Below are 72,089 nucleotides of genomic sequence, written 5' to 3'. Positions count from 1 at the left end.
GCCTCTTTTGTTGCCATCGTTAAGAGAACCTACAGCCTTGTAAAAACGTAACTACACGTGTTTCATAAAAATGGATATAAAAATAACAACACCGGGGTACTTACATCTTTCTGGAACAATTGAATTCTGAAACAAGCATCTCTGGTTCTTCCTCCCACAAATGGATCAAATTACATTTCACTAGGTAATAAAGTGTGGTACAACAGCCTGCCCAAACTGTTTTCATCTTGTCTCGTACAAAGACTCAGATATACTTACTCATTATTCAACCTAATGGGCCTGCATTTGGCATATATTGAATGTTAGTGCTCTCCTTGGAAGTTGCAGAGGTTAACTGCTCCTAACAGTCTCTTTCCTTCCTTTCTGGGCATGTTTTTACCATGAATAATAGAAACAACAGAACTAAATGTCATAATAGCCTAGAACTGAGGTGCCGGTAGAAACCACAGTGATGAAGTAATAGTGGCAATTTTTTGGTCCTAATCCCTGATCATCCCCATGAAACTTAGTCCTTACCTGCAAATACGTTAAGTGTAACAGGAAACTGATCTCCTGCCAAAATACTTGCAGAATGGAAGGTCCACGTGATTAGGCACTATTATCATTCTATATTCATTTTACTGGTACAGTTTGTGTGATTGTGACTAGGAATGAGAAGAAAAAATGCTGTAAGAAGTTGAACCTGAGATGTTACACCCTCCACTCAGTTATCACTTCAGAGGGGGCAAAAAAACCCCTTCTAAATAGAAATGACCTTATCCAATGTTAACTATGAGCTAAATCGTGGTCACTGTTGTCCTGGAAGTGGTCCTGCTGCAGCAAGTTCAAAACACAATTACTTTTGAAAACAGAAGCTTGACAAATATTTGTACGTAATTCCTAGGGTCTGGAGCAAGGAATTACACAAACTGCTAATCACACACAAAAACCAATCAACTCTTGATAGAGATGAAGTGTTTTCTTTGCTCTCCTTTCATGCTGTAATATGTTTCCAGTCCTAGAAAGTAGATACATCACATTTTGATGTAGTTAGGCTCCTTTCAAGGTGTGAAATTGGTAAGTACCAACACCAAAGGAAAGAAATCATTTTAATACTGCACTGTGCCACTTGAAGCAGTATTACCCTTTGGCTTTGAGCCAACAAACTCCAGTGAGAACTATTTTATAGCACATGACTATAATAAAAGATATTTAAACACGGCCTAACAATGGATTAAACTAGTAAGACATAGTTTGTGTTAGATCCCAAGGATGAATATCAAAAATAGAGGCAATAGTTTTGAAACAACAGCCAGCAGTGAACAGTTTATTTCTAATATAAACCAGACAGTCCCCCAAAATAATTTGTGGTTTATTTAATTCTTACCGTTCATCTTGTGTTCTTTTGAGTAAGCTAAAGTAAGACACCCGCCTAAAAAACACCAGCTGGTTTAGATTTTGATTCTGGATCTCTAGTGAGCTGAAAAACTGTAATCTGCATCTGCAAGGGTGGGGAGTCCTTTCTGTAAACAGGAAAAATAAGGATTTAGTGGAGAAGGGGAAAAGGAGCTTATTAGAAGGTGTACTTTTGGGAGAAGAGAGAAAAAAACAACCTTGCCAATATATTTTAATAAATTACTGTTTTGTCATTATCTGGTTATATTTGCACAAACATCAATTGCATGTGAGCCCTGAAAAAGAATGTCTCCCTGCCTTTAATATGCACTGCAGTGTGCACCCATACAAAATCATTACCGTAACAAAACCAGCTGCGTGTAATAGAAAGCAAATGATTTACAATGTTACTATAAGAAACTACTTTATTTCATATTATCATAAAAAGAACAGCACTGAAAATTTGCATGACAAACACAAGAATCCAGGAAATTCCAAATCTAATTCATTTTTAGGTTTGAATAGGTATTAACTTACGGAGGTGAGTTGTTAAGAGCATTTCTTGATGAATATTTCCACAGTTTAGCTGCAATATTGGAACTCATATTTAGTGGCATGAAAACTAGTCCAGTAAATGAAGAAAGTACATAAGTCTTAAATAGTGGATTCACTGCTGGACCTAAAATAAAAGGTATTTATTTTTATCACCATGCTATGGCTGAAAGTTCAGTCCTATCATGGATCTCTCTCTTAGGTCACTTCACTATGACTGTTGGATTAGATGCTGTTCTTCTTAAAATACCAGTTGTGTTATCACAGCCTGCACAGTTCCAGTTTCCAACTGGTGTCAAATTATGACAAATCAACACGAGCAGCTTCAAACCCATGTTCTGCCTGGCCAGATGGTGTAGATGGGTTACTCAACTGATTCGGCAGATTACGAAGGATCAACTCCCAACTCTACCTCACACAGGCCACCAAAGAAGTTCCTGTTGTACCATGGAAGGTAAGCCTTATTTTATCGAAGCAGATAACAGCTGTCACCAAAAAGGTGGCAGGCATGTAAAACAAAAACTAAAGTCTTGAACAAGTGAAGCTTTATAAGACCCAGGCATGACTCAAACAAATGTTCAATGAAAGTCACTTTTATGGCTTTACTTTGGTTTATCGCAAGGCAGTAATAAATGTGTCTCATTAAAAGCCAGTAAAAGAACACCACCTACACCACCAATTGCTGTAACTGCAGATACAGCAGATCTGGAATAGTTACCTAAAGACCCTCATTTCCTAGCATTTAATGCTTCCTTGTCCATATAAACTAGCCTTCTATGGATTTAAAGACTGTTGGATGCTAAAAGCAGCAGCTGTTGCTGGGAAAACGACACTCTCAAAGCCCTGTTTCTTTCTCAAGGTGAAGTCAGAGGGAGGTTGAATGAGCACGGAGCTCTCCTTGGATAAAAAAACCAAAATTGCCAGAGGAGAACATGCCAACAGAAAGACAAGCAATTCCCTCCTTCTGGCTGAAGAGTAAGTGATTTGCCTCAGCTTTATTGCTCAGCGGGTCAAATGCATTCCTGGTGACATGGCAGTTCCCATGGCGAAGCCGCAAGAAAATTCTGAAACCTTCTGGCACCTGTCAAGAAATGGGGATGTGAAAGTGGGGGGAGGAACTGGCGTGTAGAAGCTGGGATTAAGGGTGGGAGCCACCACATAAAAGGTTCTTCTTGTTCTAGTTGTTAGAACTTTTTTATTGCACTGAATTTACATACATGCTTATTAAGTGGTTTAAAAAAGAAGCCTGACAGATATTAAACAGCATGCCACACTCTTTATGCTGCTGCCATACAGATGTGTCCAAAGCATAAACAGATTTACAGTCAGCACTCGGTTGCTCTATGGGAGAGTATCTCTGTAGTAAATATCCCCAAACTTTTCAGGACAATTAACTTGAGAATTGGAAACTTTTTCTTCCCCTCCCCTCCCCTCCTCCCCGATTTGATCCCTTCCTTGATCTCTCACTGCTTTCCAATTATGCAAGGAAAATATATAGCAAGTGTTTTAATACCCTAGATTGAATTTCCTAAACCTAAGCTAGCATCGGAATTGCTGGGCCAGGGATTCTGGCACAAGAAGTACAGCTGTGTGTGAGCTGGTGGGAAAACTACTGGAATATCATGACTACTCTTGGTGTTCACACTTCAAAGAAGCCATGGAAAATTGAAACTAGATCAGAAAAGAATGACTTCAAGATCTGGACTATCTGCCTTGTAGGGATAGATGTATGCAGCCTAATCTGTTTACTTTATCAAAAGAAAGGTTAAGAGACTTGATCGTGATATATTAATACCTACACGTGGAGAAGATTTGTAATGGCTGTGTAACTTAGCATATAAAAATGAATCAAGATCTAGAAGGTGAAAACGGTCAAATTCTGATTATAGATTAAGCAGACAGGATTACCAGTGAGGTTAATTAGTCATCAGGAAAGTTTCTACAACAGGATCGTGGGTTCTTCACCCTGGAAGTTTTTCAGTCAAGACTGGATGGCTGTCGGACATAAGGAGACCTGTGATCTGGGCTTGGTGCAGGACTCCCAGGTGAGGCATTCTAGGAAGGGCAAATTTGTTAATCATGATAATCCCTATGACCAAGGATGTGCTGGGGCAGGTCAGTCTTATTCAGCTGAACTAACTGTCAAAATCAACTTTGGTATATGAACCATGGTAAAACCTGCATCCCAAATAGTCCCTTCCTCACAGCAATGCTGACTCTCTGGGAAGTGGGATCTTGACTGGCTTGAAAGTTGGGCAGAGAGGAACCTCATGAGGTTCAACAAGGACAAGTGCAGAGTCCTGCAGCTGGGGAGGAACAACCCCCTGCACCAGCGCAGGCTGGGGGTTGATCTGCTGGGGAGCAGCTCTGCAGAGAGACACCTGGGAGTCCTGATTGATAATAAGCTAAACATGAGCCAGCAATGTGCCCTCGTAGCCAAGAAGCCAATGGCAGCCTGGGGGCATCAAGAAGAGTGTGGGCAGCAGGTCGAGGGAAGTGGCTCCTTCCCCTCTGCTGTGCCCTGGTGAGGCCTCATCTGGAGTCCTGTGTCCAGCTCTGGGCTCCTCCGCTCAAGAGGGACAGGGAAGTGCTGGAGAGAGTCCAGTGCAGGGACACCAAGGTGATCAGGGGACTGGAACATCTTTCATACGAGGAAAGGCTGCGGGAACTGGGGCTGTTTAGTCTGGACAAGAGGAGGCTGAGGGGAGATCTTATTAACATTTATAAATATCTAAAGGGTGGGTGTCAGGAGGTTGGGGCAGTACTTCTTTTTGTTGTATCTAGGGACAGGACAAGGGGTAATGAGATGAAGCTGGAACACAAAAAGTTCCATTTAAACATAAGGAAAAAGTATTTCCCTGTGAGGTGAGGGAGCCCTGGCACAGGCTGCCCAGGGAGGGTGTGGAGGCTCCTTCTCAGGAGGTTTTCAAAACCCACCAGGACATGTTCCTGAGTGACCTCCTCTAGGCGGACCTGCTTTGGCACGGGGTTGGACTAGATAATCTCTAAAGGTCCCTTCCAACACCTACTATTCTATGATTCCATGGAGCACTGAGACCTGTGCTTGGCTTAGTACACAGCTCCCTCTTTCCTTCCTGATACCCACCGTGCCCAGACTATTCTGTAGAAAACAGAGAAAAGCGGAGCCAGGTAATCTGCTTCGTCCAGTCCCACTGGTGCCATGCACAATTGCTCTAATTTTCCTCTTACCTCTCTACCTCTTGTCTCTCACATACTCATAAATTTCAAGCTTGCCACCGGATAGAAAAGTCAGGAAAAGTGTCTTTGGGATCAAGTGTTGGGTACTTAAAAATTAAAGTGAATATGTGTCTTTGTGATTTCAGTAATTTCAGGGATGAGACTGAAAAGTGGAATCTTGGCTGGAATGACATTTAAGCTAGTACTTGCAACTGCCTGTGAGTTTTGGTGAGTATAGGTTATTTGCACAGTAACATTAGTCTTGTGGCTCTTTATTCTGCACTCTTATCATGCTGCTCAAACCCACCAATGGTGCAATAATTAATGTCTACCTAAAACTTCATGACCTCTCGATATTGGTACTGGGGACAGAAGGACCTATGACACGGCAGGACAATGTACAAAAGATCCTGAGATAAACTAATCAACAAGAACATCTGATTGCCAAAGTGAAGCTTTTAATCACACAACTTTTTCTATCACTGTAAATGAAGGTGGACATGTTGTTGCAGCAGTATGGGGGAGAGACAAAATGAGATTGAGCAGCAGCAAAGACAAAGGAGAAGCTGAAGGAAAACAAAATATGGAGATGATTTAAAAACACTTATGAGACCTGTGCCTGCTAATGCATTTTTTCAAATGATTATGGCTTACATAAAATATATTCAGACATCTTCTTCTCATTAGAAATACTGAGCTGAAAAAGATATAACCAGTATCCCAGTGTGTTCCTCTTACATGAGCTTTTGAACCACAGCTACGAAGTTGCATCCAACACTGGTATGCCTTAACATCATATGTTGCTGGATGATGAGACATCTGTGTTCTTACATGGACAATCATATTTACTGTGACATCAGTGAGAGTGTTTCTAGAGAACAATTGCTGATGTGTTAGCATGGTTTCTATTTTTCTATTGATACTGGTATGTTATATCTTTGATTTCATAATTTTCTAGCAGATGGGAGTTTCCAAAGAGCTGCTATAGAGAGCTTTTACTGTTATTCACTGCTTTTTTCCCAGATAGATAGACAATGCTGTCAAACATCAATAGATAAAGAGGGAGCACCATGGGCTTAAGCTGTGAAGATGTAGCAAAAACCCTAAAGTAATGACCAAAGCAAGAAAACAAATCACTTTTGCTAACACTAGGTCCATTCCAAGTGGTGAGTGAAGGAGCCCAGAGGGTGACATCTATACCCTAATACTGTTAGTATTGTTTCAGAGAGGCACAATCAGAGATAGCTCTGGTGGCAAACTCGCACAGCAATTCATCTTTTAGAAGCAAAAGCAAAGGAGCATAAAGAGAAAAGCTGTATATCCAACAAGAGACTGTAACATCAGGTAACTATTTTCATTCTATGACTCTAAAAAGAACTAAATCTGCATCACTTGCTTTCCTGAGCAGGTACATTTTCTGAGCACAACTCTCAAGTGGCAGCAGACAAAGTGACAGAAGAGCCTCAGTAGATTTCGTGTGGAGGGCAAAGGGCTGCAAATAATAATCAGAGGCTAAATTCTGCTCTCCACTGCACTGGAGAAAATTCAAAGTAATTACCCCACTGACTTTAGTGGAGTGATCCTAGATTTATATTGCTGTAAATGACAGCAAAAATTGGACACAATATAGAAATAATTTATCTAAGGCCATAAGTATAGTTGCACAATTCAATCTGTAAATAATGCCACTAATGCACATATGGCTAATTTACATCCAGACTATGAGAACATATCAGCTGCTGATTTCCAGGATGCTTGAAGCACTAGGCAGTGCCAAAATAAATTTGCAGTATTCCCATAGCCCTCACAATCCTTCCAACTTTTGGTGTTGGGAAGAAGCAGCACTACAGATATGTTGGAATAGCGAAATGTTATCTGGTTTTTTACTAGATATGGGATATTCCTTACAAAAAAAGGCACAGAGGGCTCTCAAGCAGCACTCCATGTTTACTTGCCTGAGCTCTGCAAGCTCTCTCTTCTCAGTAAGCTGTTTTTATCTAATTTGTCTCTTACTGGGAGCAGAATTTTAGGAGCAGCTTGAGTTTTCTAAGAATAAACCACGCTTCAAAGAAAGGAGAGTTCTAAGTAACGTTGGAGAAGAATTCTTGGAGTACATACATTTAATGCACATAAAACTTAACTACAGCAATTTAATTTAGATTCCTTCTCTAATCACATATTTATATTAAGACCTTGCTGAAGCCAAATTGAAATTTGTATTGCTAGGAGGCAAAGATGTTACAAAATCTGAATTATTCATCAACTCAGCAAGAGAAAAAAATTCTCCACAAATACCAAATGTTGTTGTGGGGTTTATATCAGCTCTGCAATGTGAGGTGAAGAGTTAGGAAATCCATCCCTTGGTTTACTGGGGCTCGATGGAAACATCTTAAGTCTAACAAATACCTCAACCCTCCTTCCTTCCTTCTTAAAATACTTTATGTTGTTTTACTTATCATCAGGGAAGAAGGGTTCTCCTTTTACCAATAAGCAGGAGGTGTTGAGACCCTGCAGTTAACTGCAGATTAATTACGGCTGACTCAGTGCTGCAGGTGGATTCCATTAGACCCTTCAACAACAGAAGAGACACGGAGTAGGCCTCTGATAGAAGAAAATCCCTGGGAAGAAATTTTGGGGCAGCTAAGCCTGGGAAAAAGTCTTGGGAATGAGCAGAGAGTTTAAATGTGTTGTTTTAGTTAAGAAGACTAAACTTCAAGAAGGACTTTTCACTCTTTTCAAGGAGCACACTATGCTTTAAGGTGGGTAGGTATTTTATCTGCTTGCTCTAACTGATAACTTAGTACCTAAAGGAATGATGTAAGCATAACAATTTAATCTTCTTGCAAACAGTTCCCTTTTGTCTGCCCTCATATGTCAGCCTACTCATGTTGAAAGGATCATTCTCTGCAGTGACACTAAAATTATCCTCAATTCTCCTTATTTATGTCCATTTCTAATGCATAAAAGTTGCTTGTGACCTTCAAGCACCAGACATGTGCTGATATCAAGAAATGAATGTGCATACTTAAGTCTGAAAACAGACGTCATACAGCCAACATCCATTTCTCACGTAGCCCTTTAGTCTGAGTCCCAGTTTGTGTTCCTACAATTTTTGAACAGGTATTTCTCTAAGGGATAACTTGGGAGGTTTCCATGAAGTTTTAGGAGAGCCACCAGAATTTCAACACTGTCATTCGTTGTGAAGCTCAACCAATCAACCTCTGCCTAGTCCTTAGCAGTTAGTTTCAGAAGAGTGGCACATGAGTGGTCCTGATGCCCATGGAGGTATTTCCAAAGACAGTCTGAATCCTACCAGGTCTAGAGCAGAGTAAAGACCTTTCAATGTGCCTGAGGCACTTGGCTATTTCAGGTTAGAAATCCTTAAGGAGTTTGCATGATTGAGATGCTTTGACAGAAGAGGAAAATCGTGTGCCTGCTTTGTGATTTGTGCAAAAGCTGCTAAAAGCTAAGCGTCTTCATGTCTTTCAAAGGCTGAATTGAAACCTAGCCCAGACACCTGACTAACATCTTGAGACAATACAGTTTGGGTCAAATCTGGATGACTGGCAAGTTTAATTATAGCATTCGATGACTGTTTTACAGCATTTAAGCCTCTTTGAACTTCACAATGGATGACAGTGTTGAAAAGCTGAGAAACAAGTTCCGCTAAGAAAGTGAACAAAACAGATGATGCTTCCAACACCCTTAGTGGTACCTGGTGTTTATTTGAAGCCTGATATTGCACAGAATTCTAGTTTATCTGTGACTTCATGTTTCTCATTGACAAGTAGCGTATTTCTATCGAAACAATGGCCTATTCCATGGGTGTTTGCCTGATTCCAAGCCCCTAATCCTCTCTTTAGAGAATCACTTCCTTTGCTATTTGTTGAATGATGCCATTTATTGCAGTAATGCAAGAAAATACATTGTGAAGGATAAAGCAGAGGAGAGACACAAATTGCATCCTAAAGAGAAGGGAGGATAAGCTTATATCTGGCTAGAGAGAACAAGGGCAAACAAGCAATAACAGTGGCAGTACCTGAGAGTACGGGTGAGAAAGTGTGTGTTTGAATGTGAAAGGAAAGAATGACCAGGCAGAGCAGGACAGTGCTTAACTCACCCAGCCTCAGAAAACCATGAATGCAAAATTTGGATTCAGGACAGCAACGTGATGAATATTCACCCAGCTTTTAAATATTTACATCAAAATACTTCCAGTTTAATGAATTCTTCTCAAACCAAAAGAGCAGGCAAAAACAGTGGCTTGAGGAAAAAAAACCTTCCAATTCACAGCAGTGGGTTTGAGCCCAGCTATTTGATTCCTGCAATCAATTAATTCCAACTAATTCCTGAAGAAGTCACTAATTGAAAAAACAATGACAGCAAAGGCAAAGTTAATAGCAACGTTCAGTCTCACAATTTGCATAGTCTCTCCAGAAAATGTGCAATCTGGACAGTAGCAACAGCTACTGAGAGTTAAGAGTCAGCTAGGCAGAAAGCAGAAGCTTGTTTCATGTCTAGACAAAACCAGCTTGTGCCTCACAACTACATAACATTCAAAACAAACACATCACTCCAGATCTGCCAACAAAGAATTATTCAGCAAATTCAAACAAGAGATAGCATTTTTATTATTAAAAAAACCCCAAAACAAAACCAATGCTTCCTGCTTCATAAACAGAAAACAAGGAGAAGTTAAATCACCAAATTATCTGCTAGTTTACCCCCGTGAGTACATCTGCTCTGATCCTCTTTAGCAAGTATGCAAGGGGAAAGGAAAAGCGGGCGATGGATCTGTCTCGGCACACAGGCAAAAAGATTTTCTTGCCTTTCCTTTTGCAAGGGTAGCCAAAATATCAAGCCCAATGTTTAATCAGATGCACTGTGACTCGAGAGGGAGAACTGAGAGGGTATTTCAAATTACTGAAACTGGGAAAAGAATCCACCATAATACTTGGAATTCCCTCTTAAAAAACCAAAACAATGTAGATCTGCTGGGCCAGAAATGCCTGGAAGAATGTGTAATAGAGATAGATGGCACACATGAGGATTAAGGCTCTGTATTAAATACACCATGGATATCCACTGTTGTTCTCTGATAAAGAATCATTTCTTAAACTCACACTCATCACTGTATTGTGTTTTCTGTCCAAGTACACTCGCTCTGAGGATGTTCTATCATGAATTTTCCAGTCCTTGGCTTTGTTTCTTTTAGAGGATTTTGAGCTCCAAATGTTGTTTGGAGGTTGCTATCTTAAGTGGCTCCCTGGGGAGCTATGTTGTGGTAAAAAAGATTTCTGAGGATGGTTGATGGCTCCTGTATCATTCTCTGCCTTGTCCTTCTTCCCTCCTCCCAACACTCGTGTAAGGTCCTGAAGAAAGAACCATCAAAGCTGGAACCTCTGGCCTCAGAAAACTGTTTCTACACTTCTAATTGCAGCATCTGCCCTATGCTCCTGGTGGCTGCTTCAACAACCCCTCTCCTTGTAGATGTTCTCAGTCCAGTTAGCTATTCATTCCTAAATAAACCACTGAAAATAAACTAACTCCTGGGACTAAGACTCGTTTTGATGACATGAGCTAGCTAGCAGAAGGAATAGGGTGACCTTGATCCATAAAAGGCCTCAAGTCCTTTTTACAGAGAAAGCATGAATTACAGATCGTGCCAAAAAACTCCTTTTACCCAAGAGACTTGTGAGTTTTAATTATCTCTTGCAGAGTCCCAAGCCTTTCCTTCTCTTGTGTCTACTTTTGCCTGCTTGTTTTAATCAGCAAAGAGACAGTGAAAACAGAATTTGTCCATCACTTCACAGCGTCACAGCATCCTTGCCCATGTGAAACATTCTTTGGTCAGTGCCCACTTCGCATGCAGGCAGCAAAAAAAATGCTTTCTCAAAGATCAGTCGTCCTCATTAGCATTCCCACACTACTGCTAAGGCAAAGTATTTAATATTAATGGCCACTGATATTCCTGCACTGTTTGTCCTGCACCCACAAAGCCTGATCTCAACATGGGGAGAGGACGGTCCGGTCTCGTAACCAAAATGGTGCACAGCAAACAAAATGGATTTTCTCATGTAATATTCACTAAATCATGGGCAGGGATGAGCAAAACCTCCAGCGCATGCAGCCACTGAGCAGTGGGAGAGGTTTAGCAAAGGGGAATGTGAGTCATTTCTGGATTAATGCTCTAACACAGTGCCAAGGGACCCTGTGTTGCTGGAGATATCATTATTTCTCCGAAACGTTTTGTCATTTCTATCGCATGTTGCATTTAAGACGACGACAATGTCCCTATTCCAAAGAGTACAAAATCAAAAGGCCAGATTGCAACTTGACCCCAGAGGGGTATAAGAGGGAATAAAATATATCTGGTGTACCATTGAGTAGAATTAGCTTCAATCACAGGGCTGGGGCAGTTGAGAGGGCATCTCCCCAATGCCCGCTCCACCAGCTGAGCAGAGAGGAGTGATGTGAGGAAGGGAGAAAGGCCCCACTCTCTGGCCTCACGTGCCAGATTGCACATGAGGAGTAGAGGACTAATAACCTGCTTATTTTTGAAAGCAGGAAAGGCAGATTGGGTATTGTATTGACAACTTATATAAGAGATTTTCCCCGTTCAGCTGTGTGCATATGAATTCCAGTCAGCCCCTGTTTAGAAAGAGACAATAAGAAGAAATTACAGAATGCCAATAAAAGACAAGGGGAAAAAAACACAAATCCTGCCTGTTATAAGAACTCATAAAACTTTTCCTAAGACACAGCATGCAAGACATGATGTTTGACTTAAATTTACGATTAAATAAATACATTCTGCCTACCTAAAATTCATTTCTTGTTTTGATTTGACGAGTGCATCATGCTTGGTTTCGATTTAGTGCAATGAAGAATATTCTATTAAAACAGAATTTGTATGTGGTAAAATTCATTTCAGGAATAATGTGATGTACATATGTCTCCCTGGTTTCCAACAAGAACCCTGTGGCTTTCTCCTATGGCCTACATCTCCTGCAGAACACTGTCACCACAAACCCTCTTGGCCCTTCCAGCTTGAAATACTGCTACTTTCCCTCCCCCCTGAGCACAGCAGCTCACCCTGGGAGCTTCGCTGACAACTCATTGCAAAGCATTTGGGGAAAGGCACCTGAGGATGTGGGACACCAGCAGCTGGAGAGGAGGGGAAGCGATTTTCAGGTGTTGATTTATCCCACAGAGTTGATGTGCAGCCTTAATTTGACCATTAGTACCTTACCAACACAAATCAAGGCAGATAACCATAGCGTTTCTAACTCTTTAAGAAATTGCTACCCTACACAATCAATTTAAGTCCTTTTGTCTAAACATGATCCCGAGGCGTGTTCTGAAGTTTTCAACCGGACCATCTCTTTTCCAACATCAACAGAAATCAGTTACAATGGGGAAGAAGTGCCAGCAGTGTGTTAATTATCACAGCACGCAGACAAATATCTTTCCTAGTCAAAACTTGAGGGTCGTTTAAGTAATTATTTAAATGATGTGCAGAGATGACGTGAGCTGGGACTCAGGCTAATGACTGTGTGTAGACTGGTGATCCCCAACCTTTCCTGACCCTGGACAATAACTCCCACAGCATTCAGTACTGTGGGCAGCATCATACCTTCGCCTCCCTAATGGCCTTCAGCTTTAACTTTTTAATTTCCTGTAGGTCTCAGCAGTATGAGAAGGTCTCCCAAGGTTTTTGTTGCTCACTAACCTGTGAGCTGTGGACTGGGGACTCATGAGTGAGGGGTGGCGGATGAAATGACTTGGCTGCTGATTCCTCTGCTTGTTATGGTTTGTGGGGGTGGGATACGCTGCCTTACAACCCTAATTGCATGTGGGCTGCTTTTTTTTTTGTAGAAACACACTTGTCACTCCACTCCAGTTACAGGTGCATATGTACACACACACACACACACACACACGTAGTCATCATCAACAAAATAATCTATCCTTAAAACATCTGACATTTATTTTCACTTTCTCACTGAGATCCAATTGCCAGGGCCAGGGGATGGGTTGGAAAATAAAGGGCTTCCCAAAGCATCTTGCAGCAGGACAGGCAGGCTGGGAGCTTGCTCCTGAGCAGCACAAGTCCGCGGCATGGCCAGGGAGATCGTATTAAATAACAATGATAACGGCAACAATAATAAACGTGATTATACAAGTTCCTGCCGTCCCACGGCTCCGGTAGCGATCTCTATCCCCTCTACAAATAAAACCAGGGATGCGTTAATTAACGAAGCAGGGATCTCCGGCGGGAGGAGGCCCTCGGGCCCGGCTCTCCGTTACCCCGCGGAGCCCCAGCCGCCTCTCGCCCTGCCCTCGGGCCGCACCGAGGCGTGGGCCCATCCGCGGCGGCGGCCGGGGCCTTAGGAAGCGTCTGCCCCGGGTGTGCGGCCGCGGCACGGCGGGGAAGGGGCGGGCTGGGCGGCGGCGGCGGGGAGGGGGCGAACTCTGCCCTCTGACCGCCGCGGAGGCCGCCGCTGGCAGCATGGGGAAGGCGGAAGCGGCGGAGCCGGCCCGTCAGGCCGGGCGGCGGCGCGGGGAGAGCGCGGCGAGAGGCTGAGGCGGGCGAGAGAGGGGGCAGCGGCGCGGCGGCCGCGGCAGCCCGGCCGCACAGCCCTGCGAGGAGCGCGGCGGCCCAGCCCCCCGGCCCCGCGCTGCCCGCGGCCCCCGGGCACCCGGCGCTGAGGGGCGGGGGGAGGCCGGCGGCGGCGGCCTGCGGCGCTCCGGGCCGGGCGGCGGAGGGGCCCTGCCCGGGGGATGCCCGGGAGGCGGCGAGGAGCCGGGCCGGAGGGAGGGCGTGGGGGGGGCTGGGAGTAGCGTCGGTGCTGCGGGGGGAACCCTGTATCCCCCAGCCATGGAGGCGCAGGTGGGGCTGCGGGGGGACGGGGCAACCTGAGGACTGGCAACTGCCCCCCGCGGCGAGGAGCGCTGGAGGAAGGACCACGCTGATCCCCTCACAGGTGTCTCCGCTGTAAGTGCCCTTATGCAGTAACTCAGAGACATCCAGACTTTCCGTTTGTTATTGCTGCCGCGATCTTCAACGATGATGTTGTCAGAGCAAGCCCAGAAGTGGTTCCCAACTCACGTGCAAGTTACGGTCCTTCAAGCCAAAGGTCTGAAGCCAAAAGGTAAAAATGGCAGCAACGATGCCTACACCATCATACAGCTGGGCAAGGAGAAGTACTCCACCTCGGTGGCTGAGAAGACCCTGGATCCTGTCTGGAAGGAAGAGGCCTCCTTTGAGCTTCCTGGATTACTCATGCAGGAGAATCCAGAAAAATACATCCTGTACCTGATCGTCATGCACAGGTCACTGGTGGGGCTGGACAGGTTTTTGGGACAGGTGGCAATAAGCCTGAATGATATATTTGAAGACAAAGAGAGACGGAAAACAGAGTAAGTGACGGTTGGGTTTTTTTCATTATCACTTGCCTTCCTGTATGTTTGTGCTTGGGGAGGGTGGGAAATAGTAGCCTGTCAACATACTTTGAAATGAAATGAGGATGTTACTTCCATGGAGTGTTCAAAGCCCCGAATGTATACAGTTATGTCATTGTGACCAGGCCTTTTCCAGATAGAAGTTTACTGTAAGCACAGTGGTCATACAGCACAGAGAAGACTATCACTAACATTAAAAGTTTTTGACACAGTGATGTGTGCAACATTAACTCGGTACAATGTGTTTTTCTAATGATTTTTCTTTGTTCTGCTCAGGGCCATATCCCCATCCAACTCCTACCTCAGTCTGAACCACCTATGAGGTTCAGACTGCCTTGGAGCCTGGTGTCATTCTCTTTAAAAAATGTTTTCCTTCAATTGCTGCAAACAAGTATCTCTAAATATTTTCTATTTATGTTTTACTGGCCAGTGACCTGTGACTTAAAGAAAGCTTAGCACAGCAAGCACAGTGCTTTTCTGATCCTGATTAGTCTTAGGCCGCAATCCCACAGCCTGCTTTGTACAGCAGGCCTCAGCAGAGAAGACTGAAGAGAAATTTCTGCCTTTGGACCCTCCAACACTACCTACATAAGCTTTTGTAAAATAAAGTTGCAGTTTCGTAGCAAATTCTGGCACTGGAATGCCAAAAAAAAAACCCAAAAAGAGAAGATATAAGCATCAGAGCAGTTTATTAGGGTGAGCTGTAAATGGATCTAACTCTCTGGGTTTTTTCAACTAAACTAGAAGCTATAACCTTTTTTTCCACTTTCTATGGTATAGTTTCTGTGGTTGCACAAAGATGTGTGGTACCAGTGTAATTTTTCTTCAAAGGATATGGGAATAAACTGCAAGTGGAAGTGTACTGCAGGCATGCCTGTGGCCAAATAGTTTGTGTTTAAGTTACGCTTGTCCCACAGAAGTAGTCCAAGAACAGCATGGAGGCCTTCAAACTAGTTGTCTGTAAGCAGAGATGTGCGAGTGCCAACAAATCTTTCTGCAGTGGTTAAGATGTTCCTGCCCCAGGTGTCTTTCCTACTTGAGTATCTCTTCAGTAGAGTAGAAAGGCTCCTGTGCTCAAATCTCAGCTGTTAAAGTCTGTTATTTCTTCTGTCGGAGATGGTGGGTCTGTGGTAACATGCTGGACTTGGCCAGCTTTTTAGTCACTTTGATGTATTGTTTGTCCTTTCCTGGGGAGGTGTGAACCTTCAGCAGAGTTAGAGTGGGCAGTTGGAGGTAACACCAGCCAGGTCTTGATGAAATTCTTTCAGCAGAAACCATCTCAAAAGCTGATCCTGCATATGAGCAGTGGCTGAAGTTGAAGGAGCACCAAAGACAAGTCCAAGCTGTCTTTGCCCTGGTGGGCTGGATTGTTTTGGTAACTTTAATTTTTAGCGAAACAGTATGTTCATGAAGCAAATCATGGGAAAGAAGGTGTCCATGTAGAATCTCTTGTGGGTTAGGACAAGAGGAAACGGCCTCAACTTGTGCCACAAGAGGTTTAGGTTGGAGATGAGGAAGAACTTTTTCACTGAGAGGCTTGTCAAACGCTGGCCCATGCTGCCCAGGGAGGTGGTGGAGTCCCCATCCCTGGAGAGATTTAAAAGCCATGTAGCTGAGGTGCTGAGGGACATGGGTTAATGATGGGCTTGGCAGCATGAGGTGAGTGGTTAGACTTGGATGATATTAAAGGTCTTTTCCAGCCAAACAATTCTATGATTCATCATCTGGAGCATTATACTTTTAAATTGCTTATCTTTTTAAGGACATGCCAGTTAGCTTGATGCAATACATGGTAATGCCTGTAGCCTTAGGGTCCTAATTTCTATTTCCACATTATTCAAGAAGTTTCAGTGCTCTTTACATATCTGTCTTAAATATTCTTTAATCATCAGCTGTCATTTTCTTGCCAGTCAGCAGGCAACTGCCTTAGTTTAAACACCTATCCACTATACACAAGAAAAGGTGAACACATGAAGTAGAAATGCCACAAACCAAAAGACTTTGTAGGTCTAGGTAGAAGTATGTATCCAGAAACTGGAAGGAAGTATATGGCTTATACATCTGTGAGTAACAAAATGCCTTTTCCCTTTGAGGTACTGCTGTGCTTTTGCCAAAGTTTCAAAAAAGTCCTATTGGAGTCTTACAAACTTATTGCAAAAGTGTGTGAGTGGGGTAATTGACATAGTCCTTACCATAGTTAAATAAACATTAAGATCTCTTCAATATTTTGATGGGAAGTTGTGCTTAGCAGGGCTTCCCAGGTGTTCTTTACGTTTTCCTTCCTTTCTGTGGAGTATGAGAGGAACTCACGCTACTCAAACATGCTGCTGTGCTTCCCTGAAGTGACCAGGCCTCCCCGGCAAAGCCCTGCATGGCTTCTGAGCTCTGCTACGGGTAAAGTGTTACAAACAGCCCAAGCCCTGCTTTCTAAAGTTAACTTGAGCATTTAAGGTTGCAAATTGTGTTAAAAGTCGGTGGGTGTTTGGCTTCTAGAGCCGAACAGCCGCACTTGTAAAAGCCTTACGCGTGTGTAAAAGTGCGGATGGGCGGTTGGTGGGGTTTTTGGCAGCGTGTACCCGCTTAGTTCTTATGAGGTAGGAGCCACCGAGAGTCCAGCTTTCCTATCAGTGTCTGTATGTGCTTAGAAACCTAGAAAATGTCTTTTCTGAATGTCTCTTTTGAACAAATAATTCGGAGCCCTTAAGTGCTTAGATGTTTTCGAGAGGCTGTCGTGTTTGTCTGCTCGTACAGCCTCGTGCTGTGCGGGTTGTTGCTCTCACCTGTAAGCATTAGTTGGAGATGTGGATGCAATATTTGTACGTGTACATGGGAGGAGGAAGGCAAACTTTCCAGGATAGCTTTGCAAAGGCGATCTCAGGCAGAATGTTCTTTCTTTTTTCCTTTTTATTAAATCCTTTTTGATACCAAATATTCCTGGTCCTGTGTTGGCAGTAAACTGAGTGTAATATATTTGGACCCAAAGACCTTCTAGCCCTGACTGTGGTGTGGGAACTGAGATATCCAGTGCCTTTCAAGACCGAGTCCAATGTCTTTATTACCAAAGCATTGTGATGGTTGAAAGCTATATTCATTGTTTCAGAAACACTAATCTGTTTTATTAAGCAATGTTTTTACTTTCAAATATGTTCAGCAGGCTTGTGGTGTTATTAAATCCAGAGTTATTTTCTTATGTTGATGTAACCTTAACATTTCTTGCTTTGTTTGGAGATGAATGAGATCCAGTTATTTGATGAAGTGTCTATTGGTAATATTTCTACTTTTTAATATATTTAATAGCTTCCTCTTTCCAACACAGCTGTACATATGGTGCTGTAAGAGACAGACTCGAGTCACCAGGGTATTGCAAAAAAGATATTTAATATTCTACACAATGCTGAACCCTGTCAGTAATTCCCTGGTGCTTTTTTAGTAAGGAGGTATGAGAAGTGAAGGCTACCAGCTGATTTTGGATTCTAAGGAAGACTGTGGGGTGCGTGACATTTGGCTTTTTGGTATATTTTTATTTATTTAATATTTGATCATTTGTAAGAAATACATCTAAGAATTCACTGCAGCTTCAGAAACGTTATATCAGGGGAAAAAAGAATCCCTTTTTTTCTGTAGAGCTGCGTTTGTTGCTTAGCACATCTTAAGAAAAATACGCTCTGCAGTAAAGTTTTCAGGCAGGGGCCTCGTGATAGGATTTGCACGTCTTGTGTTCTGATAAACTTGCTGTGGCACAAGACTTAATGAAACGAAGCAGTATATTTACTATAACTTGGTGGCGAGCCTTTTGTTCGCACCGTCACACAACGTCCTTCCCCTTTCTTTCTGCAACTTACGATTTTTCAAATCCTTAAAAGTGAGAATTCCTGGAGTGGTTGGATCCAGATGTGGCTCACATAGTCCCTTACTAGGTCTCTTCCAGAGACTTCAGCCAAAGCATCTGCAGGATCCCACTTCATTTTCTTTCTATCTTGGTGCAAAAATGCCCATTGTAGTATATTAACTTTGTAAATTTACCTCTCTGGCATCTCTGCTGTAACTGGAAATGCACAGGCTCTTTTTACGTCTTCAGCTTTTTTGTCTAGAGCTGAAAACCAGCCTCCAGATGCTGAGAAATTTTACTGAGTTGGGGTTTTTTTTAACAGCTCAAAAAGCTTGTGAGACACTGCTTTATTGGAAGTATATTTAGCAGAAATTTTCAGATCTCAGGTATCCAATCTGGGTTTTATTTTCTTGGTTTAAAGTACTGTGGTTTGATTTTTTTTAAATTCAACCTGAGAAGTCCATCACAATTTTTTAGGGGAAGGGGTTGCTGTTGCAGAAGAAATGCCTCTCTTTTGCTCTTACAGTTTAAACATTAGTGGTGATCAATGAATGGGCTGCTTTAAAGCGCAGATACGTTTTTGTAATAGTTTCAGTTCAGTTATAATTCCTAGTTGCCTTAATACTGCTGATCTACAGAACATCAAAACAAATGTTTGAATTATCATGGAATAAAAGAAATAGTTACTGACAGGGCTGAAGTGTTTTTCAGTAGCTTTCCCAATGACTGTGCTTAGGTGTTTCTATGTGCTAAATGAACACAGCAATAGAAGAGCAAATTTCCGTTCGCTTTCGCCGTGATGTTGCTGATTTCATCAGCTCTTGTTTTGTCCTTGTCATTCTCTAATTTCACTCTGTTTATTGGTCTTTCCTTTATTAGCTTTCCTGGAGAGCTAATTTTATTGTACGTTCAGCTGATTTAGGCTGCATCACTTGTCTGGAATGTTACAAATCTGAGGAGGGCAGCTGATGGTAGAGTTGGTATTTCATATGGAAACTTTTGTCAGAGGAGAGACATCTTTTATTTGTGACTTAATTCCCCTTTTCTCTTGTTTCTGCAATACCCCAACACCCACCCTCAAATTGCAGTAGCGTTGTACAAAAATGCTTATTTGAGCATAAGTGAAGGAATCTTGACCTTATCTAAGATACTTCTCTGCTTACATCAATCATTTAACAAAGTGAAAAAACAGCTTTTCAGCAGCCAAACATGCAAAAAGAATTAATGACTGACCACAGTCAATCCCCCTGTCTTTTAAGCACGCACTTACTCTTTAGAGCTGCTGAGCTTCCTGAGAGAGAGGAAAATTAGGTGACTTCCTCCAAATTGTGTGAATTCCTTTTTGGTAGCCTCCCTCTTGGATATGGACAGGTTTCCCCTACGATCCCTCTGCCCTGTTTTCTCATCTGTAGCAGCATAAGCAAGAGGCAGGAACTCAAATAGTTGGCTTCAGATAAAACTTAAGTTAGGAACAAGGAAACAACTAGTAAATAGTTTGTTGTGGGCTGAATGCTTGTTAATGAATAACGCCTTTAAAAAATAATCCTATGAAATGTAACAGTTTATAAATAGTAATTGTTAGAGACCTAAATTTAAACCATCAAAATGCATTTTAGATTATTTCAGGGGAGGAAAGTAAATCGTAGTGGAAATGACAGAAATTATGAAAATATTGTGGGTAAAGTAAGAGGAAAAATTTGTTCCACTCTAGCCAAAAGTGGGAAGAGTAGTAACAGAAATGTGTTAAAGGCACAGTGATACTTAGCAGCTGGGAGGATCTGTACAGATTTCTGCTGTTGCTTTCGTGGTACCACTCTCTAAATGTAAAAGAAAAGGAAGGATAGTTAGTAGTGAGAAACAGAAGAGAAAGATGGTTGTGGGGAAAAAGGAAAAGTTGTGCCCAATTGTAGCTTTATGGGATTATAGCAATATTTTCAAGTTATCTAGTAATGTTTTCAGCATTTACATTTTGACACCAAAAGCAAGCACGTCCTCTGACTGAGTCATAGTTCTGAGTCGGAATCTGAGTGCCATCTGGATTGAAAGTTGTCTCTTTCCTGAGCTTGCACACAAATGCTTGCACACACAATCAGCTGAAATAAGTTGCCTGAATTCTCATGCCTTCACTTACTTTTGTTTCTAAAATACATGTTTTCACATGTAGTCATTAGCCAAAATAAGAAGTAAACTAAGAGCACTTTAACCACCATGATTGCAGTGGGTGTTAGCTAACCCCTTAGTAAGGCTGCTATGATATGTGTCAGTTCCCATATGTTTTCTGGTGTTACGATGTCACTCTCTAGTACTTATTTTTAAACTCTACTTTCTATATCTCATTTCAGTTGACTTTCAGAAAGTAATAGTAATAGAGAATGTCATCACTTATTTTAATAAATAATCTGTTTTCTTCTTCATTTCCCGTCATACTCCATGTACTCTGTGCTGCATCCCTTGCCTTAATTTTCCTACTCATTGACATTTGGGGCAGTCTCTCAGTATGGTATCAGAGTGATTTATGACAAAACATACTTCTGCATTTTTTAAAGTCCATTTGCTGCTAATTAAAATGTTAGATGGCTTTGGATGTTGCTTTTTTATTCATTAGCTGTGGACATTTGTTAGTGAGATTGTTTTTGTGAAGCAACTTTCTTCAGTGTATCTAGCTTGAACACAGTGATCTTAAGATGAAGAAATACTTCTTTCCCATGACAGCTGATGGAAGTGTTCTCTTATTGGGATTTTTATGGTCTTTTTAGGGGTAATTTTTGGTGTAGAAAATTCTCCTCATCACAGTGTAGCAGATTAAAGTTGCTCAGCAGATCAGGATGCTGATTTTACATGTAAAATTAAGATTAGAAGCCTTGTGGATGTTGTGGTGATTGTGTGGCTTTTTTGCAGAATTCCTTCAGTAATTTGTGAATTAAAGTCAAAATTTTACAGAAATTTGTATTTGCAGTGTAATGATTTCAGCAAAGCAAATTGCATCAGCTCAGCAGGTAAAGTGAAGACAAAGCTGCATTTCAGAAGCAGCAAAATGAGTGACTAAATTTCTTCAGAAATTTCCATTTTCAGCACTGGCAAGAAGATGGAGTCAGAAGGTCATCTGTCGTGCACAGATTGAATGTGCTCGCTAGAAGACTTCTAATTCCTGTTGAAATTGGTAGACAAGTATCCCAGTGGTTTTGGATGCTGTTAAAATTTTAAGTATGTAATTAAAATGTAATTAAAATTACATAGTGATTTTTTTTATTAATACTGTCAACCTATCCTGCTCCCTCTTAGCATGGTGAGCAGAATAGTTTCAGTGATGCATCTTAAAAGAAGGAAGAGGGTTAGAACTTGGAACTGTCAAATTCCATGTCAGATCTGAAGGGTAAGAAACCGTGGTATCAGCTTCCTGCTATTAGAAGAGAAACAAGATACTAGTTTCAAAATGTAGATAGTGTAGATAAGCAAAAATGAGTTGGGGAACCAAAAAGAAGAAAATTACTTTGGAAAAAGGAGAGGAAAAGAACAGTTGAAGAAATTGTGTTGAAAATTTAAGTAAGTCTGTAGATGGCTAGCAATTTAGATGAGATAGGCAAGCCATTATCACTTGCTCATTTATAGGCACTTCAGTTTTCTCCTTCACTCTTCTAGTCCATCTTTAATAAGCTAAAGGGTTCAGTCCTGCTAGTATCACACAATATACTTTTAATAGTGTAAAGAAGATGCTTTGTCTGTCTTAGAAATAAGGGCATTTGCTTTGTCCACCTCTAATTGAAGGTATGATGAAATTCAAGTAGTTTTGTCACGACTAGAAAATAACTATGTTTCTTCAGACAGCGGGTTAGTTTTTCAGGGCTGACTGGGCAGTGGGATTTTTCTTGTTCAGCCTTGAATCTTGCTTTGATTTTTGCTTGTTCTGAAAAAGTTGTCAGCATACAGAGTGGCAATTTATATAATACTTACAAAATAAAAATGATCAGAAACCTGTGCAAGACAAAGCTCATTAGCACATGCAAACACAGATGAGAAAAATAACAAGGGTTGTTCTGATGGAAACCATAGGGGAAGAGCTGAAATTAGGGGATGTATGGAGGACATTGTCCTACAGAACATTTGAAGGTGAGAGCAAGAAGTATGAATGTGATTCAGAAGGCAATAGGGCTCCCTTTGAAGTTGAGAAAATTTGCCAGACTTTGTACAAGGTCTGTTTAAATAAAGACTGTCTGCAAGACTGGATGTAATATTTGGTTATTAAATAAAAGGGCATCTGCTCTCATAAAAGCCACCCTGTTTTGTTCGTGTATGTTATTGGCTATTTTCCTACTTTGCACAGGCTTTCTATAGAGTAAGCTCATGGCAGCCTGACAAATGGAGCATTTATTGTGGCTAAAAGTACTGTAAACAAAACCAAAATAGCAGGTTTTATTGGCTTTTATAATACATTACCATTTTTTAAATTGGCAGTGGTATAGTGGAATTTAGTATTTTAGGACCCAAATGTTGTTATCTGAAAACAGTGGACTTCATTTTCCAATTCTTTTTTCTGTTATATATACAGCACTGTTTTTTCTATTTGTTGCTCACGCCCATGTGTTGTAGGAACAGATTCTAATAAGAAACATTTATAGACTCAGTCGCTCATTCACGTGTAGTTCCACACAGATGCGTTGCCTGCATTGCTTCTCATCTGTTCTTTTTAAAAAAAGTAATTATTTGCCTTTGAATTTGGAGAAAATCATGATTTCAGTCTGCTTCTCATATTGTCTTGTTATGAGCTGAAGCATATGGAACCTTCATTGTAGCTAAAACAAGAGAAACTCTCCAAGGTAACAAAGAAACCTCCTTAAAATGGCTATGAAAATGAAATATCTCTATTGTATACTAAGATTTGATCCAGCAATCGTTATTTAAATAGAAACTCCACTGAAATCCAGAGGAATTTTCCTGGAGTAAAGAGTTTATGGTTAAATTCTCCTGGAATCAGTGGTTATGTTAAACCTGGTGCCAGCAGGTGTGAGATCCCTGATGCTGTTGTGTTCCCTTCTTAGGGTAAGGAGAGTTTCTTTTGTTTTCCCAGCTGAACTTATTTTTTGTGTCAAGTCCTTCAAAGTCTACTTTGAAAACAAATGTACAGGCTGCAAAGGCAAAGAACTAGTTGTATGCTGGAATTCTCTCCTTCTGACCTGCTGAATGTCAAAATAGTGTGTGGACGTAGGCTGTTAGCAGGTGAGTACTGGGAGTGACACTGAGCACTTGTTGATTCACGATAACAATATCAATAATTGAGTTAAGCCTTTAAAAGAAAAGGCTTTCTTCCACGCAGAAAAAGCTTAAGAATTTATGTCTTTATACTGTTCTAAAACGAGTTAGCAAGTGTCATACATCTGTTTAAAGTTTCAGTAATTCCTAACTAGAAACATATTAAAATTCACCAATCTTATCAGAGATAGAATATCAGTGTTTGAGACCTGTCAGGAGAGGGGAAGGGGGAGAAGGGGAATACATTTTCTTACAGGATAGACTGAGGCATTACATGTGACTGTCACAAAATGAAGTCCTCTCTGTCTACTAAGCCTTTTAAATAAGGCTTATGAGTGTTTTGTATTTATGTTTAGCATCTGTCTAAGGAATCAAAGTGAGGACTTTCTCAGAGTGGTTTTTGGTTTGTTGTTGGTTTTTTTCCCCACACAGGCAAAATCTATCTGATGGAGATTTATAAGCAAGGGCTTGCTCGTCATGTCTCTCTGTAACTTTTATTTCTTAAGAGAATATATAAATAGATTTTCTTTTCGAGAAAGTAGGCTATCTTGTCTTCTAGTTTTTGTCATATTATATACCACACAAAAAAGATTTCCTCTTGGTTCTGTTATGTGTGTTTTCTGTAAGGACTTTATAGATGAATTAAAAGAGTTTCTGGAATCAGTTACCAAGAAGTAGAACATTATTAACTAGAAGGAAAAATGATCCATCTTCCTTGTACACATAACGTATTTCAGGTTTTGCATTTCATTTCAAATACATAAATGAAGTTACCTCACAACAAAAAAAACCCTTTCTTCCCAAAGGTTTCATTGTCCTTCTGCTGGTTTGAACTTTAGATCTGAATTCAAGTTGTCCAGTGCCAGGACAGAGAAGGTTGGATATTTCTCAATTATTCTGGTTTAGTCCAGGATGTAAAACCTTTTGTACATAAAAAAGCAACAACAAAAAAGTCATTATGCTGTCTATACTTTGATTTTTTTTGGTGGGTTGCTTTTAGAGGTATTTTCTCAACTCGAAAAAAAGAGAAGAGTATCTCTGAAAGTTTTATTTCAGCTGTCACCTTTAAAAATGTTTGTGAAATCCAAAAGGAAACTGAGGGTTATTTTTCTCCTTTCCTGACCTTGTTTTCTATATTTGACAGTATTGAATAATGTATGTGTAACTGCATAATCAATTTTGCTTCTGTGCTGATAGGAAATTTCATTTCTTAGTCTCCAGTTCAAAAGTTACTTCATCGTGATAATGCACTGTGGTGGTATGTAGGCACAGATTTTTCCAGACAGTGGGTTTACAGCCCTTTGAAATGTGGCCTTTATGAAATAGGGAATGATGAGTGTGGAGAAGGGATTGTCTATTGGTCATTTGTTTAGGTGAAGCTGTGGAAAGAAAATTGAACTGTAATTCTGCAGAGGCTTCCATGGGACAATGGAGCACAGTAGGGAACGAGTAAGACACTTGGATAATGATAAAGCCTTTTTTGGACCTGGCAAAGAAGCACACTTGGCTTTTTGAAATAAATGATTACACCTTCAGTCGTTTTTCAAGGAGTAGGAAACGTTTACATTGCGGTTCCAAAGCCTGTGGAAATATTTCTGAAGTTAATCCTAGTGGTGACCTGCAAAAGAAGGGCTGGCTGTTACACCTATGTGCTCACTGTTCTGCTGCCAGTGCTCGTGGAGTTGCTGTCAACATCAGTAGGGATTGCAGCTGCAGAACCAAACTTACAGTTGACTATTCAGCAGCCTCAGAAATTTCTTTGCTAGTGCAATTGACATAAATCTTAACCAGTGGTTATAAGGAAGGGACAGAGGCAAAATGTTTGCTAGTTTATAAACCCGAGCAAAAACAAAGGAGAAAATGTTACTAGATGAAATATTTGCCACACAGTTTACATTCAGGTAATATATATCACTGTTAAATATAGGGCACTTGAAAAATAAGAAGTGTTCTTTTAAATAGCAAAACAAAATGTATTTGTATTTAGAATTAACACTAGGTACAAATTGTCCTTTGTAAGCTCTGCTTTGCTTTATTAGGCTTCTTCCACAGATCTTAAAACAGGTGAACAGTGGAAAGAGTTCCATACTTGCTTAGTTATTGAGTTTTCTCTTAAAAAAGAAATACAGTCAGAAAAAGTGCTTTTCAGTACAGGATTCTTTTAATTTATGGCATGGAATTTGGTTGTCATGTTTTTAAACTACACTAGCCAGATACATCAACCAGCTAACCAGAATGTAACGACTAGCCTCCAGAAAGCACAACTTAACTTGCTCTTCTTCTCCTTTAAGGTGGTTTCCCCTAGAGTCCAGACAAGGGAAGAGAACTAAGGACAGAGGAGAAATAAAGGTCAATATTCAGTTTATGAGGAATAACATGACAGCAAGTATGTTTGATTTGTCAATGAAGGACAAAACCAAATCCCCTTTCGCTAAACTAAAAGACAAAATGAAGGGTCGGAAAAGCGACGGGACGTTTTCGGATACATCTTCTGCAATCATCCCAAGTACTCACATACCTGATGCACACGTAGAGGTATGTAGTGGTGAAGTACAAGTGAAATCAAAACCAAAAAAACCTTTTCTTCTGGGACCTCAGCGACTATCCTCAGCTCATTCGATGTCAGATTTAACGGGATCACATGTCTCCTCAGAAAAAGCAAAAACTGGCACGGTTGGCTACTCTCATCTTTTCAGGCGTCAGCTGGAATCTTTTGGTTCGCTTGATGAAGGTGGTAAGTAAACTCCTGATCATTATAATTGTAGTTCACTGCTATTAGAGCATTCTGAAGTCTGTTCCCTTAGTTTTTGAAGCAGTTACGGGGCCAAAAAGTTAAGAATTATTGCTGGCCTATTGTTTTTTTCCTTTTTCATTAGTTGCTGGTAACTCATAACTGTTGTTTCTGAGGATAAGAAATAACTCATATTGGTAAAAAATTATGGTAACTTAGCATTTTTTCTTATGTTCTCATTTAAGAGTATGTTGTAATAAAACATTGCATTCTAGAGGGAACTGTAGGCAAAATAACATCTTGGGAAAAATGAGATGATGTTTGAAAAGGTGAAAACTCTCACTGAAGTTTTCAATGTGATTTATACAAAGAACTGGAAATACTTGGCATTGTTTGATGTTATTGTGCAGCAATAGCCTACTGTCACTTTTTGGAATGGCATACTTGCCACAACTGTCTTTGTAGAACTTAGTTTTCACACAGGAAGCTAAAGTTTGTGGTAGTATCTGTCCATAAGGATTTCTGAATCATAAAGTCAAGGCCACAGTTGTTAAAGTTTGCTTTAAGTAGCTGAGTTACTCAGCAGTATCTTGAATTGAGATTCACTTGAAAAGCTTTTAGACCTGAACTAAAATGAGTTCTCTGCATATAAACTCTGATGTAGTGTCTCATTGATAATATACTATTGACACATTGTTTGCAGGGAGTCTGAAATCTCCACATAGAAGGACATTAAGTGTTGATACTTCTAAAATGAACCAACTCGACAGCACAGTTGATGAAACTGCACTTGAAGCACAAAATGACCCATTTACCAATGTGAGTGCTTCGTTACCCCAAAAATTTGCTACACTGCCAAGACAGAAGAATCCATTTGAAGAAAGCCCAGCAACATGGGATCAAAACATAAGTCTGTTTTCCAAACCTGTTGAAATCAGAAAAGAAACTAAAAAAGAGAAAAAAGAGAAAGCCTTTTTGAAAGAGTGACTGGAAAAAAAGATAGCAAGAGGTCAGATAAACTTAGCAATGAGGGATCAGACAGTTCTGCTGACTTGAAATCACCTAGCACGTTTGGTGAAACTCATCAGGAGAGTTTTGATTATGATTCCACTAATCCGTTTCTGACAAACTTCAAGCCTTCAAGCATGTTGCCATCTTCAAGGTAGGTTTCTGCTGTATTTCAATCTGATATCTTGAACATGCTGTATAAATGAAAATGTGAAGTGTTGAGGAACAGTCTTTGTGCTTTATGTTGGTTTATGTTATTGCTTGTCAGTTCCTAAGTAAAAATGGTGAAGTTTTAATACAGCTTGAAATTCATTTTGATGTTACATTTATATAATGAGTATATACTCTGAATGCTTTTGTGGACATGTGTTTGTGGAAAACCTTCTTCATGCTTCAGGATGGATTCTTCTTGAAAGTCTTCTGCTTTTGCTGAACACTCATCGCTAATTATTACACTGTCCTAAGTCAAGATTTTAGAGGAAAAGGTTTCAGGTCTAAGGGAAAGATGAAATGAAATAAATAAAAATGTGAAGAAAATATGAGTGATGGAAACAAATCCTGTGGATGTAATTATTTGGGGGAAAACATGGATTTAGATCCAATATGTTAAAGCACAGGAATTGGAGACCATTTTGTTTCTAAATGGGAGCACCCTCATGGACACTTAGCACAGTTGAATTCATTTGACTCCCTGTAGCTTTGCTGAGTTCCTGTGTATTCAAGTCATTGCACAAGGCAGCAGTTTATGTGCTAAGCAGAGTGACTTATGTTACAGGGGCTAATAAGAAACTTTGATTGAAATAATCCATTTTTATCTTTGTCTATCAAGAGTTAACTTGTTTTTCTTTAAAGAGTATATCTCACAGTTCTTCCTTTCTCTTTGCTAGTGAGGGAAATACACTTTTTGTCTCTATGTGTATACATACACCTATGCCCCACATACACTGTTCCCAATAGATAAATATTTAAGCAGATAACTATTCATTTTTTATTCATTTGCATTCTCATTTTTTTTTCTCTATATTAATGCCAGGAATTAGCAGTCCTTTTTCTCTCTTTTTTGTTTTTTTCCAAGGTAATGATTCATTTCTATTTAATGACTTACATTTGGTAGTAAATGAAAAACATGGTTCTAACAATTTTGCCTTTTCCCTGATTATTAATTTCTTAATTAACAACACAGTAGTCTTTTTCTTTAAAAAAAAAAAAAAGATACTTGTTTCTTGTTTTCTTGTTCTTTAAGATTTTAGAACAGATTGATTTTACCCTATCTCAGCTCAGTTTTATTCAAGGGTTAGAATGCTTACACTCCTGATTTAAACTTGTATTCATTTTCTGAAGGAAACTAATCGTGGATGTGAATTAGATAAATGCACAGGAATGGAACTGCTACAGAAAAGATTTGGTTGCTAGAAGCTCATACAGACTTCAATGAATTATCTTCTTAGTGTCTTCTCCGAGTCAAATCAGCTCCTAGTGTCTTAAATAACATGTTTACAGACAGAGCCTTATAGTTTTATTAGTTTAATAAAGGATTTCTCTAGATTAGAGTAAGGTTAGGATGTAGCTTGGTTTGTCAGAAGTTAAACTTCCATTTAAATAAGCTCCTCTAAAGAGAAGTAATTTAAATAACAATTAAAATTACATAGCATTTAATTTTGTATTAAAAATGACAAATTGTATTCAGGAAGATGCTAGATAGAAGTAGTGAAATCTTTGAAGTTCTTGAATGCAGCAGATCTTGATAAATATAAATCTTTAACAGGAATCACGATGGACTTTTTTTTCCCTTTGTTTTGTAATTAAAAAGCTCATCACAGTACCCATTCAGAAGGACTCCAGTCATTTGTTCCCCTTCTTTATATGAGTCACTTTTACTACTTCTTGACTTTTATGTAAACATAAACTTTTGATAAGACAAACAGATATTCTGTTATTTACTATTTCTGGGCTTTTTGAAAATATGTTGACCTTTTCTATGAGACAGCTGTTGTGGAATAATATCTAACGTGCAATAATTTAAGTTGAAAGCTCACAATTTTTAGATGCTCCAGTATTATGTTCTGTTATAATATTTTAGACTAACTTCACTTTCTTTCAAATGCTGCTTGTACAGCGATTTTCTTTTGAAGCAGAAACTAATACAAAATGTGCATGTTTAGTAAGCTTACAGTTTAAGTTTAGCATCTTTTCTGTGGAGGATTTGTTGAATAAGATCCATTTTTAATTTTTCAAACTAGTAGTACTGTGAAGAAAGAACCGGATAAGTCTGTGGGCAAGAAAGAAATGAGATTGAGTAACAAATGCAGTGTGTAGGAAGCATACAGAGGGAATTTAGACTGGAAGCTGCTTTTTTATTTACTCAACATGCCACTGAGATCTTTTGGATGGATACCATTTCTGCAAGTAAGCCAGGCAGTATCTTTTTATTAAGATGCTGCTTAATATTATTTATCAACAGTGTTCTGCTGTGAGGAAGGAGTTTTGTGTTGTAGGTGAATCTCCCAGTTAACCTCACTTACCTAAGCCTAGGTTTGAGTGATGGTACTTTCGTGGGGCATGCAAACTGGTTTCCTGCCTGATGAAACTCAAGTGGAAGATGTGTTCCAGGAGCACACTGTAGCCACAAAAGGATGTTCAGTCTGTGGGATCAGATAGTGTAAAGTGTAGGGAAGAAACCCCCATGGCAGCCCTCTTCCCTCACCCTCCAAAAAAAATGACCTAAGCCACCTCCTTCATGGGTGTAGTGTGAAGGCCAGGTTCTTAGCACCAATGAATCTGTAAAGTTAGTGGGAGTCTTTTCTGTGGCTTTGGTGAGCTTTGGGTCAGGCTCAAGTCCATCCTAATTATGGTTGGTAACATTAACTAAGCAGTAATGATGTGCAGGGCAGCAGCCAAGGCCATCACTAGCTGATGGCTAGGTGAATTGCAGGACAGAGTTGCTAAATAGCCAGCCCGCACTCAGCCAGTTAAGTGATGACTGGCTATATTCATACTCTCTCACTAATTACTCTTACTTACTAATTAAAGAATGAAGGTAAATACATCTTCCACGTGTTTCTCAACTGCTAATACAAAAAATGTAGAAGTGGTTCAGCAGCATTTTTTTCCTTAAAGTAAGAAGTGTCCCAAGATGATTTGAAAGTTGTTCGTTATTTTTGTTTCTATTATTTAATATTATTATTTCAAGAAGCTTTAAGGAGTGTTTTGGAAAAGCAAACAAAACCTCCTTGGTTTGTGTATAATACTAGAAGTCTGGAAATCTCAAAATACAGACCCCTAATTTCTGTTAATCTCTGCTCTGGCAAAGGTTTGTTCTGTGGCTTTGGCTAAATCACTTAGTCTCCCTGTTCCTGATCTGTAAAAGGGGGATGAGATTTTTCTTACCTCTTACGAACGCTGAGTGGATAAATTAGTGTTTTTTTGAGGGTTTTATAGATATGGTATTACAGTATTACATAAGTGTTAAGATTGGGGCTTTTTTATTGTCTGGTGTAGGTGTAATATAGATATTTATGAGCTGATTTCTTGACAATTTAAAAATGCTGCAGTCTCGGAGTGAAACACGAAACGCTGGGTTTGCAAATATTACAGAATCTGTTAGTTCCAGAGGATTTATACCATCCAGCCAAGGAAGGATTTTTAAGCACACAATATGTCTAGTATTCTTTAGCCAGTATTTACCAATAAGAGTTTTGTCTTCATACTTCTTAATCCGCTGCTTTGAAACTTTTACCTAATGTTATCTTAAATTGCAGCTATTGTCCTGGCTCTCAAGAGGTTAGTTTACAGTCAGGAGCCACGTGGATTTTGTATTGAACACAGTTAAAGAAATGGAGGATACTCCTGGTAAACAGAGATTGTTTTGTGCCGTGCTCAAATCTTGGGCATAATTTCTCTGAAATTGTTTGTGTTTAGGAAAATACACTACAGTGGGCTAATAAACTGATGTGAAAATTTCTCAATTTACACCGCTTGACAAGTGCTAAAAGAAAAGCATCTTTAATTTTAATGTGTTATTAGGACCTTTTTAGAGAGATTGTACAAGTTATTAACAAGGTCCTCTGAGACAGGAGACGGGTAATTAACAAGACCTACAGAAAGAGCGTTTGGGTAATTAACAAGATCTTAGGGACTGGACACAGGGAAACAAGTACTCCAATATTTAAAGCTGACAGGTTGTTACTAGTCTGATCAAGTTGCAGATCTGGGAGACTGAATTGATAGGTGTTTGGGAGCTTTCTCAGGAACTATATCTATAAAATATCTAAATATATGTATAATATGTGATACATATACAAACACATGTATAGAGAGAAGCATTAAAAAAACCTTTAAGTTACACTTTCATGGCATAAGTGTGGTTAAACTTAGAGAATAGAAGATCAGGCTTGTGGCTACATACTGGTTGCACTTTGTCTCCAGTTCTGGCAATAAATACATTGCATTCTAAGCACTGTGGAAGAGGGAATAGTGGAAAGAAACATGGATCTTACTAGGACTCACTGTAGCAATTATTCATAGTGCCTACATTTCTAACATTAGTTCATGGTCAGTTGCAACACAAAATACTTATTTTTCTTTTTTCTGTGTTTTTCTATTGCTTCAGCCTTTTTTTTACAAATACAACTGAAAAAACCTTCACCAACTCAACCCTTAAACTCATCTCTTTTGCACCTTTCTGCTTTGTCTGTCATTTCCAAAGGTGGTTATTCTCTTCAGCCTCTCTCCCCCATGCTGTCATTGCAAGTGGCTGTTAGAGCTGCCTGCTTCTCCAGTGGCTCCTGCTCCAAACAAATCTCTGTCTGCAGTTTCATCTTTTCCAATGGATGCCACATTTGAAATAAGTCATCCCTCTGCATTTTGATACGTTCATTACTAGATTTGAAAGGAAAAAAACAAGTGAGATGCCATGAGAACATGATGCTTTTGATAAACTGCCATGTGTTCAGATCATGGTAAGATTTTAAGTCTAAAGAACAGCTGATGTTTTTCACATTTCAGAAAATATTAAATATTTTGTATGTGTGATGGTCAACAACTTGGAAAACCTTTTGCAAAGTCGTGGTTTTACTCCTGCTCTCTAGGTTGATGCTTGTTCATTGAGCTCTGTTAGTAGAGCAGGTGCCTGGCACTAGTTAACAGCAGTTGTAATGTAAAACCTGTTATGTTAAACCACAATGAAGAAAAGTTATTAGTGCAGTAACTTCAACGTTACTAAAGATAAATGACTGTTAGATGGTTTCAGTCTGGCCTGTTAGCTATGACATAGATATATATGATATACAGGGACGTAGTTACTGGCCACGACTCCATTGGCATGAACCCCAGAAGATGCCTGATCACAGCAAAGGGTTGCAAAGGCTGTTGTATTTCTTTACCAAATAGGTCATCCTTTTCCAACGTGCAGTATAACTCTCTGTTTCTAATTTTCATGTGCCTTATTCAGTAATGTGGAACTCTTAACAAGTTTCTTACTGTTCTTGCTAGAGTAATAAAGTCTGTTCTGACATTTGAACGTATAAGTTTATTTCTGTTAGTCAGAAAATGACATCAGGTGAGCTGTGCTGTTTTGTTTCCTGTTAGCATGTCTTATTTTAAGAACAACATACTTCTGCATTGCTCTTCTTAAAATGAAAGGGCCTTTTTTCAGTTCTCTACTGAAATTTGACTAGACCTCTCTGGTCAACTGTGATTATAGTCTAGGTAGAATATTGATAGACTCTGGTAGTGCAGTAATTATACTGCAGACTGTTAATATTTGTTAATTCAGTGTGGTAATGCTGTCAGTAGAGCATTATTTGAACAAAACAAGTACATTACCAGCATGTGAGCAGTGAAGGGAAACTACAAAACAAGCGGAAGTTATGCAAGGATTCTTAGTCTGTCCTGCAAGGACTGTTATCATCTGATTTAGAAAGCTCACTGCATGTGATGAGAGAATAATGAAATCTTTTTGCAAAGCTGCTCCAAAGCAGGGATCATGATATTTGAGATATTGCTGAGGTGGTTTGGAGCAATCACTTCCTAGAGAGATATTGTAGCAACACTTACATTTACTTTTACTTTTGCAGACTCTTCACCAGCAATCACTTACTCCTAATTAGTTGTCTGATTTAGGAGCCTTGTTTTGAAAGTTCATCCTGCTGGCTGCCTGACAAGATTTTTTTCAAGCTTTTGTTGTCTGTTGGTGCACATTAGGGCATGTGGAATCTTTTTTGAGTGGACAAACAAGGCATATTATCCAGCCCAGGGGAGAATGCACTGCCCATTCTCTTTTCTTAAAAAACAATAATTTAATAGTTATATCCCATTTCTTAATATTTGCAGAAGCCATGGAAAATTGAATATTTCTTTTTCTGATTCATTATAAGAGCTGAAAATTAGTGCTGTGGGTTTTTTTTAAACATTTAAAAATGGTTCTGGAAGTTTCAATGTGAAATTTTACTTTAGAGTTGATTTTTTTTGCTTGACTTGCAGATCTTTAATAGTCGGGTGTGCAAGTGAAGGTGCTGGCACAACTTTTAGCATAGCAGTTCTTTAATGGGCTCTTGAGAATAAAACTTCATTAGTTTTTTAGCTATAACACAACTGTCCAGTAAAAGGAGGAATATTTAAATGCTTAAAAATATCAACTTCTTACGTAAAACTGTTGTTGTTTCCAGAAAAATCCATTAAAATTCAGTTGAGCACACTGTGTGAGATCTTTTTTTATTTTAGAATGTCTTGCTAGTCCTAATAAGTACATTTGCATGAGTAATGTGTTCAGAAGTGTACAAGTGCCATTTTTTAAGATACTTGTATTTTTGGAAGAAGGCCAGCAGTCTGATAGAGCTCAGGAGTGCAGCCCTGTATGCCTCCGCTTCCCTAGATGTATCTCCAGCAGTATCAGACACCTCAGAATTGGTCACCAGCATGTTATAGATCCAAATTCATGTCTGCTTTCAAAATGAAGGTAAAACTTGAACTTCTTTGAGTTGTTTTAACCTAAAGTTTTGTGCTTCTCTGTAGTTGCATTGTCATGTTTGTGCTGCACTGAAATTGAGATGTATTTGAGCCACGAGAGGAAAGGCTGCTTCCTTGAAGTGAATATTGTTCAGGGCTGTTATTGAGAGCTGTGTTCTGAGACTGTGTAACTTCTTTATCTCATGGAACCCCCTGCCATCTTTAAAGAACTGCACAGAGTGAAGCAGTATATTAATGAACAGACCATTTCCAAGGAGCCTACGTAAAGAATATGTAACTTAAGAAAAACAATTTGCAAGAGAAGTCTGTCTTACATTCAAAGTTCAGGGGGTTTGGTCCAGTTTCTTAACTCTTGGCATGAGACTTCATAGTAATATTAAGAAAATGGAGTGATAGCAACAAAACCTGATACTCTTTTTGTGTCCTCCTGGGGTTACACAAACTGGAAGGCCATGGAACATGGCTTGACAGCAGGAGAATTTATATAGTGAAGTGTCTTAAGTGATGTTCCCCAGAATCTGATTGGGAAATAAATGGTAATATGCTTACTCTATACTTGCTTAGCTGCCAGACATGATAGTCATTCCTTCTCAGAGTATGAAGTGATGTCTGCATTGCCAGGCACAGCAGGCTAATAATATTCTATGGAAAGCTAAGTTTCTGAGTTTCATTAACTGTATCTGATTTTATTCTTTTCTTTTGTTTTTCTAGTACATTGGTAATAACTTATATTGCATTCTGATATTTCAAGGTTTTGATACGTGTTGTGAGACTCCAAAGAAGAATGCGTAAGCACTTTAATGAGAATCAGTCCAAAGACTGAGAAGTAGGAAAAGGAGTAATGTTTCAGCTCAAATGGAAAATTAACATGGTAGTAATTACCTATACACAGACATTCCATATTAAAGGAAAAAAAACTGAAAGCTCACACTGAGCTTATTTGAATAATGGATATTTTCCAGGATGTCAAGTTAATGTGGAAGATGAAAATATTTTGATTAGTAATGATTTATGTAAATATCCTAGTTTTAATTTCTAATAGTATACAGTACAAGGATTGTGTAACTAATACAAATAGCAAATGATAAGTAAAAAGCTTTTGCTCCTTAAGAAAACATGCTTTTCATACAGCATAATTTAGGAGTCTGATTCCCATCCATTGTGTTTTTAGAGTAAATGGTTCAGGCACTAAAATGTTTAAATCAGTTAAAAGATTTCTTTTTTAAACACTGTTTTAATCTCTAGGCATTTAGAAGCTAAATATTTAAGCAGCCACCAGACCTAAGGTTTGAATTTTTAAGAGCCATTAAACTTCAAAAGACAAAATTACAAGCTGCAGTCATGAACTTGAGTTTGTGATACATCCTAAACTCAACTCCACTGTGGTGAAGTTTCGGTACAAACTCAAAATAATCAGCACACAATGAAAGTGTTTAATTACCTCATAAAAAATAGATATTGTGAAAAAAAGAGGTAAGTCTCATGTGGTTCTGATAACATGTATTTAACTAGGAAAAAATAACAAGAAAGTATAAAATAATAAGATTGCTGTGATTAGGAAATAGTCATCCAAAACACTCTACAGAATCTATATTATGGAATATCTGTCTCTGTTGTTAACTTATGATGGTTTTATTTCTCATCACTTTTCTTCCCCTAGCAACACTGATAGGAAAGGGTTCTCATCTCACATGGGCTTAAATTTGCATTTCAAGCTAATAAACCCCCAGAAATTTAAACAGACTTTACTATTCAGTAAAAATGAACATGTAGATTGAAAGTTAGATCCCAAGCAGTAAAATAATGGATATTATTTAATCTGGTAAAAATATCTGAAACAAAGTAGCTGTTAAGGAAACTAATTGAATTCCCAGAGGAGTGAAATGGTGGACAGGACTAATTGCTGTGCTAGACTGAAGTGGGGTACCTGTAGTGGGGTAGGGGCAATGTAGAAGTTGCATGTCTTGCTTGCTCGCTGTCACCTACACAATCCTACTGCAGCTGAATCTGCTGATTGGATTTTACCTCCCTTTTACTAGTTCCTAACTTTCTTCAAGGTGTTCAGAGTGAATGAAAGTTTATTAGAGACAAACTTAAAAATTGTGATGGGACTTGGCACATCACATTGTCCACGTCAGTCTCCACAGTGATGGTGAAGGGGGTTTCTTGTCTTCTCTGGGTAAGTGGAAGAGATGAGGAAAGACACAGAAGCAAGAAGGTAGATGAGCTCTTTACAATGAGCACAAAGAGGAGTAGTCAAACCAGTTTGTGTAAGTTGGAAGGTATGTGCAGTGAGGGGGCATTAGACTCAGATGTACCAACACCTGGGAGTTACACATAGTGTTAATGCCGATGAGACACACAAACCCGGTTTCACTGCAGTTCTCAGAGTGAGTTGGCAGAAATTCCATTTGTTAGATCAGAAACATCTTTTTCCTTGTAAACTGAGCAAATTTAGTTTGAGCATAATTAAGAAACAATAATTCTAGAATCTCACAATGGCTTTTTTACAATCACTGTTCACAGTAAACTCAAACCTAAAACCATAAAGAAACTTTTTCCCAAGCTGTGAACACACTTTTTTCGTGCTTCCATAGCCAAAGTTCCCTGCCAGTTTATCAAACCCTGGGGAAAAATCAGAGACTACAGCTAGAACTGTCACTATAAACTGTGATTGTAGCACAGTAAAGAAAATGACATTGTTTTTTGTAATTTCTTAGATCAATGATTTTAGAATGTTCTTAGGAAGTCAAGAAAGTGGCTTCTCAAAGGAGGTTTATGATGCTTGTGCAGCGTGTGGGCTGTAGTCCTAGAGGCATTTTCTGTAAGCCAGTACCAGCAATCAGATGGTTTGTTGTGATCAAATTTAAATTAAACAATAAACTCGTGAATTTCAATCCACCAAACATGCCACTTTCTCAACTACATGCATCCATAATTTTACAGTGTTTTCTTTTAGGTATTACGTGGCTTCAGACAGTGAGTTATGGGTGCAGGGAGAGCCTGCATCTGCTCACACTCACCTCGGGCTGGAAGCACTGGCAGGAAACCCTGCGGGGCTTCACAAGGCCACGCAGCTCCCACCTTGCTTAGCAGTCTCATTTTGAAATGTTACATGCAATCTCAGCACCTGTTTCTTCCTTGAGCAGCAGTATATTTTCCCCATATCTCTTTAAAATATGAGTAAGAGCATTCATGGGCTTTGGGGTTTTATTGGGGTGTATTCTATTTAAAAGGGGTTTTTTTCTTTTATTTTTTGCAAGTATATTCAAATTGCTTCATGTGAAATGCACAGATGTGACACATTTCTAACTGCAGTTACAGGGTCAGCAACGTTGGGGAAATGATTGCAGGTCTTTTCAGCTCAAAAAGAAAATGAACCCATATTGCTAGTGATTTATATTTCTAATTTTCCAACATAACTTTTTGTAGTCAGAACTGCTGCTTCTCTCTTAAGAAAAGAGTCCTTGAACTTATGTTGCAGAAACTATAAAGTCATAGAAGGCAGTGAAAGATCTCACTTGTTTTAACCTTTCAGAGAGTCACTCAGTTGAGCAGTCAGGCTGTATTATTCTGTATCTTGTCTAACATGAGGAAACAGTCCCAAAAGAAAGATATCCCAAATTAGTGCCACACTTTGTTAAATAGAGACATTCTTGGTTTTCACGGAGCTAATTCGATCCAGTTCAGTTAACTCTTTTTTTTTTTTTGTACTCTGATCACAAAAGGCAGCCATGAATGAAGGGAGTTCATCATGTGTTTGACACATCAGTGTGAAACTAAAAGGCGGGTTGTGAGGGAGGGTTCCTGCCTTTAGCTGCTTAGACAATACCCGATGAAAGAGGCCCCTCATTCCAAAGTGGTCTCCAGCAAACCAGGCAGACTGCTGTGGATCACTGTTACAAACAGGTACAATGGGAATTAGCCAGAACTTGATTTGTCAAGACACCTCTTGATTTCTAGTTGTGACTGTTTGTGTAATCCAATCTTTATCTAATATCCTCAGTCGAGCAGATGGTTCACGGGACATCGGTGTGAGCAAAGGACATCAATGTGAGCGAAGGACTGCCTTTGGACGTGCAAAAATAATGTAGAGAATAAATAAAGAAATTTACTTTTCAGGAAAAGAAAAGGTCTACCTGCAGGGGGGTTGGACTAGATGATCTCTAAAGGTCCCTTCCAACCCCTACCATTCTATGATTCTATGATTTTAAGTAATTTATGTTTGTCAATTATGTCCCTTCCGCTTGTACGCTATGAAATACAGCGCTGATAAATTCAGATATCAAGGAGTGATGAACAGCCACAAAAGACATGCTATTTTCTTTAAGCTACCTTTAATCTTGTTTTCTTTTTTTTAAAGCATAAGCATTCTTTTTAAGTTTTTGCATTATTCTCAGTCACCAAATGACACCCTTGACAGCCAGTGCATGCAATCTAACTAAAGAGTAGATTCTGGGATGTGAAAGAGTGATGCCTGCCATGATGCTACCAAGTAAATAGTATTTTTGAACCATATCCAAATTCTGAACACATTTTCAGAGTTAGTTTTCTCTCAAAAATAACCCCCAAATTGCAGGGAAAAAAGTGAACAAAGAACAAAGTGAAAATTTCCATAAACTTTGAATATTTTCCTGCTTTTCCCAAGTTCAGCAAATCAAGAAAATAAATAACGTTAAATAATTTATGGCTATGTACTGAATTATGTATAATTCAGTAGTGTCTTCTAGTAGATGTTTTGGTCAGATAAGTATGCATTAGTAATATTTGGGGTTTTGATTTTCCCCCACAGTTTTCATACGAATCCTTCTGGCATTGAAGACCTCAGGAAAACTACGGTGAGTTATGATGTGTTACAGAAATCCATCAGTAAATGCCCAATAATTGATGCTTGACACAATAGAAGCTATTCTTCTGGTTTAACCTCTTCTAAGGAAATGCTGGGGATTGTTTTGTTTTGTTTTTCTTTTGACATATCCAGAAAACCTAATTAGCAAATTCCAGGTTTCATATCAATTTGGAAATAAAGAAGAGTTGTACATTCAATATGCTTCTGATATGGTGGTGTAGAGGAGAAGGTTACGATTAGATCTTTGCACAGAAAGTAGGAAGGAAGCTGTTGCTTTGGGGTATTTACTTCTAGAGAAGTAATAGTCAGATGAGGAACTCTGCATTAGGCAGTGATGAGTTAAATGACCTAATGAGAGTTACTTGTCACTATCCTCAGAAACTTGAGGAAGATCTTCAGATGGCAAATCAAAATGGGAGGAATGAACTAATGTATGATGACATTAATAATACAAATAATAAGTGAACAGCCTCTCAGAAAACACTGAAAATAGAAATAGTAGAAGTTATTATTCCAAATACTCTTCAGACTCTAAAACTACCTAGAATAAATTGTGTACTAAGAAAATACCATCAAAAAATCCACAGATTTATTATGCAGTGTCTTTGCTTAAAGGAAAACGTGGTCTTACTGGAATTTGTTCTCTGCATAGATGAAACCTTTAAAAGTGAGTTCATTTTCAGTCTGTAAGATACACAGAAAACAAGTTTCACAAGCAAATACGACTTTGTACTGTTTGTTTTTTTGCTGGTTTATGTAAATGACTTGTAATAACGTTTGATGTTATTGTAAATGCCCGAGTTTTTATAATGTGAGTATCTGGTGGGAGATGTCAGAGTATATGAAGGCTGCCTTTGATCAGATAGTAAACTGAATTCTACCAGGCAGTTACTTAATCTCTGACAAAAAAAAGGACATCAAAAAAAAAAGATTTAACTTAGCAGCTATTGTCTGTAAAGTAACCATAATTACAGTTTCTATGTGCTTGCAGATGTACCACTGCAAATCACGCAGTTTATTGCTGGTAAAAGCATCCGTTTAATTCTTTTAAGAAATAAGATGTGAGTTGTTTTATTTAAAGGATTTAAAGGTGATAAAAGAAATCCTTGATGGTTTTTCTTTTGGAATACCAGCTATCCTAAATATCAGTTGTAGGATTATGAGGTGATGCTCATTTAATACAAAATACAAATTGGGAAGAGAGGAAACCGTATCTCAAACATAGTTTTGAATGAAACCATTTGAGTCATTTTTTTAAAAATACTCAAGATTGCTTTCTAAGGTGTTTGAAGTAATTTCTTATTCGAGTCTGCAATAATAGCCCTCACCAAGTTATTATATTCCTTCCTTGTTCATCACATTTAGTAATTATGTTTGTATGTCTTCTACTCTGGTGCCAACACCTGTCTCTGAAAGCAGTGTTTAAATGGGAGCAGTAGCCAGTTGAAAGGGCAGCATGAGCTCTTTAAGGCCTAATTAAGAGCTGAAAGGAAGATGAAGTAAGTAGGACAAAAGATGTGAAAGTAGCTTAGATGATATTCCCAGAGCAGAATTCCTCATTACAACAATAAAGAGATGATCAGGGATTGCCAGGCCTTCGTTTTATCTAACTCCTCTGACTGTCAGTGTGTACCCCAACTGTATTTCGTAGCTGAGGCAATCATTCTTTGCATAGCTTGCTATTTAGCATCTTTTTTTTTTCTTAATAATTCATGATAAGATGAATGTTTTATCTTAAAATTGTAGGATCTGGTTTTGTAAAGTATGGATTTAAGTATCACTTATTTACTCAATCTGAGCATTAGAAATCTTAACTCTAACAATATTAATCTTTTAACTAGAATTTCCTTGTGTAATTAATGTGATAAGTCATTCCCCCCAAAGATCTATATGGACCATGTGTATAGCAAAACATCTTTAAAGCATATGTATTACACACAATTTTCCCTTTATATAATAATGAAACACATCATTGCATTTTAATTCCTGTTCAGAAAAGTAGGCAAAGCCTATATTTTAGACATGGAAGTGTTAATGCTGTCTTTTCCAATGTGTACAAAAATTTAGCACCATAAAGAGAAAATGTTATTTCCTTCTTGTGGCAGAAGATGTGCTAAAAATATAACGATCACAAAGTGAATTTATTTGTCTCTTCTCTACTCAACTACTAACCAATTTATAAAATTTCATCAAGCTAGCCATTTTAATAAAGTGAGAGTTACTGATCACTTACAATCTTCTAACTTCCTAAGTTGAAAATACTGAATATACATACAAAAACATGACACTAAATATCTCAAAGGTAGTGAGAAACCCTTAAAAGCACGTATTTTCGAGAGCTGCTACTAGAGTTTAATTGATGGAGAGAGGCTGATTGATCTGTCATACTTCAGCCTATTTACAGTGCACCATCACTTTTAATTAGGTGTATTCAAAAACTTTGGCCACCTGTGTATTTTAGTGATTCGACATATGCCAATGTGCAAATATGGAGCTGTATGGAAAGAAAAGGAATGGAGCATGGAAAAGGAATGAATATGACTTTATTATGTGGTGTGCTTCCTAGCTGTGCAAGCCTTGTCATTTTTAATGACAAGTTTCTACTGTAAACAAAAGCCATCTTGTGGTTTTCTTTCTGCCCTGTTAGAGGTGCAGGATTTGAGAGGTTAGATTATTTTACTTAATTAGAGGTTCCATATCTTCTAAATGTCTCCATTTCTGAATCTGAAAAAAATTACAGCTTAGCATGTCTAGCAGTGTTAATACTTTGATAAAGCAACTCTCACAACCTTTTTCCCTGTTACACATTTCCAGATTTTTCATAATCTGGTTATTTAAGGTCACAGCTAATTCTTCTCAACACAGAATAAGGCATTCAAATGTATAGTATTTCGGATTGCACGTTATCCTTTGTTAAAGGGACTCATTTGTCCATCTTTGCTAATACCTGCACTTACTGAGTCATCAGGAATAATTGCAAAAGCAATTCTTGTTTTCCCTACTGCTTAGTTCTGGGCCTCTCATGCTTTAAAGCAAGCGAGCAGGCAAGCAACAGCTTTTAGTGGTAGGTAATTCTGTCTTACTTGCTTTGGTGAGGATAAGATGCAGCCTTTCTCTTAACCTGGAATTTCAAATTTAGGAGAACCACTGATGACTAAAAAAGGATATGAAAGACAGATGAGAACTGATGTCGTTTAGAGCTAAGTAAATATTTTACTACGATATGCTCAAAAGGCAAGAAATCAGCTCAGGAATGTTACAGTAGGGACTTGAGTTCTCAAGGCTTTTTCTCTGGTTCTTCTAGAATTAAGGTCACCACATCATTGGTTTCTCAAAGTGGACCTGTTAACTGTTACTGTGCCTACTGCTGGTAATTAACTGTGTGTACATCACACTGAGAACAGTATTTTTTACTGAGATGACAGTATGGGGAAACTTACTTCAAACCGGGCAACCTGTCTCCAGTTGTCTGCTCCAGTGAGGGTACTAGAGAGAAAAGCTCTAGAGCAAGTGAAGGTGTGTTGTCTAAGAAAAGCTGCTTCAGTCGAGAGGTGCACGTGAGAAACCAGTGCAAAGTGATAACCCATCAATCTGTTCAAAGCAGTGAAGTGTTTAATCAAATCTGATGGTTTCTTTAAACTCCTCTGTAGGATGGAAATCCTTTTGACGCCACTGCAGGATACCGTAACCTTACTTACGAAGAGGTTTTGCAGGAGCTGGTGAAACATAAAGAGCAACTTAAGAAGAAAGACACCCATATTCGGGAACTTGAGGATTACATTGATAATCTTCTTGTGCGAGTCATGGAAGAAACACCCAGTATTCTCCGAGTGCCATATGAACCCTCTCGCAAAGCTGGCAAATTCTCCAAGAGCTGAGACAGCGATCCTTGATGGTACTTTCTGCTGGATACATTAGTGGAAGGAAATCACACTTTAACATTATGACTTTTCTTCATTCCTTTTCTCCTAAGAAATTCTAGGAATCAGAGGATGACAGGACTATGGGGGGAGGGGGAGGGCAGAGGGTGTTTGTTTTTTACTCCAAACACTAGCAGAGGCTGCCAAAAGTATTCTGTTAGATTTCCAAATGAACCTTTTTCTTCTTCTTTTTGAAAGCACCTTTAGGTACAAAGTACTTCCAGTAGAGTTAATAATACACATTAAATAAGTCCATGCAGTTTTATATAATAGCTTAGTGTTCACCACGTGGCAGTTTCAACTGGGAAGCCTGTGCTTTTATGAATGTTTTCTTGAATGGTTTTTGGTATTATGCAAACATTGCAATTCTGATACTACAGCATGCCATCATGACCACTGTTTCCACGCCAGCATACTATGCTTTACTAAACCTAGTGTGGTTTGCTGCAATGGAATGTAGTTTGTTCTACACGTATTAGAGGAAAACAGTGATGCACAGTCTTTGCAGAGTAAATGCTGTATTCTATACAATGTGCTTTTTGTATAACAATGTAAAAAATAGCCGTGCCCATTTCAGTAGTGGCACATGCTGGAATCAGTTGTTTTACACATAAATGCTGAATTGTGTGTATAATGATTGAACTCTGGTAGTGAGCTCATGACATAAGATTGTTTCAAGGATCTTTTTGTATGAAGTTATTGCATGCCTTTTTATATGTTAAAGTCCTTTGAACAGTGTTAATGGAGGGAGGAGTGGGGAAAAGTATGGAGTAAAGATATGAATACTTCAGTCAAAAGCTGCTACAGTGAAAATGTAGGCAGAATGAGCAGACTGATTTAAATAGACATGATAATTCAGAAAATAGAGCTGGCTTAATTTAAGGTTGAGTTTTACATGATATATGCCTGTCTTAGTGTTTTTGAATCTTAAGACAATGAGGTATACACCTTTAGAAATAGGCTATGTGGCTTAAGCACATCTAGAGTACTTAGGCTTTTCATTAAAAAAAACCCCACCTCTGTATTCCTTGTAAGTACTTCTTAAAGTCAGTTTCCATTGAAGCAAATGAAAGAAGAATGTAGTAAATGTCTTCCTGATTATTTAATAATTGTTTGTAAAATGCCACGTGAAAAAGCTATCTGTCATTAAATAAATTGGAACAATATAGTGGTGAACACAGAATGGGAAGATACTGTAGGAGAGAAATCCCCACATCATAATATTAACAGAAATAGATTTTCATTTCCTTCATAGGAGGCTCGGTTGGATTGTCACTTGCTGTGAAACAGTAAGATGGTACTTAAAAAAAATACAGGGAAAATTTTAGGTTTGGATTTAAGAAAATTAACTGTCTTTTCCCCTACTTCTTTTTTCACACCTGATCAGCTTTTTTTCTTACAACTGTTACTGAGGAGGAAAAAAAAAAGCTGGAAATTAAGGTCCACACTTTTTTTTGTTGTTGTAAAAGATCCAAATTTTTTTTTTCATATTTAAAGCTGAAAAAACAAATTAGTAGAGTAATTATCATCTGGAAAAGCTGAAGAAGTTCTACTATCTGAATGCCTTTGACAGTGTTACGTGACAGTACAGAATTATTTTTGTTAGAAGAAAATACTTCTTTGTACAGTTATTCTCAGCTTTCATTTACTTAGTTTTTCTTCTTTTTATTTTCTTCTTTTTTAGCAACTACCTCCCATCCCCTTAGCAGTATGTCCCTGAAGTATCTGCAGCTTGAGTGTTCCCCTGGTGGGGATCCCTTAGTGTCAATCGTTGTGCCTGGATGGAGCCTGAATGATTCAAGCCTTCCCCACCTGTAGTGCTTTGCATTTAGATGGCTGTAGAACAGAAATGGGCCCACTTCATCAGGTAGTCTCTCTCTTTTGACAGCCTGAGGATTGATCAAGTTGGGTACCTCATAAACCACATGAATGTTCTTTTGACCAACTTCACATCTAAATGACTGTAAATCTGTTCTGATATATTCCAAGTGCCAAAGGTTATGTACTAAGTTATGGTACGTTTACTGTTGGAAGTTAGGTTTTGCACTCAATTAGATTCTAATTTCCTAATTACACCAAGATGTATTTCAGTTACTCAGTATTTCCATGAAAGTTCTTAAACACTTTCAAGTGTTTGGCTGAAGCAAGTGGTTTTCTCATATTGTTAATGGGGAAGTATTGTGCAATTGTTTTGAATTCCACAGTCATTTTCAAACTAACTGCAATGAGACCATCTGTAGTATCTACAGTGATGAAATCATACACACCAATGGGGCTTAACGAGTAAACTAAGCAGAGACTGCGCTCCAGTGACTTTTCACTTGCAAGCCAACTTATCATTATTAAAATGAAACTCTACTATATTTAGCACCTCTGCAATCACTTCTTTTAGAATGTAAATGTCGAATATCAAACTGCATAATTGACTAAAAGCAGATCATTTGACATATTTGCATACCAAGAACGATAAGCAGATTAAAGGTAGCGAAAAGATCAATTTTTGTGCATTAGTGAAGAAATTTAGTGAAGCTTTGAATGTGCTATCTACTCTTTATCTGATCTGTAAGTAAATAAAAGCACCTTTTGTTTCTAATAGTTTGTCAAAAAAGAGGGGAGAACAACAAATGCCAGTTTAGGAAAAGGTAAAGTTATCAGGAGAGGCAAACTGGGACATTTAGAGTTCATAGAGTTCTTCTAGCTAAAGATATTGACTGCTTTTGGAGCAATTCTAGAAAGATTACATGCACATCATTTCCTACTTAGCAAACAACAACAACAAATAATTCCAAGGTTCTTTTTGAAAAGCACCTTCACCCTGTGTATTTTTTGAACCGTGCAGCTTTTGAGTGAGAGCATTTCACACAGACCAATTTATATGTTGAAAACAAAGAAAGTTCTGTTTCTCCCATAGGATAAAATCATAAATGTTCAGGCAGATCATTTGAAAACCATAGTAATTTCACATAAGTCTTTCTTGCCCTATAAAATATAGGGATGAAAATTTTGGACATCCTCATATTATTTATACTCAAAACTCAAAAGCGAGTCCATCTACATGCACACTGTGCTTGGAAATTATCCTTTGAAGCAGCTCTGCTCATAGCCATGTACTTTGCTTTAAAGAACAAAAACCAAGGCCATACTTTACTCTTGTAAGTAGCAAATTTAAACTTTCTGCCATTCAAGAAGGATTTTTAATAATTACATATGTTACCTCTTGCTGCTGTATTTTACGTTTAGCTTGGTTTTCCACCTACTAATGAATGTAGCATTCTGCCTAGATTATACATAACTACATTTATTGCTGTTGGCTGTGTATCAAGAACTATTTGTAACTTTCCAGCTGTGAAAATGTTGCCTTGCATTTAGAAAGGTTTCATAATTTGGGGACCTAATGAAACTCATGCTTATTCAGTACTGGTCTGCATCTCTTCCTGTACAGGATGCCCTTTCTTAGATGCATCTTAAAACAAACAGAACTGCTGTCTTAATACGTTTACTGCTGCACTGGAGGCTTATTTATGCTTCCAGCTTTAAAGAAAAATTATTGTCCTACATAAGTATGTAAAGTAAGCTCATGCTTTTTTGCTCTTTATGTATCCATTACTGTTATAGATACGGTAGAGGTGTTAGCTGTGGGCTTTTACAGTGGTGATATTTAAGGCATGATGACTAACTTCCTCTCTTTGAAGTCCATGGTGAAGGATTTTAGCACTGCTGTGTGGATGATGCTAGATTTAAGGGTCTGTCAGCACTTTTGGTATGAAACCCTATTGTCAGGGATTTATAACTTCTAAATGTAGATGCAGTCACTGGAAGTATTTAATATGCAATAGGTAGCACTTTAAACTGTTTCTGAAGGGGTTTGAGACTTGTTCCTGTTGAAAAAGGTGTGATCTCCTAAAACGTGGTGGGCATTTGCTTTATCTTTCCTGGTTTGTACATTGAATGTGTGTTACAAATGGCAGAGCCATTCCTGTTCATCTTAGAAGCTTCCAGATGTCTTGTATTACAATGTACTATAAAAAGCTGAAGATCCGGGTTATATAGCGAGTCTGCAAAAGATACCAACATTACTTGTAACTTGAGGGTTGATTTTTGTCTCGTGCAATCAATGGTAGTTTGTCTACATTTAATAATGGTACAGAATCATAACTATATGCACATGTGAAAACTATAAACTTAGAATGCATGGAAAAAAAAAAAAACCTTTATTTTTGTTTCATTATTGCAACTTCAGCTCCTTTAATTTGATTAAAATGTTATCTTACTGTTTTGTTTTCTGTTCATTAAATAAATATTGCATGTCTTAACACTAATAAAGCACCACAATGCACTGCTGCAGTGTTTCTTGAATGGTGATGTTAATCTGGGTTATGCAAAGCATGTAACTCCTAAGCTCTGCCTAAGTGTATGTTTGTAAGAACCACGCTGTTAAGACTCTCAAACCACAGAGAGGTCTGCTTCCTTAAGGACTAGCTCTAAATGAATATCCCAGCTGTTTGCAGAGTACTCACTAAAGGAACTCTCTTCAATACTGTCCAAAATTTAGAAATAAGGGGAAAATGACATGTTCTTGAATGTGCTAATATGTATCTCCTTTTTTTTTTTAAATACAACAGCTGCAGACCCTTTAGATGCATCACTCATCTGATTGTGTGGTTATGTAAATATTACTAGGTCTTTGGCACTGCAGGTCACAACTGCATTGGGCAAGAGGACAAACACTGGAAATTTTGATATGGAAAACATGATGCCTTTTTTTCACTTCATACTTGAGAGAATAAAAGCCAGCCAGAATCAGAGAAAACTGGAGCCTTCTCTCCCACCTCCCTGCCCCATAGGTATTTTTTTCAACACTCCCAGAAGTTTTTCAACACAATTCTCAGGAAATCCTGCCTTTCACCTTTTCCTTTTCTTTGAGGCAACAAGTCTGACCAGTTCCTGTGTGACCTACTCTTAAGTGTCCCTGCTCTGGCAGGGGGGTTTGACTGGATGACCTTTCGAGGTCCTTTCCAACCCTTGTGATTCTGTGATATTCTGGATGCTAAGGAGACACAAAGAATGGTCCTGGCTGAGAAGAATGTTGTGAGTAGTTCACCCCTTTACCTGGGCACTTGAATTTCACTGGGATGCGATTCCTTTCCTTGCAGTTGGCTGGCTCTGGGACTAGATCTTTTGTCTTACAACTATGATCTTTAGAAAGGGTTCTTCCCTTTGAGCTGTCGATGAAACGTGATGGTTACAGGAAATTGTAATCAATTTTTGAAGTGTGCATGTGCTTAAAAGTGCTTCTTACACACAGATTTCCATCAGCTGTTTTGCCTCCAGTCTCACTGACTTTGCAACTGTCCCAGTGGATGAGTAGGTAAAGAAGGCAGGTTTCTGAAAGCACCTTGCTGTACATTAAATACTAGTTTCCATCTGTAATTCACATTTGGTAACTAATCTTGGTTCCTATGCCCACTTGAAAATGGAGCCAGTACAATTTCCCTACCTCAAAGGTGTAGTGTTTGTTAGTTGATACCAAGCGTAATTCTATTGACAATGCAAGAGCCCAGCTTGATTAAATAGCTTCCAGTTTCCCCAGCATGGAGTTGGTGTTTGAGTTTTCATTATTTAACATCTCAGCCCCCTAATAAAGGTGTTATTTTAAATATAGTATTAGCAGTTAAAGAGCTGTTGAAATATTTAGATGTGAACTAGAAGCGTCGTTTGAGGACAATTCTTTCTCCAGTTACATTTACCAAAGTTAATTCTTTATGGAACAGAGTAAAAATCAGGATTTCATTTCCATCTTCTAAGTTGTTTCATTTGTTTTTATGGGAGTGTTGTGTAAGCTCTGGCTGCAGCTTGCTTGGGATACGTTGCCCTTTTTGTGTAACACTGGGCGCCTTTGTGAAGTTATAAATAATGATGATGAAAACCAAAGCCCATCTCTTATTCTGCACTAAGAAGTTAAATGTTGGATTATTTCCTTGGATTACTTTGTAATAGTGACTGGTTTTTTAAGAGGTAGAAATAAGGCTACGTGCTAAAGGAGGCTGGTTTTTTCTTGTGTCTACCACGTACTGAGTGATGATGATAGAGCTCTACCACACTGCAGCCCAGTTTCAGAACTACGTGGCATTGTCTGTGTAATGTTTATATAAATACCAGTATATTCAGTGCTGGAAGCCAGTGGCTGTTATGTGGAGATTACTGCAGTGTATTGATGATGTATTTTTACAGCATTTAGCAACATAGACCAGTCTTTGATAAACAGATGATGATTTAGGATGTCAGAGTATCCTCTATGGCTAAATACTGACACATTCATTCTTTAAAAGTAAGCAGCTTAAAAAAGGTTTTGTGGACATGCAGCATTTACATGAAGACAAGTATGAAATAGGGGTAAAACTTTATGGGATGGTCTTTTGTTTCAGCCTTAACAGTATCTGCTGTGTGACACGGGATGAGAGAAGCAGCACTGGGGAGATTCCACTGTTGGCAGCACCCCCCAAAAAACCCCACAAAAATTTAGTAGGAAAAGGTTTCAGATTTTAAGGGAGCTTTTTGCCCAGCTGAGCCACATTCTGTCTGAAGTAGGAAGAGTTAACACAGCATCCTTAACTAGCAAGATCAGTGTCAGGGTGAACCACCCCCCCCAAAAAAAAAGTGGGAATCTTAATTGCCAAGGTGTTAGGTGCCAGGCTGAAGCACAATGCTTTGGCCAGCTGTCACTTCTGCTTTCTCAGTCCCTCTGGCACCAGGAAAGTTAGGAAGTGTCTGAGGAAATGTGGTGTACACAGCACGTGGTTGGTCAGACTGCCTCTGTTGTTACTTGAAGTAGGTGTCTGGCTCAGGGTCTCCCGGAGTCTAACGAATAATGCACCAAAATGTGTCATTTCACCTCCTTCTCTAAATGATTCATTCCGAGCCTTCTTAGGTGATGAATGGCTCCTTCTCCGATAACTTGCTGCTTACATTATGAATTCCTTGAAAATTGACTCCCTGGGACATCTTTACAGGAGACATCAAGGGTCTCCATTTAAATTTAATGAATATTATGTAATTTGCCAAGAAGTTCTACAATGCATAAAGAAAAGCTGCCTCTTTGAGGCCAGAGCTTTGTCAAAATAATGACAGCTTAATGGCATCCTTTAAAAGCAGCTGCTGACTCTCCAGCTCTTGAGTATTTTCTGTTTCCCAGTAAAATGTTTCCCTCCCTTAAAGCAGCTTATTTCATTAACTCACAATTCATAGCTTAAACTTGCTTGTATTTTGCTAATTGTAGATTACTTGGTACTTCTTTTTAAGAAACACTGAAGCACAAAATGCATAAATGTCAGATTTTTCTGAAGGAAAAGTTTTGCCTTGTGCCTAGCAATTGCATTTGAATAAGCATTTTCCAAGCCACTGTTTTTAAGGAGTTTTTACATGCTATTTTAAACTAAATCCTTAAACATGTGTAACAAGAAACAATTGCAACTGTTCATGAAATTGATAGTTTTAATTCCTTTATGGATATGTGCTTCAGTATTTTATAGTCATTATTCAAAAGCTGCCACAGTTGACATATTTTTAATTGTAAAGTAATATTGTGAGATATCAAATTCTTCTTTTCCAAGGGAGAAAACAGAGCCAAAGCATCTGATGCGCTCTTTTGCCTATTGTGGAAGTTGAAAATGAGCTCTGGGAGAATTAGGGTTTTCCTAAAAAGCTGTGCAAACCTTTGTGTTGGACTGCAGTGCAACTAGACCTGGGTATGTAGCCTCAGGCACTCCTTTATCCAAAAAGCTAGCATCCAGTTTGCTTTATTTCTCTGTAAACCGGAGGAACAGTAATCAGTTTACAACAGGTGCTAGGTACCGCTGTTATGGACCAAGGGAAAAATGTTGATGCTTTGTGAGATGTGGTCCTGACTTTTTGGGGTGTGTGAAGTATATTTGGTGTAAATGCCAGGCTGATGTGTTTCCAGGAACAGATATAGAAAACTTCCTATTTTCTTCTATTTTCACATTTAAAAACTTGTAAAAATAACTCCTGTTAAGGGCCAGATTATTGTTTGCTGCAACAGATGTAACAATTCAGTTGGTTAAAGTTACTGCTGTTTGAGCCCTCTTGTAATTGGCTTCCCTTTAATCCACACACAGAGTACTGTGAAACAGTTTGAAGTTGTGAGACTAAATGAAAGGACATTAAACAGCAGTTGGGGACAAGTAAAACAATCCTAATTAAAAGCAAAAGAATCATGTGATCTGAATTAAGAGTCAGTTGGTGGATACTGAAGAGTATTTTTTTCTGGTATTTTCATTATAACTGTACAAGTATAATTGCTTTGGAAAAAAAACCCTCATCCTTTGTGTTTGATGGTATAACATTTACTAGCTCTTTGTAAACCAAATGCTGAGTTAAGGATTTGGGCTTAACCTTCTTTTCACCAGGCGTGATTTCAGAGAGTTGAAGCTGCATTTTATTGCTGGAGTTGATCACGACAGTGTTATATTTACTATTGGAGTCTTAGCTGTTCTTTTATCTGCTTCAGGATTTTCTGTGTAGTTTTAAGTTCTGAACATGTCACCACAGTCTATTTAGAGCGTTATTTAAAACTTGTTCCCGTTCTCTTCATTCTTACGCACGCCGATGTGCTAAACTACTCCAGAAACCAGCTCAGCTCTCGCCATATTTGGAGGCTGTTCCTCCTCTTTGCTCTTGGACTGTTTTGGGATGGGGACTTGTGTCTAAAGTAACAAGTGAAATATGTGACGAGAGCAGAGCGCCAAAACTGGGATCAAAGCAAGTTTCTGAAGGGCTCATTGGAAAACGATCTCTCTTGAACTCTGGAAGGATGGCTAAAAGCTACAGTCTAAATAGGGCAAAACATAGGGAAATAAATGTCAAGGTGAGAACAGATTTCTTGAGTATAGGTGTGGATGTCTGTCCTTCTAAGACTAAACAGTTACCTGAGTCTTAGGGGAAAGGAAGCAAATAAGCAGATGAATGTCCAAACGTCTATCAGTCAGGTTGGCCAGGATGTTCATCTGGAAGCTCATAAGGCTTTGCAGTTCCTGTTTGGGCTAGCTACATAAAATTGTGTTAGCCAAAGAGAATTCAAAATAGAAGGTGACATTCATTGATGGTGTCATGTGGGACATTAGCATCATGTGGGACAACGTTAACATCATTAACTGGGTTGAAAAGTTGCCGTGTGTTGGAGTAAGGAGAGTTCTTCTGTGGAAAATGTTAAGCCTCTCTCACAATCACAGTATCTCTCAAGGTCCCAAGATTTTAAGGTGTTCAGAAACACCTTAAAACATCTTTAAAAACCCAGAAATGTTAGTTTTAGAAGGAGAGGATGTAAGACAGTTTTAGGTGGTTGCTGCATTGAAGATTGATCAAATGCTACTGTAGAAGGAAGCTGTAGAAGAGAACATCATCTCTGTCGGAATATAAAAGGTGAAGAATAACTTGTTGAGTTTTCCTGTGGTAGGTATGAGGAGCAATAACTACTTCCTTACAGAAGGCAATAACTGACTAGCTACAGTAAGCACCACACTTCAGGGGTGTGTTAGATGCTGTGAACACAAATAGTAACAGATTTCTCAGATTTTCCCGGTGCCTGGAAATAAAGCACACAAACCTTCACCCAAAGCAGAATGCTTGAATTACAAGCCTCTGAATTTGTTTACTTACCCAAAGGACAAGTAGTAATATTAAATGTTTTACAGCTTTATTTGATTCCTCCTTTGACTTGTCTTTGAAAGAAAGCTTATGGATTTTAGCCTTAATAAAGGCTAATGGACTCAACACTTTGTTCAAAGACTGACATGTAAATGAAAGAGGGCTGCAGTGTAATGGGGAGGTATGAGGCCAGCAGAGTTCTTTTTGCAATTAAAATCTTTAAGTAAAATGGTGGTCTCCTGGCAGGAATTTTTTGAGATGACCTAGGAAACATCCTTTCCTCAATAAATCCCCATACAAAGTAGCCATCATTCTAGCCTGGGAAGGGTTATTAATGTCATATTGGCCAGCTGAGATAGCCACTCACTGCAATCCCACACACAAAGTGATGTTTTTTTCTGAAGTGTTTTAGAAGGCAATGCTTTCTCATTTGAGCACTTCAAAAGATACTGAGGGATAAGATCATCACATTATAAAATTTCCAGGATTTATGGGATTTTTTCTCATTTCTAACCTAGGGCTGGTACTTGGACAGCTGAGTCTATGTCTGAAAACCTCAGAGCGAGTTGTTTGGACCCTTTGCAGTTTGCACAGTAGGAGATCTCAGCATGACATTTGGATTATTGTTATCCTTCTGCTACAGTACCCAGTGGCATCACCATATATTATATCAGCTTGTATCTCTCAACTGCTGGATATTAATTATTTAGAGCATTGGAAAACGGAACCTCCCTGCTTCCCACAGGTATAAAATGTGTTTATTTTAGATGTGACTTTAGAGTTGACATTGTCTGTTGCTGCCTGGAAATAAAGCTGGCAGTGTGTCTGCTAAAAAACCATGAATCTCTTGTTCTCAGACCACTTCTTCTGAGCAGCAAAACTCAGGAGGCTCACTCCATTTTAAAACTTTTTCCCCTTTTTTTATCTCTAGACCTTTACTAAGTAAAAAGCTGTGGAATTCTCAATAAGCTACTAAATGCCAATATTAACAGTTGTTCAGACTTCACACTAGTTTTAATGACTGTCTTAGGTCCAGGGCAGTGGACCCTTATCACACCTGTTTTCAAAGTACCAATTAGCTTTGCTGACATAGAGGAAAACTTAGAGCTGAGTACAAATCTTGGTCCCTAGGAACAAAGTATTTTTGCTTGTCTGATGGTGAAGTTACACAAAAAACCCAATGTTTTTGTAGCCCAGGATTTTTGTAAGATGACAATAGCAACAGTCTGCTTCTTTCAGAGGCTTTTTCTTCCTCTGGCCCATGGCTCAGTGATTGAAGACATTGATTTACAGAGCTTCAGTTCTGACTGTAAGCTTTTCCTTCAGCTATTGAAATTCTTTCTCACATGTTGGTGCACCTGTACTTTCAATTTGTATTCAAATCCATATAGAGCATGCACATGGGCAAATTGTAAAAAATTAGTTGAATAATAACCAATAAAATGGCAAACTGCCTGAGCACATTCTATTTTCTTTACTAATATGATTGCTCATTGAACATATTTTCCAGGTACAGTCCTGTATATTTAAGTATGTATCTGAGTAACTTCACTTTTAAATTCAAGAGTCAAGTAGCTACTTTGTATGCCATGCTTATCTTAAATAGAGTTTGATTTAAAACATTTATCTTCCCTGGTATCATCTCCCATGTCAAAGCACATTTAAATCATGCTCTGTTCCTAATACAGCTAGTGTTTAAAACGGTATCAGAGCACAGAAAAGTTTGACGGGCACTCTGTTATTTGCCTGCTTTGTAGTTATTAGCTGCTCTGTCGTTGTTTGGAATATCACTGAAGTTGAGAAGGAGAAGCTTCAGGGAAGTAAACTTTTAAAAATTAAAGCCAAGGTCAGACTCCAAGGCTTAGCAACACTAGAAGACTGCAATCTAAGATGTGTCAAATGATGCAAAATCACGTGTTGAGTTACATCCTCGAGTCTCCATTGGGACCTGGGAGGTTACGTAGGGAAAAACGTCAGAGGAATTTTATGAGGGGGTTTTCTTTTGTTTCTCCCTTAATCTTGACAGAGAACCTTACAATTCTTGCAGCATTCATTGTTTTTAGATGAGTAACTGGAAAGGGAAAATGTCATTCCAGGAGCACGTAGTAAGCGTGTCAGTTTGCTGAAGGCAGCTGACGCGGCCCAAGAGTTCAGAGGCAATTGACACCTCACTGCATTGTATTGCTTTGTGCAGGTAGAACGTTCAAGCAACACCTCTCAATCTAGAAATAAATCATTTGAGAGACAGCAAGTGACCCACTAAAGGCAGATTTTACTGATTATATTCTTAATATTTAAACCAAATGCTATGAGAGCTAGGTGTGGGTTTTTTTCCCAAGATCTTAACGTATTTCTTCATTATCTTTTCCTTTAGATGACTGGACAGCACAGGCAGGCAGTAGTGCCAAATGGTGGCTCCCAGAAAGGCTGGAATGGTGAGGTCAGACTCAGTTTACTCAGATGATTTGTGTGGAAGTTAGGGTAATTAATTTGCTGAAGTGATCTATTTTCCTTCTCTGGGTGAAAGAACAACATCATGTGCTATGCTTTAAAGTGCTTATCCCCAAGCCAAAACACTGTGGAGATATTTTGTAGTCTTCTACTTCAGAAAACATCAAAACTTACCACCATTACATTTTCTCAGCTTTGTGAATCTGTGGTGTAAGGTTTCATAGTTTTGATCATTTTTATGAAAGCATTCTTAATAAGAGAAACAGACAGATTTATGTTCAATAAAACCAGGAACACAGTTCTGAATATGTTTAAACAAGTTTTTGCATTGATAAACAAAACTACTGGGTTTTTTTTTTCAATTAGACAGACACAAAAAAGAATCATCAGTACTTACTAAAGAATTCATACAGTGCTCAGGGCAAGTTACAGCTGGATCCTCTTTAAACCCTCAATCTCTTCTAATAAATGACTCATAAAACTATTGTAGCTGTAAAGCTTAAAAAAATAATTAAAAGATATTTTCACCATTTGAACAAATGTTATTGTAAATATCATCTTTAAATAGGAGGGGGAAAGCCCATGTTGTTTTTGCAATGCACTTCTCTTTCAAACAGCCCAGAAACCAAGCTTCAAAACTGACAAATTTACTCCAGTGATTGTTCAAATGTCTTTGACAGAGTGACACTTCCTCCTAGGCAGGACTAAGGCACCTGGAAGGAAAGTCTCGTGCATCTCTGTGTAATTAGCCAAGTGCGTGGGAATTTACTGTCCATTTAAGTCTGTAAAAGTTCTGTTGAGCCAAAGAGCCTTTTCTTATGCAAAGAAATTGTATGTATTTGTAAATATTAGTCAAATTCCATTGAGCCATTGACAAAGGAAGGAAATTCTAAACCCTAACTCCTTCTGTCACCCTCTGGGATCTGCTCTCATCTTTTGATGTTTTTTAGCCCCCAAGACATCTCTTCTGTCTTCCACAGCTTGCAGGTGAAATCCCATTTTAAGCTCTTTCTCCCATCAGTTGCTTTTCCTTCCCCTCCAAGATCTACCACATCGAAAGCACTTACCTCTGCTACCTGTATATCCGTGTCAGGAGACCATCTGGAGAGGCATTAGGAAAAGCCTCTGCTAAAAGATAGTCATTCAGCCTTAGAGAGGAGAAAAAAGTTGAATTTAAATGTCTGTCTTCTTAATGTACACTCTGGAAGTAACAGTCTGTGCAATAAGCCATTAATAAATGTAAGCCATTTGCAAGTCTAACCAGGAAAGCTGAATCATTTCTTCATGGGGAGGGGACATCTCTTTTCATCAGCTGCTATAGAGACATTTGTTATCATAAAATAACTCGAGTTGGAGGCAACTTCAGGTTGGATCATCTAGTCCAGCTTCTCCTATCTTCAGACAATATCACCTTTAAGGAAATCTGTGCTAAATTAAATAGTTTCTTCACAGGAATGTAACTGACTCTCATGTTTTTGTATCTTGAAATTGTAAAATTGAACTGAGAAAAGTGTTTTAGGATCATTATTCTTGCAATTTGTCCTGTTCATGTTAACAAGACTACATTTGTGAGCAATGGGTAGGGGATTAGGTCACCTTCTAGTCTGCTGAATGATCTGATAATAATGAATTCAAACAGATATGGCACAACTCCCCAGAGATGTGTAAAGGTAAGTCCTGTCTCTGTGCTGACATTAAAATTGAATACTATTTCTAGGAATCCAAGAAGAACCTTTTATATAAACCAGTGTGAACTATAATAGCAAGTAATATTAAAATTCATGTTTTCTGATAAAAAAATATTTAAGCTACATTAGCAACAAAAACTTTACAGAAGCAATAAGAACAACCACAAGCTCTATAAAAAAATATATGGTTTGCTTCATAAAAATACTGCATGGTTAGATATTCTCCATAAGTCATGTTAGGAAGTACGAGCTTGTAAAAAGGATAAAACTGTTCTGAAATACACCATCAAATAAAATTCCCACTGACAATGAGGGAGAAAAAAGTGAAAATCACTGTGGGCCTATGAACAGATTTAGATGTAGAAATATTCTGTTGATTTATCTGCTGATATTAGAGATAATAAGAGATCTAATATATGGATATATAATATAATAATATATTATATTGTATATATGTGTGTATATATATATATATATAATATAGAACTTGGCAAAGAACTGTAAATGTTGTGAGGTCACCATTAAATGAGTATTTACCCAAAAGCCAGAGGAGGTAAAGGGATTTGGGCTGACAGAACTGAGATAATGTTTATTTGAACAGAAGTAAATAAGGTAATTCAAGAACCCAGCTGGGCAATCGTATTCTGGTGTCCCATAACATTCTGGAGATAGTGTAAGTTTAAGCAATGCATCCCTTAAACTAGAAAAAGTCATGGTCATATAAAATTTATATAAAGCCCAATATTCATAGAATCACAGAATGGTGGGGTTGGAAGGGACCTTTAGAGATCATCTAGTCCAACCCCCCTGCAGAAGCAGGGTCACCCAGATCAGGTCGCATAGGAACGTGTCCAGGTGGGTCTTGAAGACCTCCAAGGAAGGAGCCCCCACAACCCCTCTGGGCAGCCTGTGCCAGGGCTCCCTCACTGAAACACTGAAATAGTTTTTTCTTATGTTTAAGTGGAACTTTTTGTGTTCCAGTTTCATCCCATCACCCCTTGTCCTGTTGCTAGCTACTATAGAAAAAAGGGATGTCCCAACCTCCTGACACCCACCCTTTAGATATTTATAACTGTTAATAAGATCTCCCCTCAGTCTCCTCTTGTCCAGACTAAACAGCCCCAGTTCCCGCAGCCTTTCCTCGTATGAAAGATGTTCCAGTCCCCTGATCATCTTGGTAGCCCTGCACTGGACTCTCTCCAGCACTTCCCTGTCCCTCTTGAGCTGAGGAGCCCAGAACTGGACACAGGACTCCAGATGAGGCCTCACCAGGGCAGAGCAGAGGGGGATCAAAACCTCCCTTGACCTGCTGGCCACACTCTTCTTGGTGCATCCCAGGATGCCATTGGCCTTCCTGGCCACGAGGGCACATTGCTGGCTCATGTTCAGTTTATTATCAATCAGGACTCCCAGGTCTCTCTCTGCAGAGCTGCTGCTCTTCAGCAGTTCGATATTACTGTACCCAAATTTGTTGTATCAAATACTGGGTAACAAAATCTTTACAGCATAGTTAAAGTAGGATAGCTAATGAGGTTAATGAGGTAAAAGAGGAAAGTATTGCAACAGGAGCAGAGCAAAATTGAGAGCTTAGCACACAGAGGACCAAGATTCCTCTAGCCCAGTCTTTTGGTAAGAATGAAGATGTACAATTACAGTAAAGCCTAGAAAGACTAAGCATTTCTTGTTGTCAACAGCTTTCAGTTCTTTGTCAGAAGACAGCACATTTTTCTGTCCATGGTCACCAGTTGAACAAACTGCCTGTCTCAGGACAGCGTACTACGAGACCCCCCCGCAAGAGTGAGCAGCAACAAAGGCGAGTTCAAGCTTGCCACAAAACTTAATGCACACAGAGCTGGATAAAATAAATGGAGTTATTCAATGAGTACAGAGATTGAAAGCATGTTGTAGTTTTGAGGTGGTTTTTTATGGAATGCAGAGATCCAAGGAAAGATAAACAAGCAAATGTTTTGATTGTGCTCATCAAGCACAAGGTATCCCAATAAAAAAGCAAAAAAGGAAAAATCTATGAAGTTAACCTTTTTTACCTAGAGACCAACAAATATCTACCATGAGACTGAACCAATCTATAAGACATAGAAACATACATTTGTTTCTGTGAACTGAGTTGAGCTGATTTAAACCAAAAGAGTAGAAAAAGAATGTAAATAAGCAAGCAGAACAACTTCTAAGTCTGATATAACTTCGTCTTAAGTTTTTTTATATGCAGGGCACACTCTGTCTTGTGTCTGTTATTTAGATACTTGTATAGATTTTTTTGTATATTTCCATTTATTATGGATTGGGTAAGGATTGTATCCTCATTTGTGTAGAAATTATCATTCCATTGGATAAAAACAATCTCGGAACTAATCTTGTTGATACTACGGAGATAAGTTACTATAAGTAGGACAGATATATGAGAAAACAATATAAATTAATCTACATTCAATTATTAAACAAAAGGAATATTGTCTTTAATTAGAAAATTGAATCAATTTACGTACACTCCTCCTTATCCTTCATTATAGATATCCTTAGAGATGATAGATCTCTTCCTCTTACACTTTATTGTTATGCACAGAAAGAAGAAAATCATCTCTCTTGTATTTTTCCAATTACTTCTTGATTTTCTTTTCAGCTGTGGATGGACTAATTACTAATCACAATTCGTGAAGAAAAAAGAAAGTATTCTTAAACAATAGAAAAGGATAGTGTTGGCAAAACCTGGCTTAAGACTTCAACAAACTGAAACAGATGTTTAGCCAGGACTTCAGCTAGCTCAGTAGCTTGACTTGCTTCAAAATTTAGAGACAATGTGTCTGAATGTTTCTTAATTTTAAATAGTTTATAGTAAGATTAGAACTATCAAAAATTGTGATAACTTATTGAGATGCAATTATTTTTAAAAACTTGGTTTAGATCTGACTTTTTTTAAGTGTTTCTGGAAGTCCTCTCAATTTCTAGTGGATAAGTGGAAAACATAACAAAGTATGAAATTTAAAGTACCTAATCCAGCTCTAGAAGCCTTCCTTAGTTGTCGGGAGTCCAGCACAAGGTCTGCTCAAGCTGAAATGTAAAGATGGAGCACAACAAAAGCTAAATGGGCAGAGATACAAACCAAGCATGAGGACATGAGCTGTGCTCTGATTTCCATATAAGCAAAATCATGGTTTTCTTGATACTGGATAAAAATAAGTAAAAGGCATTTTGTAGTCATTTAAAAAAGAAAATAGTGTTTAGCCATAGTACTGATACTTACAAACCTGAAATTCTATTTAATCCTCACATTTTATCATGCATTTGTCATTATTTAGCCCCTCCAAACTCCCCTAAAGTAAGCTGATACAGGCTTAGGCTGTAACTCATCATTTATGTTAGAAATCCCAAGTCCCTGGACTGAAGCAAAACTCATGGTTCAGAAAGGCACAATATTTTCACACAAAGGAAGCAAAACGAGAAGAGAAAAGCAAATCTGCTTTTGACGTAGACTTTATTATTTGGGTTTGCTGGACTTATGTTTTTTTCCTAAGGGAGACTTAGGATACTTAATGTATAATAAATAAAAACTGAGGGTTTATTATGATCCTTCAAGATATCATAAAGTCTTATGCAAACCAGAATTCAAACTACAATTGGACTGGTTCCTTGGAGCTGTTTAAGCTAGAAAGAACTTGTAAGTTTTAAAGTCTAGTTTTTTATGAAGTATATTATCCCAAATGGGTCAATCAGAAAATCACTGTAGAAAGACCTTGTTATATTTGGCTGGGAACTGCAATTGTTAGGAGTCAGTCCAAAATTCAGTGAAGTCAGTCATTTTCATCAAGTCAGTACAGAATAATACAGACTAGATCTGTCACACTTCAGTGAACAATGACCTTTCTTCACATAACTGTGCATTCCCTTTCTGAATTTGATTACCAAGATATCCATTTCTTAAGCCTTACAAAGAATTTTCCTCAACAAAAATGCCTTAACTGTCACTTTTCCAACCTGTGATTATAGGTGTGTAAGTAGTGTAAGTAAGTAGTCATGATAAAGCCTGCAAACTACAGTCAGACCAAGAAACAGGGAGAGAGACCCGTACAAGTACCAAGAGTGCAGGTATTCAGGTTTTTTCCAAAGAGATGCAAGTGTATTTAAGTATCTAAATTATACATCAATATTGAAAAAGATGCACCAGTAAGTTTAGGGAGTTTCTTTGCATGACTTTTCCTTGGAAACGATTGGGCCAATTTCCACTCCAAGTTATCATCACATTCAAAATTGCTGCAGTTAAGAAAATTGCTGTTTGATGTATAAAGGGGTGAATTGTTCTTCTGAAAGCAAGACATTATAGGGTTTGGCAGTTGTTATATAAGGGTTTATGAACTGTGAATGTTCTACAATGTTCTGCTGTACCCAGTGGGCTCAAACAGTTGAACCATCTCTGAATGAATCTTGTAAACGGTGGTCCCATGGGTGCACTCTAGTTTTGGAACCTTTGTTACAGCAAATGTAATAAAGGATTTGATAATCAAGTAACATATATGAACCCTGTAGCATGTAAATTACACTACTTCTGTTTCTCTAGATTCACTTTAAAAATACATGATTGGCCCCACACACTTTGAGTACAGTTATAGAGTTTTCTCACATTCACTGGAGGGTGTGTAGAAGTGTTTTGCTATACACTGCCGATTATTCATTGATGCAAGTGACTCTAAGGACAGTACTCTGAGGTATTTAAGTTGGCATTTTGATTGAGTGGGCCAAAACAACATGTAGACTCCACTGAGCTAGACTCTCTTCTTTAATTAAGATGCTTGTGTAGTTCCTTTTCAAAACAGAAGTGGTTCTGGCCTTTTTAAAATGTGAGCAGGATAAAGGGTACATCAGTGACAAGAGTATTTCGCCATGCTGTAAGAAATTAGAGTTCTCTGTCCTCTTCTGCATGAATATCTTAGTGTCCTAACTATCTGCTTTCCAGGAAGATGTTTTTGCCACTGCTTGTCGTAGTCCTGGGCACAAGGACACTCCGCTCTGTACCTGTAGCTTTGCCAGCATTCCAAAAAACCTGCAATGTAGGGGGCTGAGAAAGGAAAGAGGTAGAATCTCAGTTCTCTAATTGACAAACGTCAAATGTCATTTAGTGCCCTAAAGTTACAAGAGCTGTTGACAAATGTTGAGTGTTACAGGCAATGATGCCCCTTGTGTTTAGGCATAGCATCAGAGCTCAGCAGAGGATGCTGCCAGTGGTGAGCTATAAACATTGAGGAGATTTGACTGTTGAAAATGTCTGTGCATAAGTGACCCGAGGGGTGACACTTCTGTACCTGAGTGCCTACGTTTTATTCCTGTCATCCTATTTGTGAATGTGTCCTTTGGCAGCTGGTGGCTTTGGCAATTTGCCACATATCATGCAGAAAGCTGTAATGGAGATGAAAACTGAACCAAAACCACCCATCTTTCGGGCTAGTAATATAACCAGTGCATCATCCTCTGGCCCTGCTGTTCTGGATGATCCCTATAAAGAAGATCAGGCTTGTTTATAAGTTATCCTCTCCATGGCAGACCCTAGAGGCTCCACACTGGAGAAGTCTGAAAAGGCTGAATTAGAACCCACTGATGTGACTAAGCAGCTGTTTACAGGTAGGCATGGTAAAAATCCACAGGTAAAAAGGGGGCAGGGAAGGCTGGAGGGACACTGACAGCTGTCTTGGAGTGGTTACATTCACACAGACTGACAGAAGTGAAAAAAAACCACAATGGAGATGTGCTCCATGATCTTAGTCACCTGCCTCGATAGCTGAATTGTCCCAGGATGACAGAGCCATCAATTACACATCGCATGCTTTTCCGTTTGCTGCAAAATCTCTGCCTTGTTAATCTGTCAGTCAGAACCGACTGTGGGCTCTGTGCTTCCACGTCAGCTCCACGGGCATTAGGGTCAGTTCATCTCACTTGGATGTTGTAAAATAATTAGTTAACAAGCACGAACCGTATCAGATGAGAGACAGTGGAGGGCATATAAAAGGCTGTAAGAAATGAGTCTTTAAAACTTGTCTCTTCTCATTAATTGAGAGGGGGCAGGGAGAGAGCTAGAGTTGTAATTTCAGCTCTAAATGTGAGCAGAGTACATCCTGTGCAAAAAATTGTATTTGAATAATAAGAAAAACCCTAATTCTGGTATTTCTCAGCTTTGGAGCATATTTGACTTCATAAACTTATATCCCTGACTCTTCTTAATCTATAATTTGATGTCATTTTAACATAAGGTTATTTTCTATTAAAACATGGAGAAAATTATGAACTCCCTCTAATGCAGGTGCATAAATTTACACCTTTGGAGAGTCACCTGACAGCAAGCAACCTTATCATCAAATTTAGGAGAAATGATGCTGCTCATAGGTGTTCCAACAGGCATCGAGGTGTCGGCAGGGTTGGGAATTTCATGATGGATGGATGTTCTGTAACAGCCTGTTCTTACAGTTTTAAGAGGCATGAGCTGACACGCATATAGTTGCCTCCAGGGCTTTCTGCTGGAGTGCTGAGCTTTGTCAGGCTCTACTCAAACCTCGGGGTGTTGCTTTGGGAGACTTTTCTCCACGTGAGGCAAAGGTGCAGTGTGCAATCGTGCTCTGCTGCATTCCAGGAGTGCTCCCAAGCCCAAAATAGAAACTCCAAGCAAGCAAAGGTGAGAACTTTGTTTTGTAAATCAAAGTCAGTTATAAAGCTAGAAGAGGCCATGGAAAAGTAGTTTTTTTCACAGTAGGCTTGTCCTAGAGCGTTAAAAGAAAAAGTCTACACCCTGTTGATGGAGTGTGGATTATATATTTGCATGGGTTGGATGAAATTCCATTCTTAGCATCAAGGAAGTCTGTGTGAGCCTGAGCAACACTGACAAAAGCAATATTGCTCTGTAGTTCCTCTGATTGAAGGGGTCATAATTTGCCCTCAATTACCTTTAGCTAAGCATGGATTTAAACCAAATAAATCCTTGGAGCTGACCTTCCTCAGATTTGCAGACATTTCAGACTAGCTATGGCTTTGACCATGGCACACAGCTCCCACCTCACACTGTAACTGCCTTTGGATTTTACCTGTGCGTTTGCAGTTGGAGAACTTCAGAAGATAAAAAGTTAATGTGATATAAATTTAGGGCCGACATGCTTGCACTGTGAAGGCAGGTTAATCAACCTCTTAACAGCTTGTATTTCCCCTGGCAAGTAATGACATTATGCTTCAGTCACATCAACCTTTTTTTAACACTGCCCTCAAGAAAGATTTGGAGAGATAAACTTTTCCTGTAACATATTTCCTCCCCACCCCCCGACTTGCAACAGCTATATGTGATTTATCTTTTAATGTTTTAAGGCCAGCTCAGTACTCCCTGCCCAAGATAATCTCTCATTGACTCTGCTGGGAGATTTTTCTCATGTGTTAGAGAGACCATTATTTTTATTTTATTCTTAATGTGCTTCTGACAAATGTTCACTTAATTTTTTGATCTCTTCTTTTGCTTTCTGTCTCAGTGATGCAGTTGAGATCATTTACTGGGATATAGTTTCCACACTGTTGTTTCAGCCTTGCTTTAACACCTGCCATGGATGATAAATAGATAGCCACGTGACTGGGGTGAATTATGGAAGTGCAAGTGTTGCATTAGCCTTTCTCAAACATTGTCAGCCACAAATTACTTAATGGTACCCAAAGTTACTGGGACGCTAACGGTATTGTTGTGGCCAGAAAGGAACGTACTGTTGAACGTGAGGCAGGTGTTTGCATCACAGGTGTGTAACGTGCCATTGCACCTAGTACAATGTGAAATGTGGTTCGTCCTCCTCTACTTCGCTTCTGACTTTATTGTGGCAGTCTTTGTGCCTAGGCACTGAGCTGGATAATTTCTGGATGGCAGAACTGCTGCTATCGGTGACTTTTACTTCATTCACATTGGCACTTGTGTTCGTAGTTACCTTTGATAACAAAAATCAGTGTTGCTAATATGTTAAACATGTTTGGAAAAGGAGTCTGGATGTCCATCCAGACCGGTCAGGATGCAAAGCCCCACTGTGGAACCGACCCTCCAACACTGCACGGCTCAAAACACGTGCCAGGTAACCCAGCTCAGAGTCCAGACTTCCGTTTGGATCCATCTGCTCCATTTGTGGTTTATCTGCATTTTGACCACTCCCACATCCCACATTCCTAGTAGCAGAAATGATTACCCTACTTTGGGAACTAAGGGGCCAGATGTATCTTCTGAAGAATAGCCAGGAAAAGCAAAGTAGGCTGATCCTTGGGATCCCTGCCCATCTTGCAGGAAGCGTTCTCTACCACAGTATCAGACCTTAATTACAGTACTAGAAATGCAGTAACAGAACAAGGAGAAACCTACCAGCTTCAAGTTCCAAAAAATCACCTTGTCCCTGGCACTGTGAGTTTCCAGGCATCCTCAGGCTAGAGTGTGTTGTTCCACAGTTCAGCACCCTCATGTGTGAGGTTCATCTACAAAGCAGGCGTATTTCTAGCCTGCTCAGTAACAGTTACTTCTCAACTCTAAATATACACAGCGTTATGAACACAGCCAATGCAAATTGGCAGAAGGTATTAAAATCATGCTTAAACTGCTACCACTGGGTTTAGTTCATTCACAGTCATTCCCATGAAGGAGGTGGTTTCTAGAAACATTTCTGTGCTTGCACTCATTGCAATGCAGACTGAATGCCTCTGCATAAACAATTAATCTGACTTCTTTGCATCAGGCACCCTTTTGATAAATACTGCTGTTGCAACTTGTTTGCACAGGGTGAAGACCTATCACTTAAAAACATTTACTTGATATATTTACATATAATTCTGCATTCTCTCAAGACCTGTTGGCAACATTAAGTTATTTTACAATGTCAGCTGTTACAAGGTTGTGAGTTTCTTGGCTCTTCAGTGTTGCATAGAAACAAAGCACTTGCAGTTGCTTTGCCATTTGGCTGTAATGTTGCTTTCCATTTAACACCAAAAAAAAAAAGGCATTTCTTGGATGTCATATGAGCATCAGTATCAGATTTCTGAGTGATTATCCCAGTGGTACAGGTAGATCTAAAACTGTTGCTACTGCTGGTGTGTGCTAAACCTTTAGTAAGGTCTTTGATGTTCTACCTGAGTGCTTACAAACTGTTTCCACCTTAGTCTGTCAGCATTTTTGATGTTCCAAAATGTGAAAACGATAACCAAGTATCATTAGCAACCTGTTGCTGTTCAAAGATAAAAGCCAGTGATGGCAGAAGCAATGCTAATAGCCACACTGTTATCTCAGAGACACGTTAGCTGAGCTGTGCCTTGCACTAGGATTTGTCTTGCCATCCATTAAAATAATTAATAGGAAAAATGGCCTGTTGATGAGAACTCTAGAGATGCCTAGATGAGTCCATAAAAACAATCCTTTATGCCTGAGGCCAGATTCTGTTCTTGCTTACAAAAAGGAAAATCCAAAGAAATTCTGTTGGCCTATTCAGTTGCATTATTGTTGTGGCAGTAGCGTGTGAGTAAAATCAGGAGCAGGTCCAAAAAGCTCAGGCAAAGTGTAATATGAATGAATGATTTTCAGAATGATTGCTAATTCATCTGAGAGAAGAAAAAAGAATTGTGGAAGTTGTGAAATATTGCAAAAAGGAGTTTTTTAGTAAGAAGTAACTTAGATAAGGCTGTGGCTGGAACTAACTCATCTATCACTGAAATGTATGCAGGCCTGGGCAATAGCTGGGGAAAGGAAAACCCCCTAAATGTTGATAGGAAAGTGCTTGGAAGCAAAGTGCTTAGTAACAATCAGAAGAGATGACAGATTGTATTATTGCACAACAATAAGTCTTCAAGGTATTAGAGGTATCAATTTACAGCGCTTTTCTATCCCATCATTACCTGCCACCGTCTGACTCTAATCGCAGCAATAGAAACCAGGGCAGCTCCATGGGTGTTTGTGACTTTCTCTGAATATTTATGAAGGTTATAAACGAAATCAGGATCTTGCTCTCTGTTCTTAGCCCATCTGTATAACCACAAAGGCCAAATGAAGCTTTTAGTCATTATACTTAATTGGATGAATGGCCTTCAAAGCTGTCAATAAGTGGTGTGTTCACAGTAAGGTAATTAATAACGCTATTTCCTTTTGGAAGACATATCATTAGCCATTATTTCTTGAGATACAACACTGATGTCTTTATTCAAAGAGGTAATTGTAGGTTACCCACCAATTCCCCACCAGTGACATCATCTTTGCAAACTGAATCTCACAATCTGTCACTTTTGAATTCATAATTAGGATATTTTTCTAATGACAAGTGAATGTTATTGAAAGAAACACCTACTTTGTTGTTACAGGAATAAGCGCAGCCGCTCTGAAGAGCGAGGGGCTTGCAACACAAATACGGCTTGTGAGCTGTTAGACTGAACATCTGGGACCTTCAGAATAACTGTATTGAAGGATCCAGCAAAAGTCACAAAGGCAAACTGGCAGCTGTATCACCAGCACAGTGTACCACCAACAATTTTGATGGCACACTTGAACAGACAGGCCTAAAAGATTCTCTGCTGCAGAATTTCTTTGCTAATTCTGAGTATTTTATAATGACCTATAAAGATGTTCTGTTACATTGCCCCTATTCAGAAAATAAGTACTCTACAGTGTGAATGTCCCTTTTCACTCCTCTTAATTACCTAAATGTGCTATGCAGCATGCTTGATTTCTGACCCTAACCTGGGAGGTCAGAAGCATGAATAGCAATGGGGTACTTCAGTGCTTTTTATTTGTTCATCCTGTTTTAAAATACATGTGTACCAATAACAAGAATCCTTCAGCAAGAGGTGATCTTGCTAGTGTCATAAAGCTATACAGGTAAATGATACCTATTTATGTCTCTGTGAAATCCTTAAATACAACCATAGTTTTCAGCTGTCTCAGAGAATTCCTCCTCTTCCTTTTGCATTGGCTGTTTGGGTTTTGCAGTATCTTGGGAGATTTGCAAAGGTATAAGCAACAGCATGGCTTATGTACTGACTTTGATCTGCAGACTTCAAACAAATACAGTCTTCAAATATTTGTCACAGACCCAAAAGTCTAGCAGGAGCTGGAACTGATTCTGTATCCAAACCCAGATATTTTGGTTATATCCATGCCTTACCAATAGCAGAAACCTATTTAACATGGATTCTGCTTCCCTGATCACCACTGTTTGATCCTGTCACCTTTCATGTGCATCATCTTCCTGCATCTTGGCTCTTCACCTCTCAGAGCTGCCCTAAGCCCTTTGCTGTAACGGGACTGTGGTGAGGTGGCTGACTCCATGGACCTGCCCCAGCTGAATAAACTGGTTGCTCCAGTCCCATGTGGGGTTGAATAAGAAACTGAGGACAAGCACTGTGCAGGTATGTTTTTATCATACTTTTGTTATAGCAAGTCTCTTAACTTGCTGCTTCTGTGCTCCAGTTAGCATGCAGGCAAGCACGTGCTGTAGCTGCAAGGCAACAACTAAGATCTCAGGTACTGCTTCAGCTGCAGGGTAGCATCAGGAGCCATTTCATATTGCCTTTGAGCTCTTAGCTCTGCTCTTAAACTGAATTTTTGTCTACACTAAATGGCATATGTGTTTTAGAAGCAAGCTGGCCATCAGCTGACCCTGTGTCAACTCATGTACCCCAAAGAATTCAAGGTGCAGATGAAGGGTTGCAAATGACTTCACTTAGAGAGCTAATAGCATGGCTGACCACCAAGCAGGGTACCCAGTTTGGAACAGATCCTGAGCAAAAATAGTATTGATGACCTCGGTATTCTTGACCAAGGAGAGGAACACTATTTCTGTTTTTATCTGTATCGCTTTGCGACACTAACGAGCTGTCAGAAAGCTGCAATGTAGTGGAAACTCTCTGGGTTTTCTTTCTTGGTGGTTTAAAGACATGGTGTTAAGCAGTTTCTTCTGGTAAAATATTTTAAGTAGTGACATAATTTCCTTCAAATAGCTATCATTTTCAAGACCAATAAAAGCAAGTGCTTTATGATCTGTATTAAATCAAACAGCCCTTTGGAGAATGCCTAACGTTTTATGAATACTTATTGTCTGTTTTTCCTACCTACTCTTAAATAATGGAATACCTAACACCTGGAAATGTGTAATGATGTCAAGAATGAAGATCTAACACCTAGTGCTGCCTGGAATATCAGGCATCAGAATTTCTCTTTTGTAAACAGTACTTTTCTTACAGGGCTTGCAGGTATGGGGAAATCTTTATCTCGGATGTTCAGCCCTTCAGTGGGTGGGTGCACCATGGCTGAGGGCATACTGAAAAATCTTACCTCCCTACATCATAAACTTAAGCCTTGAAAAACTATAGGCAGCATGGTTGCAAATGGCTTTTGCAGAAATACAGTGTGAAAGATTACACAAAGGTCTCTCATGGGAATGAAGATACGTGGCATTTCAAACTTTGATACAATAAGACATTGAGTTCAATGTCCAATCTCCTTTTCCTTAGCTGACTATATTTGCTATCTAACTTGCTATGAGAAAGAGACAACACTTTTCTTCCCCTCCAACGATCTCATCTCTCTTTAGTCTTTTTTTTTTCTTGCAAACATCCCAGTGTAGTATTTACCTATTTAAAAAATCTAAGGAGAATGGCAGAGTTGCACTAAAAGTACAACTTTTTGATTTATCAAGCAAAAGGAAGGTGGATTGTCCTCAGTGTTAATCCCTCGATTGCTTGACAAGTTGTAGCACACACTTGTAGAACAATTAAGTCATAATTATTGAGAAGTGAAAGTCTGGCAATAAAACTTCTTTGAATTTTGCATTTTAAATACACAGAATTGAATCCTGGAAATCTTTCATTAGTAGAAATACTTGTGTGATAAAAGACAGTTCAATAAATGTCCCTTTATCCAAATGCATTTCCTAGATGATAGGGTGGATAAAATGATCAAGCCCACAAGTGTTTTATTTGCAAGATAAAGTGACTGTTGAATGAGAGTGGGTTTCCACAGCTGTACTAGCCAGCAGCTGCAGTCAGTGATGACTAGGGGGGAAGAAATGCAAGGCCAGGGTATGCAAACAGACAGGAGCTGAGTGCAAGGAAGAGGGCTACACGTTCCTTTTGGTTGTGCCCATCACCCCTCCAGGCATAGTCAGTCATTTGAGGACTTGTTCTCCCATTTCTACGACGAGACTAGTGTACAGCACAGACCAAACTCAGGACCAAGACTTTCATGCCCCTCTCTCTCTTGTTTTTGCCCAGCTGAATTAGCAGGAGAACACTGAATGCCTGCCCTAAAGAAGCTTGGACATTCGGGGCAGCTATAGAAGCTCTTTTGGATTCCTGAAGCAGTGCAATGGAGCACTGCCATGATGCACTCTTGAGTTATTCTGGTATGATGCAATTAATTCTTGGTAAAAAGCATCAAGGATTGCCTTAAAATCAAAGCACAGTAACATATAACAAAGCTTTTTACTCCTCAGACTGCTTACAAGACAAAACCTTAGGGATCATGCTCTTCCCTCCAAATCATAGACATTGCTTTTGTCACACTGCTCCTTTGGTTAAAGATATGGGTTACACCCCTGCTTCTATGGCATTGAAATGAGTAAGAAAATCTTACAGGAGAGAGCTGGGCAATGTTACTTAATAGCTCATACAACTGAAAACATTTGCCTTAAGCACAGAAGTGAAGCAACTGGATGGTTGTTTTGCACAACTTTAGTGTGTGCTTGCAGACGGCTTTGTGCAACAGTAGCTGTCCTGGGATGATGGGCACGATTTGTGTCTTATATGGCTACAAACATATCTGTAGAAGGAGTCATTAATGATCATAACCCATAATTATCAGCAAACTGCTGGATGCTCAGTCTATTGATTATATTAAAGAGCCTCTTAGAAAGGTGTAAAGCACGAGCATTATCTGTTGCATAATGAAACAATTATGTCATGAATATGTAATTATGCAATGCATAAATAATGTTAATGATGCTGCCAAATGCTGTCTGCATTAATCACTAGAGGGCAGATTATAATCCATGCTGGGTACTTTCCTGCTGGCTGCCTGTGTCACAAGGAGGCAACAGCTCTCAGCCTGAGCCAACACTCAGCCCTTCCCAACACCACCAGCAGCAGAGACAGACACAGAGAGGTAGTCCAAGTTCAGGAAGCCTGCAGGAGGTCACATCCTTCTGGTGAAACAAAAGAGGAGCTCTGAACTATGCTGACTTTTAGTAGAAAGCTGGTTTGCTGCTGTTTCTGGGATTATGTGTTTACTGATTTTTTCTTTTTAAGTCTTGTTTCAAATTTCTGGCAAAGTGAAAATTCCAACCCAGTGATCAGAGCATTTCTGATTATAGTGTAGCTAATTGTATGCAAAAATGCATTTATGGGGATTTCATGAGCTCCCTGGCATTTAATACACATCATATCCCCTCCTTTTTTTTTGTCCTTTCAAAGCTTCAGCAAACAGGTACCTTACTGTAAACATTACCCAGTAACAATTTATAAGAATCTACATTTTAAGCCTACTCAGAATCCCCACTCCACTTCCAGCCTCTGTTTTACTCTTAACATAAAGCTGTCCTACCTATCTATGCCCAGGGCAACCACCGGGAATCTGCTGTGTGCTATTCGACTTGAACAAACCACAAAGAGTTGAATGAAGTTTGAGATCAAGACAGTTCTTGGCTTTTCCTCCAAACCACAGTGCGCTGATAAAATCGGTAACATTTCAATCCTTTGGATTTTTAAGGTAGAGAGAGACTAAATATAGACACGGAGGCCTCTCGCTCAACCTGCTGACCCTGAACCAAGTGACTGTAGGTTGCGCTGACAAGAGCCCCATTGTCCTGTTCATTAATCAAACCCACTGAGCCAGGTAAATCTTTAAACAAGATGAATGGGCAGCATTTTTAAAACGTAAAATAATTCACTAGGCTTTGGATGTGTTTCTCTTTAATTAGTTTGACGGGCACAAAGTCTGAAGCCTTGTCAAACACCCAGTATTAACTTCTGATGCTGACCTAGAAAAGGAGCGTTGCGGAGGTAAGAGGATGAGCAGGTGAAACTAACTGAATAAGAGATCTTTTCTGTTAAAGCCTTTCGCCAGATGAAAAGAATCATTACCACAATGATACTTCTAATTATACTG

The 72,089-nt window shown here is 39.0% G+C and overlaps 1 protein-coding gene across 1 annotated transcript; it reads left to right on the top strand.

Moving 5' to 3' along the window:
* Window positions 1–13,969: 13,969 nt before the first annotated feature.
* On the top strand, window positions 13,970–47,507 carry RAB11FIP2 (RAB11 family interacting protein 2). Its single transcript, XM_010202612.2, is given in 6 exon segments — window positions 13,970–14,547; window positions 25,957–26,399; window positions 27,100–27,363; window positions 27,366–27,558; window positions 39,163–39,208; window positions 42,870–47,507. Coding segments are annotated over 6 exon segments (1,527 nt in total). The 5' UTR covers window positions 13,970–14,194; the 3' UTR covers window positions 43,098–47,507.
* Window positions 47,508–72,089: the final 24,582 nt, after the last annotated feature.

Source organism: Colius striatus, chromosome 8 (genome assembly GCF_028858725.1).
Source record: "Colius striatus isolate bColStr4 chromosome 8, bColStr4.1.hap1, whole genome shotgun sequence".
Classification (NCBI taxonomy): domain Eukaryota; kingdom Metazoa; phylum Chordata; class Aves; order Coliiformes; family Coliidae; genus Colius; species Colius striatus.
Note: the sequence above shows the minus strand (reverse complement) of the source record. Positions and strands in the feature narration are given on the sequence as shown.